Source organism: Hemicordylus capensis, chromosome 6 (genome assembly GCF_027244095.1).
Source record: "Hemicordylus capensis ecotype Gifberg chromosome 6, rHemCap1.1.pri, whole genome shotgun sequence".
NCBI classification, from domain to species: domain Eukaryota; kingdom Metazoa; phylum Chordata; class Lepidosauria; order Squamata; family Cordylidae; genus Hemicordylus; species Hemicordylus capensis.
In genome coordinates this window covers 123166001-123237942 of record NC_069662.1, presented here as the reverse complement: position 1 = coordinate 123237942, position 71942 = coordinate 123166001, and the positions used below count along the sequence as shown (strand labels likewise).

Here is a 71942-nt window from a genome sequence, read left to right as displayed (position 1 = left end):
AAGTGTTCTCACAAACTTCAGCTAGTATATTTTTACCTCTAGAGAGAGTCTGGGGTAGTTTAGGATGGGTCTCTTTTGCGTCCTTTCTTACATCTCTAGTAGTGCTGTCTTTAGCCAAGGAATAGGAGATGGCAACAAGCAGAAGAAGCACAAATAGTAAGCTCTTCTCCATGGTTAAAGCTAGGGAGAGAAAAGCATTAGGATTATTCAGTCTGGGGAACAAGAAATCACCAAGGGAGGAACAATAGTGGCTCACAGTAAATCTTCTGCCAACAGGTGGCTAAATTGCAGGCCCCATCACGGAACTGCTTCATTTCCACTGTGATCACAGTGAAAAGGACAAAGTGAATGTTAAGGGTCACTGGCAAAACAATCCTCCCCTTGTTCATTCAGAAGCAAATTCAATGGAGTTTACTTTGGAGGTAAGTGTGCACAGGACTGAGGCTTAGAGTGTATGCATACAGAATGTTGTGAGCACTCTTGTACTCCTTATTTGAACGTTTGATCATTGTTCATGCAATGTGAAAATTTAAGAGCAAGGATTGTAATTTCAATGAATAGTCTGGCCAAAGCTGATTTTACAGTCACATTAAAAACAGATTGAAACAAGAATTGTTTTTAAACTGCAATCCCATGTACATTTACCTGGGAGTAGCTACCATTAAACATAGTGGAATCTAGTTCTGTGTAAAGATACACAAGATTGAACTGTGAGCCTCACATATGAAAATATGCTTTAAGTGATCATTCAGCATCTAATTGCTAGTATATTACATTTGCCTCCATTATATAGGCATTGGGGGCTGTTCCACTATTGGTTTTAAAATTGTGTGTGGAAGCCAAGTAAATGGAATCTAAATCTTTTAAGCAGCAATCACATTGGTTTGTTAAAAGCAAGAGACATTCTGAAAAGTGGCAACGAGATGTTTAAGAGACCCATAAGACACAGGCAATAATGGGCAATATCCTGCCATAAGACACAGGATATATTCTTGCTCTTCTAATCTCTGGGTTTGGCAAGATGGTCAGTCATCTGAGAGTCAATGGCCATTTAAAGTAATGTAAGTTTACACACACACACACACACACACACACACACACACACACACACACACACTTTGCATTAAAGTTTTGTCCTAGGTGTCGTCTGTTTCTACCCATGTTAATTCAGGAATAAGTACCACTTCTCAATGGGATCTGACCAGAGGTGGTCCTTCTATGTGTCAGGTTGAGGTGGTCACCTCAGGCACAAGGAGGGCTGCAGGGGGATGTCACACAAGCAACATCCCCCAGGATTCCCTGCGGCAACCACCCTTCCTCACTCCATTGGAGCATGCTGTTCATATTCCTCTCCTCACACTGATGGAGTGCACCTCTTATTTCCCATCCCTCCCCACATGAGTGAGAAACACTTCTGCCACCACTGTTTGACTTGGTGGCATAACCGGATGTGATAGTGTTCTGCAGCCTTGGCAGCATGGTCTGTGCATGTCAAGCACCTGCCTGCACAGACAGGGGAGGACATCATTGTCTTTCACCCTCTGGCAGCAAAATGCCTTGGAGCAGCCCAGATCTAATCCCAAGCAGCCAGTGCATGTGAGATTGCAGCTTAAGTGGGTTAGAACAGGAAAGAGCAACTCACATCACCAAGTATTTTAGCGATTAGCAAGCATTTAGATTTCTTTGACTAGGTAGGATACTCACAAAGGCAAGTCAATAATGAAAGTTCAAAGTCAGGGGTGTAGCTATAGTTGAGCGGATGGGTTCAAAGAATCCAGCCCCCCCCCAGCTCCTGATGACCTCCAAGCTCCACTCCTCCCTATTTTCTTCATTATCTCCCTCACTCCAAGGGGCTGCTAGGGAGGGGGCAAACACGGGCACTCTCTCCCCCAGCTATGCTCCTGTTCAAAATGCAAATACAGGGCAAATTTACTCAGAATTAAGTCCCACTAAATTCATCTGGACTTACTCCCAAGTAAACAAACATTCAAATAATATACTTATTAGGGAAATGGCTCTGTTCAACACAGTGGGATTTACATCTGATTAAGCATGTGTGCTGTCAAACACTTCCAGCATTTTGAACTCCTTAAAGCCTTGCAATTGCCCTAGTACTGCAAGATACTCATTCTGCCAGCAGCAGCTATTCTCTCAGAATTTTCTGGGTTGACAGTGAGCAAAATTCTGAATGAATCTCATTAACCCCATTTCAGTCTAAAAAAACAACACACACAAAGCTTCAGCAGCACTGACTGTTTCCAAATATTGATTTTAAAAAATAACAATCTATCACTCCTGGATGTTAACCATTGGGGCCAAGACCTAGTTTTGCTCACTCTCTCTGACAGAATGCAGATTTGAATCAAGTGACGTGACTTCCACAGAACCGCTTCTTAGGACAATACTGGCAGGTTGAAATGTGGGTTATTACGCTTAGTTTGATCACCAAATCAAGCTTGGTAGTTGAGTGGGTTGTGTGGGGTTGCTTTGCCATGAGTATAGACGGAGGTCATTCCATTCTTGCTCAACCTGCTTTGGTCAGGTTTATACCCACCTCAGCAGTGGGCCCCCTGGGACTCTGGACTATTGGCAGGTGCCCAAGGATACTTTGTGGTGATACCAGCCCTGTTTTATAACTTGCCTAAATGGACTCAGAGTACATCAGTGGCAGAACACAGATCATGTTTAGATAAGCATCCCAATTTAAACCCCAACTGCACATGACAACTATGGACACAGAGCTTTAAACGTAGGTCTTCCCCAGTCACATAAAAGCAGGATTTGGAAAGCAAATGGGATAGGAAGTGATGAGCCTTCCCCTTGCAGTCCAACACATAGGTCATTCACACAATAAAAGAACCTGTGTGTGCTCCCAATTTCCAGTTGTGTGGAAGCAAGGTAGGAGCAAAATCTCCTTTCCCTCCTAACTTGTTTCCACATGACCGAAAATTGGGAGCACACACAGCTCTCCAACCCAGGTAGAACACAGTTTTTGACTGTGTTAATGACCTCCAGGTATGTTTCTCGCAGCCAGAAAAATCACTTGGTTGGGTAAAAACTGCTACTAAGACATTAGACTTCAGAATTAAGTTTGGTTGCAGGGTTTTGATTGGATAAGTATTCTAATGCTTTCTCAGGGAAAAACCTAGAGGAAAAGTAAGCCCACCACCACAAATGAAAGCTGCAAAGACAGTGTGGAAGATGATATCAGGTGAATGTGAAGTAGCCAATGTAAAATATACATTGCACCTAGTTAAGCCTTTCCCCAGCACATTCTACAGCAATTGCCATTTGTAATAACAGCAACATCAAGGAAAGGGCAAGAAATATTCAATTGACAGCAACTGGAATTAGGGTGTATTGGGGAGGGGTTGTTTCAAGCAGAGAGTAGGAAGCCAAGAAGAATCAGGACCATCTTTCATGGTATTGTTGTTTAATATGGAAACTAAACTAGTACAGGGGGAAAATACAACTTTGAAAGAAATAAGAAGTACTCCTCCTTGCCAAACAGGAAGTTCACAAGCAAGAGATCAAAAGCGGTTGGCAGATGAAGAATAGAAAGGAATGACTGACAAATGTTCCATATTTTCCTAAAAGCAGCATATACATTTGTAGAAGTGGAAGGAAAACTCTTTAGTAATGTTAGCAGAACACACATAGGGGGGCAGCATTAACTAATTGCTGTTTTACACAGCAAAGGATACTTCTCAGTGGCTGAGTCTTTTCCGCTCTCTGTGCTACCTGCTCATTAATAAGTAAAGTTGTGCCGTTGAGTCAGTGTCAACTCCTGGCAGCCACTGAGCCATGTGGTTTCCTTTAAGTAACCCGACCCAAAAGCTCAAAGGATTCAAACAGGAGCTTTGCTAAGCAAGAGCTCATAATCTTACCTTCTCTTCCCTCCTCCTCCTCTTGAGGAACAGACAGAGTGCTCCAAGTTTCAGTGTGAAGGAGGAAGGTGTGGATGGCTATTTATGCACCTGTGTGCACCTCATCCCCTCCCACCAGCCTGACATTTGAATACTTCTGTTATAAAGATAAAACTTCTTGTTTCTGTCAAAGAATGAGACTTTTTGGAAATAATCCTTTAAACAAATAACTTTATCATCGTATATCAGCTTAATTGTTTTAGAAAAATAGAACTTTGAGAGGCTGGGAAAGTATATTTTAAAACTTGGGCACTGAGCCAACTCTAAGTAAGCATAAAACAAGACTTCTGATTTGCCCAAAGGCTGATTTGTCTTTCTGTGATTGGATAGATGCATTAGCCTGAGGCACAGGTCTATAATTGCTCTGAGAAGGTGAATTTAATTGTCTAGATTGGTAGTCAGGGGCGAAGTAAAGGTAAAGTAAAATTGTGCCATCGAGTTGGTGTTGAACCCTGGTGACCACAGAGCCCTGTGGTTTTCTTTGGTGGAATACAGGAGGGGTTTACCATTGCCATATCCCATGCAGTATGAGATGATGCCTTTCAGCATCTTCCTAGATCAGTGCTACCCGATATAGATGTTTCCCATAGTGATGGCCATTTTACTGTGTATGGACACTGATATACCCACTAAAAGATCAGAAACAAAGGCAAATTCCAGATAAAATAGGACTTGGAAATCAAACTTTAAAATGATCCTTGAAATCTGTCCAGTATTTGAAACCATATTAAAAACATGAATTGGATTATTTTTTTTAATCCCATGATTTCTGCTTTCTTGCAAAATTGGAATGCAGGGCATTTAGTGCTTAGTAAAGCATTATGTCAGGAGTTATCTGTCTTGTCAGTATAACAACGTGTTGTCATTTGAGGAGATCATCACACATAACATGTTGAGAATATGCAATGTGTGTGCTCACATGGAAGTGTTGGAAGAAATGGTGATGGTATAGACCATCTCTTTTGCAAGCAGAAGGTCCCAGCTTCAAGCCTGGCATCACCAGGTAGGGTTGGGACAGATTCCTGCCTGAAATCCTGGAGAACCGCAACCAGTCAGTGTAGACCAGGTCTGCCCAACATATAGCCCATGGGCCGGCTGCTGCCCGTGGGCAGTTTTTGCTGGCCTGCAATGGAGCCCGCTGGCCTTTGTGAGCAAGCAGGTGAAGGCACGGCAGGAGCAGTGGCAAGGCAGCACGCTACTGTGGGAGCAGGAGATGGGTGCTGCCGCAGGGTACCACCAACCGCCTGCATGCCGCCGCCACTCACCCTTGCTCCTGAGCCCCTCTACGGCCATCAAGGCTGGGAGCTGGACCTGCGAGTGAGTGGGTGGGGGAAAGAGCAGCAGGATGGTGCAGTCAGGTGGCGTGATGCTGTGGGAGCAGGGCTGCTGCCACCTCGCTGCTGCCAGCACCCCTCCTGACTCCCGAGCTTCACTGCTGCCATTGGGGTCAGAGCTTCCAGGGAATGAGGGTGTGCATGTGTGCCCTTATTCACAGCAGGCTCCTGGCCCCAATGGCAGCAGAGGGGCTCAGGAACAGTGGCAGCAGTGGCAAGGCAACGGTTTGCTCACCCTCATTCCTATAGTAGTGTGCTGCCTTGCCATAGGTCCTGCTGCCCTTTCCCCCTGTCTGATCACTCATCAGGGCCATCTCCTGGCCCCAGCAGCACAATTCTCCTAGCAAAGGAGCTTGGGAGCAAGGGTGAGCAGCAGCCGGCGCAGGTCATGCTTCAGGATGCAGGAAAGCTGAGGGCTGGGACAATCCCAGCAACTTAAGGGGATGGGGGTTGCTAGGGAGGAGGGTGGACACAGGCTCACCCTCCCCAGCTATTAAAAATGTAAATGAAATTTTTAGAAGATAAAAAATTATAAATTTTAAATTATTAAAGTATTACTTAAATTATTTGTTTGTTTGTTCGTTCATTGATTCAATTTTTATACCACCCTTCCAAAGTGGCTCAGGGCAGTTTACAATTAAAACAAAACCATTAAAACCAATAACAGTTAAAACAAAAATATAAACAATGTTTATATCAATTAACAATTAAAACATGATAAAAACAATTAAACAATCAGAACAATTAAAAAAAACCCTGAAAACCAGGTTACAACGTTAAAACAAATTAAAAACCCTAGAAGGCCAGGCCAAACAGATAGGTTTTAAGGGCTCTCCTGAAGGTCAATAAAGAATTCAGATTGCGGATTTCTGCTGAGAGTACATTCCACAGCCCAGGAGCAGCTACAGAGAAGGCCCGCCTCTGAGTTGCCACCAAACGAACTGGTGGTGAATGGAGACGGGCCTCTTTAGATGACCTTAACGTGTGGTGGGTAGAAGAAGGCGCTCTCTAAGATAACTCGAACCCAAGCGGTTCAGGGCTTTAAAGGTAAATATTGATTAATTATTTAAAATTATTTTTAAAATTGACCCATACACTAGGTCATGGTTGGTTTTGGCCCACTGGGGCATTTGAGTTGTGTACCCCTGGTGTAAAGTGGGAGGAGGCAATGGTAAACCCTTCCTGTATTCTACCCAAATAAAATAACCGGGCTCTGTGGGTGCCAGGAGTCAAAATTGACTTTATGACACTCTTTACCTTTTACCCCTGGTGTAGACAATTCTGAGCTAGATGGACCAATGGCCTAACTTGGTATAAGGCAGAATCTCTGTGTTCCTAAGAGTAGGCCTGTGCAAATTCAGATTCAAAATTTTGGATTTTATCCAAAATTGTCCCAAATCAGTAAAAACTGGTAAATTCTGAATCCAATTTTTAAAAATCTGATTTAATAAAAACAATAGGATAGGTAAAGTTGAAATTAATTCTGAAATATTGAAATTAATTCTGAAAATTGTAATTTTCTGAATTAGCAAAACGGAATAGGATTTTCCCCCATACAAGTGAATGGGGAAATTGCAAAAAGAAACTTATTAAAAATCAACAGATGGCCCTAGAGCCCTGAAACCTTCCACACATGTGTAGAAGGAGGTTAGGGTTTCTTGTTGTGGCTTCTTTTTTTTTAATGGTCAATTTCCTGATTTTGGGTGAATTTTTGAAATGTTTGTAAAAATGGCTAAAAATGGTGAAACATGACTCATTTCATGCCAGAACTTTACAAAAACTTCTGAAACTGAAGACCCTCCTTGGACCATCATTTCACCAGTATGTGGAGGAATCTGCCCTTTGCCTTCATGAAAAGTGATAACAGCATGCCCCCTTTGCCCCCGCCTTCCTTTATATTTCTGGAATGGGTGGGCATACAGTTATGAAGTTATGATGGGCATAACTTGAAGTCCACATTGGCAGGACTGTTGTTTATTTTTGTAATTGTTGTTTTTCAAAGCTATGGGTCAATCCCCTAATTTATGGTGAGGTGGGTGAGATCCCCCCCCTTCTTTTAAAACGACTAGAAATTATGAAATCTGGCTTAGTTCAAGATAGAACTTTACAAAAACCGCTGAAAGTGATGACCCTCCTTGGACCATCATTCCACCCCCATGTGGAGGAAAAGGACATTCTTTTGAATTTTGGTGATTTTGGGTGATTTTTTTAAAGATTCCATTAACCACTATGGGGGAAAATCCAAATTTGTTGGAATTTGGATTCCAATTCAGAATCCAATTCCGATCCAATATCCAATATTGCCAGAGTCCATAGAATCCGAATCCAATATTGTCAAATTTGGATTGTGTCGAATCCAAATCCAAATCTGAATTTTCTGAATGCACACAGGTCTACCTAAGAGTCCTTAGAAAAGCAGCAAAGCAAGTAAAGGGAATTAAAATCTACATAAATTCTTCATCTGCTGGGTGTGCCACACAGCAAGTTTTAAAGACACGTCTACTTATAGCCAACTTTTGGATTGCATCTTCTGTGTCATGTTAAACACACTTCCTAAGGTGCAAACAGTAAATAGACTTTTCAGAGAAGTCATTCTTATCCAGGAAAAAGGATGTTCACCCTGTTGTACTGGCCAACGTCCAACTTGGCCTGGTTCTTCCCTGACTCTCAGATAAAATAACTGTTCTCAATTCTTAATGAATTGACATCTTGTGACACACTGTAGTAACATTCCCCCAAAGTCAGTTGTATGACCTATGCTATGTGAAACCTATGTTTCACTGAACAGCTAGAAGGGGAATTGGGTCTGGGATTGTGCCTTATTGGGATCCTGTCCACAAGTTCTGCACATTCACCTGAAAGTCTGAAGAGAGTCTATATGCTGACAGTTGCATGTGCAATGAGAGAGCCTGACTTCTTCCTGGTTGTGTAGATAAAGGCTATGCATGTACAGATTATACACAAGCACACTGTATTCAGATCTTTGTCAGTTGATTGCATCAAAGTTGGGACTGGGATTGTGGACACAGATCTCAATTCCTGTCCTCCATGCATTCAGAAAATTCAGAGAAAAGGTTTTCTCTGCATGAGGGAATAGAGATAGATTAGTTCCACACCACATTTTCTTACTCCCTAAATTTATAACTGGAGATCACCGAAAGTCTGTCCTGACATACTTTTCTGTCAACGCACATGAACCATCGAATTGCACACATTGACTTCTGCTATAGCAGCAAAAGGCCTGAATAGCATTGGACTACTTGCCTGTTTGCTTCACTCTCACCGGAAACCTTTTGGGATGATGTGTGCATAGTTTCTATAGCAAATCTTGCCGTGCTTAGCTATGACGATGCACTAGCCTTGCTCCTACTAATGCTGTATGTCCCAACCCTGAAAATAAACAATGACCATACTTGGTTAAATCTTAAGGCCTAGTCATCATTCCAAGGCTTTCTGGATCGTTCTTTCTGTATGATACTTTCTGAAGTTGTAAAGACTTGCATCTCAGGGCTGGCTTGTATTCTTTTCAAAGACTAATGATTTTCTTTGGAAGAGGGTGTTTTAGAACTGTTTGACAGCTGCAGCTGGATTGGTTTTCAAGGAAATAAACCTACTTTAGTACAGAAAACTAGTGCTGTGGGAATCAGATGTGATCCTCATACAGACATTTCCACAATCGGCAGTAAAAGGTTGCCATGCTCACTGTCTCCAAACTCTTGTATCTTTGAATTTTGAGTGTGGTCCAGTCAGGTTTTGCTGGCCATACACTGTCAAAGGCTTCAGCATTCAGAAGTTGCATATCACCCCTTTGATCCTATCTGCTATCTGAACAACACAACTTCAGAACTGTTATCTGAACAATGCAGTCTCAAGGCACTCTTGATCTATACAAATATATAGGAATATGGGAAGCATAATACTGAGATCCTTGCACTGGAATGCTTTACTACTGAAGAACATGGCATAGATGTTGCAACTACTACCAGTCGTCATGTCTGCAATAAAAAACAGGCTCTCGCTAGAAATTTTATGATGTGAAGCATAAAGGTGTACTAGGCAGTTCACTGTAAATCAGGGTGAAACAGCTAACCCCTGCTAACTGGGCAAAGAGGCACCTTTTAACGTGGTGATTCTCTTTATTTAGCAGGGGGAGAGTAACTGGCCCTATCCACCCCCTGCACAGTACCTCCAGTGACGGTTGCTAGTGTCTGACTTATGTTTCTTTTTAGATTGTGAGCCCTTCGGGGACAGGGAACCATCTCATTTATTTATTTATTATTTCTCTATGTAAACCGCCCTGAGCCATTTTTGGAAGGGTGGTATAGAAATTGAATTAATAATAATAATAATAATGTGTGAAAAAGCAATATATGTGTTTAAAGTATAATTATACACAATTCATCTATAGAATGCACTGACACAAGATGTGATACTTTACAAATTTGCATTTGCTGTTGGAGTGAGGGCCAAATTGCATAGGATGTTAATGTTGGTTGATAATGCTCCCAAACATAATGCATGAGCAGAAACACTAAACTAGACTTTCAGAAATGGGATTTTGTTAAAATAAAAGCCATGGCCAATCCCAACAAGATGACAACCTCCCTTAAGCATTACCTTGCTGTTTGGTAAGCCTTTTCTGTGTGTATGTGTTTCTAATTGTCTATGTGCTTCCATTGTTTGGAACAGTAGTATTGTTGAAAATCAAGAAGTGGTGGAGGGAGGTGGCTGGCTATTCAATTTTCATTAGCCTGTCACTGATTTCTGCTTCTGTCCAGTATAACTTTTTCTCACAGGCTAAGCCTGGAACTATTAACAAAACCTCATGGTGTTCAATGAAACATGAAGAATCTGACTGACACTTCAAGTGAAATAACCACAGCTCCACCCATTTCTAATTATCTCATTGAATTTGTGTTCTGGGCTGTGCATTTGAGTCTTTGATTTTTGTAGAATTTGCCAGTGAGGAGTGTCTTTGTTTAAACAGCTACCAAAAAATTCCAACTCTTTGCTGCTTCAGTTTTTAGCTTCTCTCCTCATATCGCCATTTCTTTGTCATGTGGTGGCAGAAAAATGACAATACTGAGCGGGGGAGAGGCCTTAAGAAGGCCAGGGATCCTTTCATACATTAGCTTGGATCCAGAGAACAGCAAGCAGCAGGAGAAAATGGCTTGCTGTTGTCCTACAAATTCTTCCACTACAGCTAGCAAAAGATAATTCAGTGCAACAATAATGTTCGAGATTGTATTACGGTATGAGAAACACAATGAATAAGGGAGATAAAGGCTTTAAAGCAAATACAAATGCCTAGGGCCATAAAAAGACTTGCATAAGCGCTTTCACAAATGGAGGAACTCTCTAGGTTCTAGGTCACTCCTGTCACACTACACTCTTGTGTGAAGTGGGGGGAAAGCCCTTTTGTGAATGGAAAAGGGGTTTTTTTTGCTAGCAAAAGTCCCACTTTTGGATTCAAGCAGTGGTGGCCACAGCAAACAAGCTGGGGAAGGCCTTGCAGAAGGAAGCTGGGAATGTGCTGCAGGTGTGGTGCTTGGTGCTCCTATTCTGCCCTACCTCAACTACTTCCCTTCCTTTCTCATCTCACCCTGCCCCAACCCCAGCAGACTGGTAATTTGCCTGGTCAGGATGAGACAGGAGTATTAAACACTGTACCTGTAGCTCGTTTTCTGACCCACTCCAACTCGTTTGCATGGATCACCACTGGATTCAAAGTTATTACCAAATTGGCCCAACTTTAACGTCGTCGTTCCTGAAGATAAATTGCTTTCATACTCTCCACTTACTAGGCAAGGCTTAACCTCTGTAATTCTTTAAGAGCAAAGAGATGAATGTAGAAAAAACGTTCTCTGCTATATGTTCTGTTTTTTCTACAGAGAACCATTCTCTGGTTCTTTGCTATAAAAGCAAAACTCTACCATGTCTACAATTGGGTAATTTTGTGCATATTTGCACCTTCCTGCTTGTTGCTGGAAGATTTCTTGAAAGTAAAATATGCATTAAAATGTGTGAGGAAGTAGCGGTAGTACCACCAGCACCTACAAGCCGGAGTGAGCAGTGGCGTCCTGTCCAGCATCCCACAGGGCAGCATCATGGCTCCAGCGCTCACCTGGCCTCTGTGCATGCGTGGAGGACATTTGGCGTGCTGACCACACAAATGGCCTCTGCAGATGTACAGAGGCCAGGTGAGTGCTGGAGGCACTGTGCTGCTGCAAAGGATGTGGCACAAAGTACAAGGTGCCTCTGCTCATGGCGGCTTCCAGGTATTGGTGGTACCACCAGTAATAACTTTTTAAAGGTATCTCTCACCACTGCCACCCCAACGCCACCCTCATCGTCTACCACTGTTATTAGAGGAATGTATTCTAATAATTTCTTTCTATTTCTTTTTAGGATGTGAGCCCTTTTTGGGACAGGGGATATTTTTTTCATTTGCTTTGCTATGTAAACCACTTTGAAAAGCGGCATAATAATAATAATAACAATAACAACAATAATTAATAATTAATAAATAATTGCACTCCTACAACCTGTTAGAGGAAGAAGTTATGTGTGCACATGCACACATAGCTTTAGTACTCAAACAGCACTACCTCCTTCGGTACCCTAAGAATGTCTTAGTGCCCACAGACAGGAAGTAAGGATTAGTAATACAAACTGCTTTGTCATCCATAAGATCACACACCATAACATATGCCAGTATTCCGACAGTGCTTCAGTGGATGCTTTAGGATGGAAATCCCTGCCTAGAAATATATGTGACTTGCATATCAACATAATTGATTTAGAAAAGAATGCATGCCATTCACATAAGAACAACATTTTCATTCTTATAGCAAACTTGAGATGATTTAGGATAAAAATGTCTGAGAAGATCCTAAGGCTGTTCTTATGATCCTCAACAGGGCAGAAAATGCATCCTACCCAAATTTGGCAGCTGTGCAGTCTCCTGTTTTCTGCTCACATGTGAGTAAGGAGATGGACTAAGTTATTGTGTGAGAGACTGATGCTGGGTAGGAGGGCTTTTTCTCCTATCTCATCCAACAGCTAGGTACAGTTGCTGGGTAGGATGGAACCCTCCTACTTTGCTTTTTACTCACACACAAGCAGAAAAAAGGAGTGCACACAGCTCCCAAACTTGGGTAGGATACGCCTCCTACCTAATGGCCACCCAGTGGTCAGGCATAATGGCAAACCATGGGTCCAATGGACACACAGTTTGCCTCCATTCCCCTTGCCGCACTCCCAGACAATTCTGATCTGCAGACTGGGAGACTGCAAGTGGGGAGGAACTGGCTTGCACAGGCTTCCTCCTTCACATGAAGGAAAGCCGTGGCACTTAACTAAAACAAACCTTTACTCTGGTTTGTGCAGCTTGCACAAACCAGGGGACATGGTGGCAGTATTCAGATTACATGATACTGCTTTAGGACCTGAAGTTTTGGTGGCAAAGTGCAATGCTAACCGAAGGTTCAAATTCAAGTTTGGGGTAAAAAACTGACCTGAGGCTTGATGACGAAACTGTGGGTTCATGCATTCAGTCGACCACACTATTGAACCTCGGGTATGGTTGCCTCCAGTTTGGCATTATGTACAAAGGCAGCCAATCTGTCATCATGTGAACTAGCCTCCTGTGCGTTGGTGAGAAAGGGAAACCATTGAACTCTGGCCTTACAGACTACAGAACAGATTACTTACTAGCAAGCAATCCAGAAAGTTCAGACTAGAATCCTTTTCTCATGACACATCATGAGAAAAGAGTAACATCTGGAGAGAGGGCACGCCCTCAACTCCTGCTTGTAGGCTTCCAGTGGCACCTGGTGGGCCACTGTATGAAACAGGATGCTGGAGTAGATGGGTCTTGGGCCTGATCCAGCAGGGCTGTTCTTATGTTCTTATCCAGGGTGAGGGGACAGATCTGAATGTAGAGATCTAAGCATGTTCATTTGAATGTTTGCATGGCATCAGCACATATGCAACTTTATACACATAAGCCTCCCTTTCTGAAACTGGGAATCCTATGGTACCATGGTGAAAATGATGGTGTGCACTTTCATTTACCCTGGAGAGGATGTAAGCAGGGCTTTTAAAAATGTGGGAGAGGGCACGTTTTGCTTCTTTTTGCATTGCTGAACAGCATATTTTCTAGAAGGAGGCAAACTGCCACTTTGATTGATTGCTTGATTGATTCGGTGTCGACTCTTAGCGACCACATAGATAGATTCTCTCCAGGATGATCTGTCTTCACCTTGGCCTTTAAGGTCTCTCAGTGGTGCATTAATTGCTGTCGTAATTGAGTCCATCCACCTTGCTGCTGGTCGTCCTCTTCTTCTATTTCCTTCAACTTTCCCCAGCATTGTGGACTCAAGGGAGATGGGTCTTCGCATAATGTATCAGAAGTATGATAGTTTGAGCCTAGTCATTTGTGCCTTGAGTGAAAATTCTGGATTGATTTGTTTTATGATCCATTTGTTTCCCCCCCCTGGCTGCTCATGGTATCCTCAAAAGTCTTCAGCACCAAAGTTCAAAAGCCTCAATAGTTCTTCTGTCTTGCTTCTTCAAAGTCTAGCTTTTGCATCCATAGAGTGTCATAGGAAATACCATTATCCAAACGATTCTAATCTTTGTAGGTATAGACACGTCACATAATCTAAATATCCTTTTCAAGGCCTTCTTTGCAACCCTACCAAGTGCTAGTCTGTGGGGGTCTTTCTTGACTGCTGGATCCTTTACTGTTGATGGTCGATCCTAAAAGGCAGAAGCTATCCATCACGTCAATGTCTTCATTATCGATTCTGAGGCTGGTTGTTGTACGCATTGTCATTAGTTTAGTTTTCTTTACATTTAGTCATAGTCCCATCTTTTCACTGTGGCCCTTAACTTTCATTACTAGGGCTTGCAGATCATCCACATTCTCAGCTATCATAGTGGTGTCATCAGCATAGCGCAGGTTATTGATGTTTCTTCCTCCAACTTTAAAACCACACTCATCTTCTTCCAATCAAACTTGTTTCAGTATATGTTCAGCATATAAATTGAATAAATAAGGAGAAAGTATACAGCCTTGTCTTATTTCTTTGTCGATTTGGAACCAGTCTGTTTCACCATGTTCCATCCGGACTGTGGCTTCCTGTCCTATGTATAGGTTTCTCATGAGAATGTTGAGATGTTCTGGGAGGCCCATTTTCCTAAGGATATTCCACAACTTGGCATGGTCAAAACCATGTTTTTCTGTAGCCAAAGAAGCACATATTGACTTATTTTTGGTATTCTTTGGATTTCTCAATTATCCAGCATGCATCAGGAATAATGTCTCTTGTTCCTCGGTCTTTTCTGAAACCGGCACTTCCCTTTCCACATAGGGCTCTGCATTGAATGATCCTGAACATTATTTTGCCAGCACGTAAAATTAAAGATATTGTGCGGGTTTGCGCAATCTGTTAAGTCTCCTTTCTTTGGTATGAGCATGTAGACTGACTTCTTCCAATCTGTTGGCCATTGTGTCATTCTCCAAATTTGCTAGATCATCTCTGTTTGATCTTCTCTGAATCAGTTACTGTCCTTTGGCGTCCCTTAACATACCATTTCGAGGTTGGAACCTCCTTCTGAGTTCAGAGATACTTTGGAAAACCTTTCTTGTTTTTCTGTGTCCCTTTCCATCCTCAAAGTCTACAGCAGCGGGGAAATGACTTGACTAGCTAGCAAAAGGTTGCCGGTTCGAATCCCCGCTGGTATGTTTCCCAGACTATGGGAAACTCTTATATCGGGCAGCAGCGATATAGGAAGATATATCTCACACTGCGGGGGAGCTGGCAGACCTCTCTAATAAAAGCCTTGGTGTCCGTCTGTGGACACCAAGGCGTGTGTCCGTGCCTCCCTGGGCCGTTCTGGGCATGCACGGAGCGCATGCCCAGTACGCGCCGAGGGAGACACGACTACGGCAACCAGGCGGCCATGATGGCCGGGAGAAGAAGCAGCGGCCGCGGAGAAGCAGCCGCCGTGAAGCTGGGCGAGGGGAAGAGGCAGCGGGGGAAACCAGCCGAGGCGGTGGCGGAGCCGCGGCCTTGGCAGAGCCGTGGCCGAGGCCTGGCCGCAACGCCGAAGATGGCTAAAGGGAAGAGGCGGCGGGGGAAGCCGGCTGAGGCAGCGGCGGAGCTGCGGCCGAGGCCTGGCGGCACCGCAGAACCACACGAAACAGACAGCGGGGGCGGGCGGAACTCTTGGAGGCGGCAGCGGAACTCTCCCCTACTAGCGCCCGTTATTTAAACGGGCTAAAAAACACTTGTAGTAAGTAAAGTGTGCTGTCAGGTCAATTTCGACTCCTGCTACCCACGGAGCCCTGTGGTACCCCTTGGCACACTTTACCTTTAAGGAGAGGAGAGCTGGTCTTGTGGTAGCAAGCATGACTTGTCCCCATAGCTAAGCAGGGTCTGCCCTGGTTGCATATGAATGGGAGACTTGATGTGTGAGCACTGCAAGATATTCCCCTCAGGGGATGAAGCCGCTCTGGGAAGAGCAGAAGGTTTCAAATTCCCTCCCTGGCTTCTCCAAGATAGAGCTGAGAGAGATTCCTGCCTGCAACCTTGGAGAAGCCACTGCCAGTCTGTGAAGACAATACTGAGCTAGATAGACCAAGGGTCTGACTTAGTATATGGTAGTTTCCTATGTTCCTATGTTAGTGCTGCTCCTTGTCTCTTCTAATAGCTTTCTGAAATGCCCTATTAATTTCCTTCTTGCGGTCTTTATCTTTCTTGACTTTGGTTTTTCTCCTCTTCTTGGCAATTTCCACTGTCTGTTCTGACATCCATTTTGCTTTCTTCTGTTTCTTGGTCTATGGCAGTCTCTTTTCACAGCCGTCCTTAACAACTTCTTTGATTTCACTCCATAGTTCCTCTGGTTCCCTATCCATGAGGTCCAGAACCTCAAAGCGGTTCCTGATGTTCTCCTTGAAAATGGTAATAGCCACTTTAGCACAGCATTATTTTTATCAGATGTCCTGATCTTCAGTACTGGCTTTAGTTTTCTTTTCCCATTCACAAGGTGCTATAAATCATTAACTTAAAGGGGAAAAAACCCTCAAAGTTGTGAGGGCAATGGAGTGTGTATGTGAGCAAGATGCGGGCACAAGTTTCCAGGAACTTTACTGCACTCAGTTCCTCTTTTTTGTTTCCTTGCAAAACGGATTGGTTAACATGTCTTTCTTTCTATAGCCTGGCCTGGTGTTTCAGTTCTCCTGAAATGACTGTTGTATCTCTACAATCTTTATGAGTACTATTAGGTGAACAAATAAGAGTGAGATACCATAGTCCCTAAGAATGTTGGTTCAACTTGCAGCATATAATTTCATTATGTGAAGATAAGCCAGTCCAGAACTCCTTAATTTAGGATTTCAAAGTGCTCACCAAAGCAACTTTAGAGAGAGGAACATAGGAACAAACATAGGAAGCTGCTTTCTACTGAGTCAGTATTGTTGACACTGACTAATAACAGCTTCTCCAAGGTTTCAGGTGGGAGTTGTTTGTAGCCCTACCTGGAGATGCCAGGGATTGAACCTGGGACCTTCTGCGTGCAAAATGATAGATGCTCTATTGCCAAATTACAGCCTCATCCCCAAAGGTGGCATACAAGGGTCTCTCATCCAGGCACTGACCACACCAAGACCTGCTTAGCTTCAGCAAGCTGCCTGTATTGCGTGCTGTTAGACCATGAGAGAATTCTGTTCTGAATATATGGTAAGTGGACACTTAGCTTTAAGGATTGCTTAAGTCACCTGTTGCTCTGAGCAGCTCACTGGTCCCACACAATCCTTGATTATTATTAAATGCAATTAAGTCGGCATGTGAAAAGCACAAATCCATTTGCTTGGGATTAGTGTTTGCTAGGAAATATCTACACCTGAGGTCCTTGGAGACTGAAGGATAGACTTTAAATGGCCTCGTTGAACAACAGAGAAGCAAGTTGACACATCTGACTGAGTTGTTCTTTGGGATCTTCTTGCACTTCATCTCCATTATCTTCTTGGTCAGAGGACTACAAGGCTCATTCACACATTATGCACATTATTTATTTATTTTATTTATTTAAAATATTTCTATTTTACGGTGTACACAGGTACACATATGTACACAGATGCAGTCATTTATATGTTATGCTGAACACAAGTATAGAAGTATACTTCCTGTCTGTAATATGCATTTGAAGGGCCTGTAGCTAGATTCGCTTTTAAAATTCACACAGGTATAGTCATTCACACAAACATGTGTATGAGTGTACCGACATCTGTACACTTGTACAGCATAATGTCTGAAGAGGGGTTACAGTGCATTTATTGTGGGCTCCAATGGTGTTTGTTTCTTCCACCATCAGTACTGTAGGACAAACCTCAAGAGTATAGCAGAGCTGCTATGCCAGAGAGAGAGAGAGGCAGAAAAAATAACTTTACAATGGGCTAACACTGGTTTACAAATAAGTCAAACCTGTCAGAAGGTGTGGTGTTGTACATTCTTAACTAGATCTTAAATCTATAATTTAAACTCAAAATGTAAAGAAGGTTGGTCTGAAGCTTTATCATCACTTCACCATCACCATAGTTCATTTTCTTCCTTAGTCCTGAAGAACTCAGTTTTCCTGTTCACTGACCTCACTTCAGCATGCAGTCAGCAGCTTTAAGATCAGGACTTCTAAGCTAAACGAGAAGGCTGTTCACACAAGCAGCCCTTCCCAGGCTTGCACTGCCCTACCTGGTAAAAGGGAACAAGCGTGCCCTTCTCCCTGGGTTCCTGGTCATGTGTCTACTCAGGCTGCAGGCAGGCCGAGCAGACACAGAGCTGCATTCCTAGAGCGCCTGGCTTGCGGGGAATCCCCAATGAACGGTGCTCCTCGCATGGTGCATTAAGGGATATCTGGAGGGCGGGCTGTATTTGCCCGACCTCCAGAATGCCTCACTGCCAGAAGCAGTGCGGCTTGTGTGGGCACATGACCCACGCATTCCACAAAAGAAGGAAGATCGTATGGGGGAAAAGGTAGGTTTGACCCTGCCTTCCTCTTGCCTTCCCCACCCCATGTAAATGTCATGTGAAGGACCTTAATGTCGTTTTGCTTTTTCCAGTCTTGTGGTAAAGTATAGTGTGCTGTCAAGTTGGGGTCAACTCCTGGCGACCACAGAGCCCTGTGGTTGCCTTTGGTAGATTACAAAACGGGTTTACCATTGCCATCTCCTGTGCAGTATGAGATGGTGCATTTCAGCATCTTTCCTATATTGCTGCTGCCCAATAGAGGTGTTTCCTATAGTCTGGGAAACATACCAGTGGGAATTTGAACCAGCAACCTCTGACTTGCTAATCAAATGTGGTAGTTTTTTCTTGTGGTAGTTTTTGCAGTTTTAAGATCTGCGTGTAGCTCAGTTTTGTGAAAACACTGAGCCAACTATCCAGCTTTCTAGTCACTAGACAAGACATGCCCAGTGATTACCAGTTTTGCTTTGTTTTTATGTGGGATGGGTGACAAACAAGAGCCAACTAGGTACTGTACTCTTCCACAAGGCTATATTGTGGCGATATTGAGAGCCAGTGTGGTATAGTAGTTGGCCCAGGACTGGAAAGTCCTGGGTTCGAATTGCTGTTCAGCCATGAAACTCCCTGGGTGATTCTGGGCCAGTCACTTATCTCTCAGCCTAACCTACTCGTACCTTACAGCGCTGTTGTGAGAACAATCATAACCAGGTATACCGCTCTGGCGTCATAGGCGGAACTGGGGGGGGGCAGGCAGGGCACGTGCCCTAGGTGCCACTGAGGTGGGGGTGCCACACCAGTTCCTGCCACCCCCACCCCGTTGCCCACTTGCCCAGCCCCAGGGCCCCTCAGCCACTTGCCTCCAGCTCCGGCCTAGGATCGGAGCAGCCTGCAAACTGCAGAGCTCTTCTCTCCCCGCCTCTCAGCTGATCGGCGGGTGGGCGGGGCTTCCAGGGAGGCCTCCGAGTAGGCCTCCCTGAAGCCTGAACTCAGCAGGCCCCAGCAAGCCAGGAAGGAGGCTGGCAGAGCTCCCTGCAGCAGACCCTCCCTGCAGCAGACCAGACCATCCAGCACAGCTTTTGCAAGGTAGGCTGTGAATTCCTTTTTGTGGTTACCCTCGTATATAGGGATCTGCTTGCCATAGGGCTTTGATATGGGTGGTGGGGCGAGACTGAGAAGTCTCTGAATATTTAATTTAAAACAGACTGAAAAATGTGCTGGCTTTAAAAACAAAAACTATTTAAGGCCTATAAGTGGCTTGTTTCATGTCAGAAAATTACAAAAACTTCTGGAACAAATATTTATCTATTCATTCATTCTTTCATTCATTTATAAATGCACTTATGTTCAAGTTGTTTTGCAACCCAGAAGGTCTGAGTGAGAACTGTGAAGCATGTGTTGTGCTTTTATTTTATTTTATTTTTCTTGTGTATGAACTGCTCTCCAATAACTTGCAGGGACTTCAGGGTAAATCTGGCCAACATGTGAATGCAGCACCTCCATTCCAGAGATGTGTGTTAAAGCGCTTTAAAAGCCTCGTGTGAAAAACCTCCTGGAATCGAACTTGACTGAATTTGTTCAAGAATTCTGAGAAAACAAACATAGGCTCACCCTGCATGGTTAAAAGTCTCCTTTGCTAATCTGCAGCGAGGGGGCCATTTTAATAATTAGCGTTGCTAGTGTGTTCTAGGCATTAAAAGTAGCATGAATATATAGTACTCAATGTATATCACTATATACTGTGAAGTGTGTATTCAGTGAAATGTATTTCCAGGCAGCATACTTATTTTGAAATATCAGACTTAAATCATTGGGGGCCTGGGGTGTGTGGAGGCCCTGGACTTTGAGGGGCTGGGGCCCCATTTTAAAATCTCATCTTGGCCCATTCCAACCTTGCTATGCCCCTGGCGGTCACTACACATGGGTTTCTGCACAACACCTGCACAGAAGAAACTTCCATGTAGAAAATGTGTCACTTGTAAATTGACCCTGAATTTTCCATCCATGCCTGGGATATTTGAGAGTTAGAGTCAATAATAAAAGAACAGCACACTGCTTGTGACAGGAAGGGGCAAATTACAATGATTTCTTAGTCTGGCAGGGGCTGGTTTTGGCCCTGGCAGAACTTGGCTGTCTGCTCCTGTTGCAAATGCCTCTGTCTAGTGTGGCAAACTAATGTATCCTCCTCCCTCTTGGTGTCAAAGTAAGCACTGATGTGGTGAATGCACATATACCCCATCATGAGCCAACAGTCATCATAAGACAAAGGCTGGCAGGAATCATTCACTGGTTTATAGACCCCCCCCCCTTCTTCTTCCCCTATTTTGCTAGTGGCTATTTGGGCAGGTAATCCTCTAGGACAAAGTCATGTTTTTTTAAAAAGAATGAGATGAGAGAGAGAAAACGACACTTGGAATCCTCGCATAACTCCTGACTGTTGTTCTAAGTCTTTAACAGAGATGGCTCATGTTTTCAAGTTTTGATCAACAACCATGTCTATATGGTATAGTGTTCCTTTTAACAAGGATTTCCAGATATTGTTGACTACAAGTCCCATCATTCCTGTTTGGACAGGGGCGCAATTTCAGTGCTTGCCCTGGGTGCTATTTTCCCTAGTTATGCCTCTGTCTGGCATCCTTGGAAGAAGACCAGGATATAAATGTAGTAAATATGGAACTTGCTTATATAATCTCTTCTCTCAGGTGTAGAGAATTGATATGTGTAGTTGATAATTTTGTGGATAAAATTAATTTTTGAATTAAGATTGTGTGTTTCCTTTCCATATACAGTGGTCCCTCGACTTACGTAATTAATCCATTCCGAACGCACGTTCGGAGGTCGAAATTTTCGTAAGTCGAAGAGCGCACCACGGAAGTCTGGAAACATTCGTAAGTCAAGGAAACCGCATCTAAAAATTCGTAGGTCAAGTAAGCTGAATCTAAACCGGCAACTACTTCCGGTCTTTTTTGTCGCTCATAACTCAAAAACATCGGATGTCGAGTAGTTCGTAGGTCGAGGGATTACTGTATAACTCTAGTAGCTATTCAGCCTGCCTTGTCCCAGCTAGCTGTAGGAACTGATATTCAGAGCTCTATCAGGGCTTCAAAGTGTTCACAATATTATCACACTTCAAAAGTAACCACATGTTCAGCAACTTTTCTAAATGTTCAGCAGTACTTCACAAACAGAGGTAACAAATGCCTCATTCATACACTAATGGGAATGATATCATTAGATAGATGGAAGCTTTCAGCAGTTTGCTGTTTAATGACTTTTACATGAAGTTTATCATCCTTAAAATGTGTTTGGCTACTGAAGAACATACTCAAGTTTGTTTGTTCTTCAGATAATGTATTTTTGGATCTTAAAAATTCCTGGGCTTATTCTGCTCTTATTCTGGTACCCAGCGGGATCTTTTCTGGCACTAGTGGGACTCATAGCAACTTTGGAATGGTAGAGACTTTCATCTGGACTGTGATGCAAGGGGAAAGGAAAGGTTCTGTGCCCTAATCCTGAACCTTGGTCAGCTGTTTTGATTTTTTTTTTAAATGATAGCACAAATGACACATTAGCATCATATGTACTTTGATTCTTAGAGTCTATGCACTTTAAATGTGTGGTTTGAGCATTCTATGTTTTTAACAACAAAATATGTTACAGCCTCTGATCCAGAGGATCACAGTCTGATGTAGGAGCTTCTTCCTAGTGTAAATAGCACATGTGGTATACTGCCGGTGATCCAGAGGAATATCCTGAGCCAGTTGGAGCTTTCTCCCAGGGTAAATCGCATGTGTGGGAACAGGGGCCTGACCCAGACCAGGATTTCAGTGGAGGCAAAAAATTAAAGCCCCTATTCCTTATACTGTAGTCCCAACAGCATGCAATGGGCTTCTTGTGTGTGCTATTTTTTGTTTATAAAAATGAGCAGAGAAGGTTCAAACGATGGCTCACATCTTGAGTAATGAAGTGTGATTGCTACATGATAAGCTCTGGTGCTGCTGGTGTGTTAGACTAATGTATCACTGGCATGCATGTGGCAGGGGCATTTTGATGAACTATTCTTTTCTTGAAACTCTCTGTGCCACCCAAATATATGGCCTTGAGGGTTGCATGACCCTCAGGGACATATATCTGGGTGGCACAGAGGGCTTCCTGGAAAAGGGGAAGTCATTGAAATTTATCCACCGCCACGGGCACTGGTGCTGCATTTCTCTGGCAGCTCTGGTGCTTCTCCCATATCACTCAGGCCTTGTTAGTCAGGATGTTGCCTTACATACAGTATTTAAAGTTAACATGTAATTTGATGCTTAGTCTTTATAGTGTAGTGTCAAAATGAAGAGAGAGAAAACTCAACAGATCTACATTTCCAGCCCTGGGAAAACCTGGCTAATTACATCTAGTAATTAGAGGATCATTACATGTATCTGTTTAACTTATTCAAGTACATCTGTAGGATGTTATATGTCTTGTGTTTAAGTTCTTCCTTTAATGATATTGTTAATATCTTTGTATTTTCATGGTTCAAAGCTTATTGGTGGACATGCTACACAACATTCTGTCTGCCTTGCAGGGGCGCATCTAGGTCATTTTGGCACCTGGAATGCCCCTGGCGTGAGCGCCCCCGCATCTACTTTTGGCCTCCTGTGCCTGCCCTGCTGTGCTGAACACTCCTTTAAAAAAAATTTCCAGCCACCGCAAGCCAAGGGGTGGCTGCCGGGAGGTGCCAGCAGTCCTTCTCCCCCCCCCCACGGGCAATGGCGGCAATGACCGGAGAGCAACGCTGGGCCTGCCGTTCGGCCCAGCATCTCTAATGAACTGCGAGGTGTGCCTGTGCAGCTGTGAAAGCTCGCCGTAAGCCCATGACATCATGGGCTTGCCACGAGCTCTCACAACTGCACAGGCATGCCTCGCAGTTCGTTAGAGATGCTGGGCTGAACAGCAGGCCCAGTGTTGCTCTCCGGTCACTGCTGCCAGCGGGAGGTGGGGAGAGAAGGACTAGGGGACTGCCGCGGGTGGCACATCCTGCCGTGGCAATGGAGGGTGGGAGCATTTAGTGCCCCCCCCAGGCGGCGAGGGCCGAGCCAGATCCCCATGGTCCAGTCCTAAGAGTGCCTCGGCTGCCTTGTAATGAAACCTGTTGTACCATTGCACAAGATTGTTCTTGCGCAAATGCGAGGAACTGCACAAATGCAGGTGCACAATCCATAGACATGGGAAATAATGGCTGTTGATTGCACAACTGCAAGAGCACTCTTGTGCAACTATGCACATATTTTGTTACAAGGCAGAAGGAACATTGTGATGCACAGTGTGTCAGCCACTATGAGACCCATTATATAACCTCTTCCTCCTTCTTGGTTATTCATTCTTTCTCCCGAAGAACACACAACCCAAGGATTTCCTGCCTACATAAGAACAGCACTGCTAGATCAGGCCCAATGCCTATCTAGTCCAGCATCTGTTTCACACAGTGGCCCACCAGATGCCTTTGGAAAGCCCACAGGCAAGAGCTGAGGGCATGCCCTCTCTCCTGCTGCTGTTCCCCTGCAAATGGTATTTAGAGGCATCTTGCCTCTTAGACTTATAGATCTTAGGCCTATAGCCCTCAGACTAGTAACCATTGATAGACCTGTCTTCCATTAATTTATCTAAGCCCTTCTTAAAGCCATCCGGGTTGGTAGCTGTCACCACACCATGTGGCAGAGAATTCCATAGGTTGATTACGCACTGTGTGAAAAAGTACTTCCTTTTGTTGGTCCTAAATTTCTTGGCAATCATTTTCATGGTTCTAGTGTTATGTGAGATGGAGAAAAATGTCTCTTTATCCACTCTCTCCGCACCATGCATGATTTTATTTTCTATCATGTCTCCCCTCAATCGTCTTTTTTCTAAGCTAAAAAGCCCCAGATGCTGTATCCTTACCTCATAAGAAAGGTGCTCCAGGCCCTCTTCTTGATCATCTTGGCTGCCCTCTTCTGCACCTTTTCCAGTTCTACAATGTCTTTCTTAAGATATGTTGACCAGAACTGTACGCAGTACTCAAAATGTGGCCGCCCATAATTTTGTATAAGAACATTATAATAGTAGCAGTTTTATTTTCAACCCCCTTCCTAATGATTACAAGCATGGGATTGGCCTTTTTCACAGCTGCCACACATTGAGTCGACACTTTCAATGAGCTGTCCACCACAACCCCAAGATCCCTCTCCTGCTCAGTCACTGACAGCTCAGACCCCATCAGCATATATGTTAAGGTAGGTTGTTTTGCCCCAATATGCATCACTTTACACTTGCTAACATTGAACCACATCTGCCATTTTGTTGCTCACTCATCCAGTTTGGAGAGCTTTTGGAGCTCCTTGCAATCTGTTTTGGATCTCACTACCCTAATTAGTTTGGTGTCATCTGCAAATTTGGCCATGTCACTGGTTACCCCAACTTCTAGATCATTTATGAACAAGTTAAAGAGCACTGGTCCCAGTACAGATCCCTGAGGGACTCCACTTCTTACTTTCCTTCATTTAGAAAACTGTCAATTTATATACAGGTGAAACTCGAAAAATTAGAATATTGTGCAAAAGTTCATTAATTTCAGTAATGCAAATTAAAAGGTGAAACTGATATATGAGATAGACGCATTACATGCAAAGCGAGATAAGTCAAGCCTCAATTTGTTATAATTGTGATGATCATGACGTACAGCTCATGGGAACCCCAAATCCACAATCCCAGAAAATTAGAATATTACATGAAACCAATAAAACAAGGATTGTAAATAGAACAATATTGGACCTCTGAAAAGTATAAGCATGCATATGTATTCAGTACTTGGTCTGGACCCCTTTTGCAGCAATTACTGCCTCAATGCGGTGTGGCATGGATGCTATCAGCCTGTGGCACTGATGAGGTGTTATGGAAGACCAGGATGCTTCAATAGCGGCCTTCAGCTCTTCTGTATTGTTTGGTCTCATGTCTCTCATCCTTCTCTTGGCAATGCCCCATAGATTCTCTATGGGGTTCAGGTCAGGCGAGTTTGCTGGCCAATCAAGCACAGTAATCCCATGGTCATTGAACCAGGTTTTGGTACTTTTGGCAGTGTGGGCAGGTGCCAAGCCCTGCTGGAAAATGAAGTCAGCATCCCCATACAGCTCGTCTGCGGAAGGAAGCATGAAGTGCTCCAAAATCTCCTGATAGACGGCTGCGTTGACCCTGGACTTAATGAAGCACAGTGGACCAACACCAGCAGATGACATGGCTCCCCAAATCAAAACAGACTGTGGAAACTTCACACTGGACTTCAAGCATCTTGCATTGTGTGCCTCTCCATTCTGCCTCCAGAGTCTGGGTCCTTGGTTTCCAAATAAGATGCAAAAGTTGCTCTCATCAGAAAAGAGGACTTTGGACCACTGAGCAACAGACCAGTTCTTTTTTTCTTGAGCCCAGGTAAGACGCTTCTGACGTTGTTTGTTGTTCAGGAGCGGCTTGACAAGAGGAATACGACATTTGAAGCCCATGTCCAGGATCCGTCTGTGTGTGGTGGCTCTTGATGCACTAACTCCAGCCTCAGTCCACTCCTTGTGAAAGTCCCCAACACTTCTGAATGGCCTTTTCCTGACAATCCTCTCCAGGCTGTGGTCATCCCTGCTGCTTGTGCACCTTTTTCTTCCACACTTTTCCCTTCCACATAACTTTCTATTAATGTGCCTTGATACAGCACTTTGGGAACATCCAACTTCTTTTGCAACTACCTTTTGAGGCTTTCCCTCCTTATGGAGGGTGTCAATGATGGTTTTCTGCACAACTGTCAAGTCAGCAGTCTTTCCCATGATTGTGATTCCTAATGAACCAGACTGAGAGACCATTTAAAGGCTCAGGAACCCTTTGCAGGTGTTATGGATTGATTAGCTGATTGGAGTGGGACACCTGGAGCCTAGACTGTTGAACCTTTTCACAATATTCTAATTTTCTGGGATTGTGGATTTGGGGTTTTCATGAGCTGTACGCCATGATCATCACAATTATAACAAATTGAGGCTTGACTTATCTCGCTTTGCATGTAATGCGTCTGTCTCATATATCAGTTTCACCTTTTAATTTGCATTACTGAAATTAATGAACTTTTGCATGATATTCTAATTTTTTGAGTTTCACCTGTACCTACCCTCTATTTCCTCTCCTTCAGCCAGTTACCAATCCACACATGAACCTGTCTCCTTATCCCATGACTGCTAAGCTTTCTCAAGAGTCTTTGATGACTCTCGTAATTATTAACTATTGTAACTAATAGTTGTATTGGATCCACAGAGTCAAATGCAACAGACTTTTCTATTACTATAGCATTCTGAACATGGTTGGAGACCTATATTTACCACTCATCTTAACTGGAAGCTGTAAAAAAAAGTTAGCAGAGGAAGGATGAATGCAGTAGTAGACGGAGGCACAGTTGTCTAAGCTAAGTAGTGAAAACATTGCTTTAAAACCTCAGACCTTTCCTCTATAAGTTAAGGAAAGTGATGAAACTCATGATTTGCATACAAAAAGCCCCATGTTCATAGGAACATAGGAAGCTGCCACATACTGAGTCAGACTATTGGTCCATCTAGCTCAGTAGTGTCTACCCAGACTGGCAGCGGCTTCTCCAAGTTTGCAGGCAGGAATCTCTCTCAGCCCTATCTTGGAGATTCCAGGGAGGGAACTTGGAACCTTCTGCTCTTCTCAGAGTGGCTCCATCCCCTGAGGGCAATATTTTACAGTGCTCACTCACACATTAAGTCTCCCATTCATATGCAACCAGGGTGGACCCTGCTTAGCTAAGGGGACAAGTCATGCTTGCTACCACAAGACCAGCTCTCTTTGGCATTCCACATAGGACTGAGGAAGGCCCCTGTCTAGTTAAAATAATCCAGTCATAGTCATTTCTTCTTGAAAATGGACTCAGAACTCTTCCTGCTTAAAAGATTGCAGCACTATAGCTCAGGGAGTGCAATCTGTTTTGATCTGAATGATCCCTAAGTTGAGACGCATCAGCATTTGGAAATTTCCTCTTACAGGCCTTTGAGAAACTTACAAAGAGGTGTAGCCCTTGAAACAATTAAATGTAAATCAGGATCAGAGCTCATTTATCCAGTTCACGATATTTTTGTGGCTTAAATGCTGAGGTGTTCTAAAGTCTTTGGTCTCCATGGCAAATGTTTTTTTTCCCTTTTGTTACAGCTCACAGCAAATATTTGTACAGTGGGAAATGTCCAGCCACATTCATGCACCTGCCATCTGCTTAGGGGAGCCACCACCCTCCTGGTATGAGACGGATGCAGGGCAAGAACCTGTTCCGTCGGTTTTCTCCTCTCTGGACCTCACTTGTGTGCAGTTACAAAGCCAGAGTTTGTTTGCTTCCTGTTCAGATTACAGCCGATAAGTGCAGGAAGGAATGTGGTGTGCATGGATTTGCTTGGAAATGGTGTAAGATCCCCCACCCCTGCATTTTGAACTATGTTTTTAGCAGTATTGCAGAACTAATGCTCAGGACTGCATGGAGACAGATGTGTCCTTTTCTAGACACTTAAAATTTATAATCAGTGGAATGGAAATAATATAACACCACAAATAAGGAATTGATGCTGACTTGACAGCACTTAATCAATCAATCAATTTGAAATTAGCAGCATTGAGATCTATGCACTCCTAAAGAGGTTGTGGATTTAAACTGTTATGGATTATTATTGGGCAGGCTCCAGAAAACCATAGAAGGACTTTTCAGCCTCATTCTACAACTGTAAGCCCTTGCCTTTGAAAATCCACTCTTGAGGGCCAGGCCCTGACTGTTAGGGAACTGTTGCAACATTGTGGCATCTGTTCCAGGAGTCTGCAGCTGGATTGAAATATCTGTAGAAAAGGGGGACACTTCTTATGTGAACAGAAATGCCTTTTACTCATGCAAAGGATTCTGCCCAGCATCTACAGTCCCACCAACTGGAGGATGAGGCTGAACTAGAGAAGAGTAAGAATAAGGGTGGGGCAGTCTTTTAAAAAATTGAGCAGAAAGGAAAAGGATAGCAGATAGGTACTGGAGTTGTCTGCCTATTTCATCATGTGCCACAAATAACATACCCAATACAGACCTGCAACAAAATGTTGCTGTATATGTATTACCTGTGCCTGTACCTGGGCATGATGAACATTTTAGACCCTTTCCCCCCTCAGAAGCAAGCTGAGAAATTTCCAACTCTTTCTGTTCAATCCCTCCTTCCCCCTCCACAGAGTTCCATTAGCTCTGCCCACCTACTTGTCTGTTAAACTGCACTCTGAACTCACAAACATTCTGTCTCATTGACTAGCATGGGGAATGTTTTTGGAGGGGTGGCCACTTTAGTACCCCCCCCTTTTTGGACAATGAGTTATCTGTAGTTCACCCAAGTCTGCTGGTACCTGCCACGTGCTCGCAGGTGCTCTGGTTCTCTGTCCATATGGCAATACATCGCCCTGAGCCATTTTTGGAAAGTTGGTATAGAAATAAAATAAAATAAAATAAAATAAATAATATTCCCAGGTCTTTCTGGAATAATATAATATACATAATGACCTTTGGGGAGGGACCAGACTTCACATCTTTGCACGCAGAAGTTCCTAGGCTGAATTTCTAGAATCTCCAGGTAGGGCTGGGAAAGTGCCTAAGATGATGTGATGAGCTGCTCCCCCCTGCCCCGCATCAATTTCTGTCCCTCACTGCTGCAATCTTTCCATTCATTCTTCCCATTCCTCTTCCCAAAGGCGCTGTCTCTCCAGTCCTTCACCCCAATGTGTTGCTTTTTGAAACTGGTGCTGCTGGCACTGGTAGCTGCTGCTGCCTATAAAGCCTGGGGGTCATCCTCCCTACCGCTCCTCTAACCAGTCTTTCTCTCTGCTCTTTGAGAAAGCAGGAGCCAAGAAATGGAGTGGCATGAAGTGTAAGCTATTCATAAGGCAGGGAGAACAGGGCATCGGATGAGCCGTGGGAAGGCTGAGCCCAGGCCTGCATGAGAGTGGCAGTGGTGCTACTACCATGAGGTTATGTAAGGTGACGCCCAGTGAAGGAGTGGGCCTCCTCTGCCGCCACCTTCTCCAGTCCGCCAGCTGAGGCAGCCATATAGGTGGGCTGGCCCTGCAGGCAGATGGGAGACTCCAGACTGTGGTTTTGCAAAGGACCACTTTCGCTCAAGCTGGGGGTGGGCTAACTTGGCCCGCTCGATGTTGAACTACATCTCCCATCAGCCCCAGCCACGATGTATTGCTGTAGTTCACCGACATCTGGAGGGCCAAGTTTGCCCACCGCTGCCTTAAGCAGTTCCGGAGCAGACAATATCCTACTATGTGTGATAGATTATTACTCAAAAAGCAAAAAAAAAAAGTGCCTGAGGCAATGTGGTGAACTGCTCCCTCCCCCCAGAACGATAGCTTTCCTCATTAGAATATTGTGCAAAAGTCCATTAATTTCAGTAATGCAAATTAAAAGGTGAAACTGATATATGAGACAGACGCATTACATGCAAAGTGAATTGTCTCTTTTGCTAAGCAGGGTCCACCCTGGTTTGAATTTGAATGGAAGACTACAAGCCAGGTCTCACGATCAATGAGACCTGGTTTGATGAGCTGAGCGGGAAGAGCAGGCTAAGCCGGCGGGCATGACGGAGCTGGGGGGCGCTGGGGGGAGCAGTGGCCGATTGGCCCCTGGAAGCTCCAGCATGCCCTGCGCGAGTGCGCAGGGCATGCTGGCGAGACCTCCGAAGACGGGAGGTGGCTTTTCGCCTCCCCTCTGGGGGTCTCCTTGTGAGTAGCCGTGGCGCGGAGCCACACCGCGGCTACTCACGATAAAAAAGAAGATCACTCACGATAAAAAAGTGCTCGTTCTGCAAACCAAGTTTTAGGGGAGGAATACTTGAGCGGGTTACCCGCTCTAGAACCACCGGGCTCGCAGCCGAGCCTGGTGGTTCACACGATTGCAGAAAATCGGGCTAGCGGAGGCTAGCCTGATTTTCTGCAATTGTGTGAATAGCCTCTATGTGTGAGCACTGTAAGCACTTCCCCTTAGGGCAGGGATTCTCAACCTTGGGTCCCCAGATGTTATTGGACTTCAACTCCCATAATCCCCAACCAAAGGCAACTGGGGCTGGGGATTATGGGAGTTGAAGTCCAACAACATCTGGGGACCCAAGGTTGAGAATCCCTGTCTTAGGGGATGGGGGTGCTCTGGGAAGAGCACCTGCATGCTTGTATGCAGAAGTTTCCAAATTCCCTCCTGGCATATCCAAGATAGGGCTGAGAGAGACTCCTGCCTGCAAACTTGGAGAAGCTGCTTCCAGTCTGTGTACACAATACTGAGCTAGATGGAACAATGGTCTGACTTGGTAGAAGGGAACTTCCTATGTTCCTATGAGTTTCTTAAGATCTTCTTTTCTTACCTGCAGCTGGAGGTAGTAGAAGTGGTAGTTGCAGTGATGGGACAGCTAGGGTGGTTTTTTTTTAACATTTATGTTCCACTCTTCCTCCAAGGAGCCCAGAGCAATGTACAAAGCTATGTTTCTCCTCACAACAACCCTGTGAAGTAGGTTAGGGTGGAAGTGAAGTGACTGGCCCAGAGTCATCCAGCAAGTATCATGGCTGAATGGGGATTTGAACTCAGGCCTCCCCAATCCTAATCTAGCACTACACCGTGGCAATTAGTAGTAAGGCAGCTAAGGTGATAATGGATAGAAAGCAAATGGGATGGTATTAAATAAAAGGAAGGATCTAAGTGGGGGGGGGGGCTTAATGAGTAGAATCATTAGTTTGGTGCGTCTGGCATGGAGAGATTTGGATTTCTGCCTGTGAAATCCTTAGTGTAAGTGCAGTGCCTCTTTGTGGTGCTGATAGGGCATTGCACATCCTTTATGTCATACATTTGCTCTGAAAATGAATTTATGAAATGCAAGAATACCCCCTTCCAAAAATAAAAAATAAAAAATACACCTTCAGAGCAACATCTCCCTTAAGCAGTATCTCTTAACCAAGGTCATGTCACACTGAATACATAGTTCATAGAAATTAAAAAGCTTTCCAGTGGGAGGCTATGTTCCTCTTATGTTATATCCCAGTCCCTATTCATGAGGATAGCTTGTACAAGAACTCTTATTGGCCGGCCGGCCCACACCTGGCACCAACCGCCGGAGTAGCAACTCCGGAATGGTGACAGAAGTGGGCAGAGCTGGGGCTTGGACAAGGCCGAGGCCAGCCCAGGGTAGGGCGGGAGTGGCTCAGGCATCCGGACTGTGGCCGGCAGCCTGGAGGGTTGTTTGGCATCCACTGATGAAGCCAGCCAGGAGGCGCAGCTGCCTGGGACTGTTGCCGGGCAGGGAACAGGTGCAGAGTTGCTGAGTGGAGATGAGGGGGTTGCTGCGAGAGCACAGTAAAGGGCAATGACACTCATGGGAGAGGATCCAGGAAGTGTGGGGCTTGGATGCTCAGCATGTGAAGCGGCCTTTAAAAACAGCTCAGTTGGCGATGAAGGCGGAGCTGTGTGAGGGAGGGCTGTAGTCTCCCAGTGAGGAGCCAGCCCAAGGACATGACTGCCTAGGAGGAGGACCCAGGTGATGCTCACCCTCTCCCCTATCTCTGAGGCCTTGCCCTAGGTGCTTCCGAGGGTGCCACGGGCTCGCCTGGACTGACACAATTACAACTGGAAATAATAGGAGATGTTAACTTAATAAGAGATGTTAACCCCTGCTAACTTGGCAAAGAGGCACCTTTTAATGTGGTGATTCTCTTTATTTAGCAGGGGGAGAGTAACTGGCCTCATCCACCCCCAGCACAGTACTTCCAGTGACTGTTGCTGGTGTGTGTCTTATGTTTCTTTTTTAGATTGTGAGCCCTTTGGGGACAGGGAGCCATCTTATTTATGTATTATTTCTCTGTGTAAACCACTCTGAGCCATTTTTGATAAGGCGGTATAGAAATCGAATGAATAAATAAATGTTGTGAGTGCATTCCTTGGTGCTATTAAACTACTGGAATTATCACGTCTGAACAGAATGTTAGAGGAAAACATTCTAATCACTTTTCTGCCTTGGTAGTCCACTTAGCAAGCCTCAAATGTTATCGTGTGTAGATTATACATCAGCACAACCACAACAGTGGCACTATATCAGTGCTAGCTGTTGGCAAGAATTGGCTATATTGGTATGGAACAAATGTGTGGATACTCGACACATAATGATTGATGCGCACAGTGAAAAGCCTTTGAAGTTCGTACTTGCCATCTGCAATTTTTCTAGTTCTAAATCTTGTGGAAAGTTGCTTTGGATCATAGTTAGAAATATGAGATCTAAAGGAAAAGCCAACAGTGGTCTGAAGGGATTGCAGGTTTTTTTTTTTTTTAATTTCTTAATAATTTCAGACCCAATACAAACTTTTTTTGGTGTTTGCAAGAACAATAGAATCAATAACTTGCAAAGTAACTAAAACATGGATATTTTGTTATGCATACACACCATTCTTGCAAACATAGTTTTCTGTTACACCACTATGATAGCGCTATACCAAAGCCCTTTTCTGTATAGCATTACAGAATTAGTAACAAAGTACTACCTTTATTATTGTAATGCATATGTGTCCTAAACAATATTTTAGAATGCCCATTCTGTTATACTTATGCATTTCAATTAGATAATGTGAAACATTACAAATGGTGACTTGTACCATTCAGACCCTAAATTCTAACATGCTACTACTGCTTGTTCTTGTAATAAAGCCCAGAATCGACTGGCTTCTGAAAATGAGTTGAACACACAACACGACAAAATCCCAAATATTGCTCTGGTAACATCATAGTAGGCAATGAAGTGAGTGAACATATTGAAACATAATGTGATACTGGGCCTGTGAATCTGGGTGCGTGTATGTGGCAGTTTTCCATGTACAACAAGCAGGATACAAACAAGTAGGAATAGAGAGGGACCGGGGGGGGGGCTATTGTTTTTTCTGGTACAGGTATTGCTAACCTTGGGTCGTCAGGTGTTGTTAGGATCCAACTCCATCAACGAAGGCCATTGTGACTAGGAATGATGGGAGTTATATTGCAGCAACATCTGGGGGCTCAAAGTTGAGAATCTCTTCTCTGGTCCAAAGCTGTCCTGTAATCAAGTGTTCAGCTTGATGGACTACAGGAGGCAGAACACTGCCTTGTCCAATGACTAGGCAAGGCAGTTGAAGACTGAGATACAGACTGAGTATGGAACAACATTACAAAAAGGGAGAACATAACGGTGCGGTAGAATGTTATTGATTCACATTGCATGGGGGGTGGGTGCTTGGGGGCGGCTGGGGTCATTACTAGACTCTCAGTGCCCAACATCCACATTGACCTGAGAAGGCCAGGAACAGCTATTTTAAAAAATAAAAAATAAATCATATGTCAGGATCCTAGATTATATGCAGATCACCTGACTGGGACCTGCAGGTTTATTTTTAAAAGAATAATAGCTCCACAGGCACCCATTCTGAATAATGACTGGTGATTCAGAACTGGTTCAGCATGTCTGAACCAGTTACTGAACCATTTTTGAAAAGTAAGTGTCTGAACTGGAACTGAAAGGAAGAATTAAAAAGCACTGTTGAAACTGAAGTGGAACTGAACTTAATTTCATAGTGATTCAACTCCCTGCCCTCAGTTCCACCATTTCATTGAAAAAAATTCCTTGATTTCATTTGCCTTTTTAGCCTGTTGTCAATAATGCGCAATAGAATTCTAAACATCAAAGAAAGGAAGTTCTACTTTGATGAATATGAGCCACCATGGCAAAACTGCATCAAAATTTTCTGTTTCTTCCTTGAGCATTGGAAAATATCTCCTGACAGTGAAAGGTAATAAGAATATATTCCAAAATCTGAGGATTTTGTTGTAGTGTTTCATCTCCTGAAGTTCACAATGATCTTTCAACAACCATTTTACAGTTCAGTCTGAACGAGACGTAGTGCTTTCTTCATGTTCTCTATTACTGAAAGAAGAAGACAGTAAGTGAATCTATTACAGTCGCTCCTGTAGTATCACGGCTGGAAAAACATTGAAACAAGAAATGTGATGTGTAATTTCAAATTTCCTTTTACAGGTGAAACTCGGAAAATTAGAATATCGTGCAAAAGTCCATTAATTTCAGTAATGCAAATTAAAAGGTGAAACTGATATATGAGACAGACGCATTACATGCAAAGTGAGATAAGTCAAGCCTTAATTATACTTAAAAGTATAAGCATGCATATGTATTCAGTACTTGGTTTGGGCCCCTTTTGCAGCAATTACTGCCTCAATGCGGCGTGGCATGGATGCTATCAGCCTGTGGCACTGCTGAGGTGTTATGGAAGACCAGAATGCTTCATTAGCGGCCTTCAGCTCTTCTGCATTGTTTGGTCTCATGTCTCTCATCCTTCTCTTGGCAATGCCCCATAGATTCTCTATGGGGTCAGGTCAGGCGAGTTTGCTGGCCAATCAAGCACAGTACACTGTATACTTTTCAGAGGTCCGATATTGTTCTATTCTACAATCCTTGTCTTCTTGGTTCCATGTAATATTCTAATTTTCTGGGATTGTGGATTTGGGGTTTTCATGAGCTGTACGCCATGATCATCACAATTATAACAAATTAAGGCTTGACTTATCTCGCTTTGCATGTAATGCGTCTGTCTCATATCAGTTTCACCTTTTAATTTGCATTACTGAAATTAATGGACTTTTGCACGATATTCTAATTTTGTGAGTTTCACCTGTATGTTCCCAATATCTCTTAACACTGGCTAAAATCAGGGAGGCCTAAACCAGTGGTTGTTACAATACGTTGAAAGATGGTTTACCTTATAGCTGGCTGCAGGAGCATAGCAAGGTTAGAGTAGGCCTGGGGACAAGAAGTGAAGATGGGCCCCTCCCTCCTGGGGCCCCTACCTTTTTCTCTCCTGGTCCAGCAGCATTGCTCCATAAGAACAGTTAGGATATGGTGGAAAAAAACACTTTCTTGGCATGTCCTTTCTCTCACTCCTATGCAAATAATACCACACACGCCTCAAACAGTGGGGCTTGGCTTTCCTCAGAGTCCAAGGACATTTGTCCCATCTTGTTCAATTACAGCTACACCCCTTGCTGGCTGTTATATTCTACTGTTGGAATAGTTTCTTTATTTGCTTTGTTGTAAACTGCCCAGAGATTAGCGTTTTGGGCGGTATAAAAATATGTTAAATAAATAATAAATAAATAATCAATGGAAGGCATGCATTTCATTGCTGATATGACCAGGACTTAGTGCAGATCCTTAGGAAAAAAACTTACACAGTGGCAGGTCTTGGGGCTCATAAGTATAGAGTCGGTTAGAGTATCTTCCAGTGATATCAGCTCTCACAGTGAGAGAAGGATCTGGAAAAGTAACCAAAATACGACTTGTAATCACCCTATATGCAACTGCATCATACTCTTATGTTGTACTGGTATACAAGTTAGATAATAAGAAAGTTGAGGGATGTTACAGTCTAGTCAATGAAACTGAATGTTAATACAGCTCAGTCCTGGTTTGCACAAACTCTAGGTTCCAGGTCAGATGTGATGGCAAGTTATGGTTTGCCACAAACCAACAAGTCATAAATGAAGCAGAGTGTGAGTAGAAGAGATAGCAGAGAGGGGATGTGCAAGTGCTGCATGTCAATCAGTCTTCTGTCTGACTGTGTTTGGGGTCTTAGATGTGGGTGCCCATATAAAGCAGTACCCAGAGATATAGGTGGCTAGAAGGCTGTGTAGTCTTCTAATAGGTGGTCTCATCTTGGCATGCTGCAAGATACATTATAAATTAGCGAGGGGTGCAGTTCTAGTGTCTACAGTATGTTAAAAATTACAGAGGTCAGAACAAGGCCATTTGTAGCGAAATGCTGCTGCAGAATTATATACATTTGTGTATGTGTGTGTGTGTGTGTATATAAAATGTTTAGATTTCTACTAGGCAATATTTATACTGGTTGCATTCTACTGTTGTTACTATGATGACGACGACCACTACTTATATACTGCTTTTTATATACCAACATATTTAAATACTAGTTTTCAACAAAAGTTCTCAAATTATTTTACACAGAAAAATAAATTAATAAGTTGGGTTTCCTGTCCCCAAAGGGATCACAATCTAAAGACACAATGACTGCATTTGGACGTAACATGAAACTGGAGTTGAAGGGACCTCCGGTTTCAATTTGTCTACATCTGAATGCATGCAACCGCGGTTCCACCCCCAAAAGGACCCATGGTTTCCTCCCCAGACTCCAATTTATACCTTCCATTTGTAGTGAGTTTCTTCACCTGTACCTGTGGTGCCAGTACTACATCCAAACACAGCATGGAAATCTTGCTGTCTGACAAACAGAGTTGAGGAAGGAAGCTCCTCCCTTGTTCCAGCTACTATTGGCTGCTGAGAAGGAAGCCCAGGCAGCCAGTCTCCTCCCCCACCCCCGCCGTAATCTCACTGATTGCAGAGAGAGCGAGAGAGCTCTCCATTACCTCTGAAGAATGGAGGGAAGAAGGAGCAGAACATTACGGGAGAGTGGGGGAGGGTGGAGCAGAAATGCGGGTCCATTGGATCTGTGGTTTTGTATTACATACAAATGCAAGCAATCTATGTGCTTTGCTTACATTTTCAGACCAACTGGGATATTAATAAACTGGATTAATAAAAGGCAGTGTTAATATTATTATAATGTAATAATTCTATATTAATGAAGCATAATTTTCTCTGTAATAGACAGAGGTTAAATGGCTTGTTGGTGGAATCTACTGGCTGCCACCGTAAGGAGATAGAGGAGGAAGGGGAGTTCCAGCGGTTACTGGTATCTGTCAGGAGTCAGCATTAGAGGAGTAGTGCATCAGTACTGTGCAAGCTTGTGACTGTTGATTGGCTGGATATCCCTAGTGAGGGCAGCTAGCCAATCAGCAACAACTATGTGCTTGCATGGTGCTGACTGAATTCTCCCTGCTTCTGCTGCCTGCCATCTCTTACTAGTAACGGTTGGAATTCTCTCCCCACCTTGGTTGACCCACCCAGTGGGTGGTAGTTTCCACCAGTGAGCTGCTTCACCAGTTACTGCCAGTAATAGTACTGCTGAGAAGAAGTGACATTTTATGACCACAGTAATGTCCGATACATACCTACAAACATGATTCGAGGCACATATTGTCCATCAGGTGACAGGTTCTTGTCGGTTGTTTCATGCTGGCAGGGAAAAAAAATTAATTATATTAATCAATGGCTATTACTAACAAAGTACTTCACTAAAGGAAGTATCTTGGTATTATGACTATGTGGAACTCACCCTCCCTGCCCTACCAAGTATAATATGCATATCATTTACCATGAGATTGAGCATGATGAAGTTGTTCTGACACATTTCGTTTATTTCTTGGTTTTTGGCAAAAACCTCCTTTAGTGCTGGAAAAAATAAAAAAAGGATTGTCATTTGTAATTCAGTAGTCACCCAAGACTGGCTAAGAGAACATTTTCCCTTATTAAAGCAACACATGATAGACTGGTCATTGTGTTCACATTTCTTGGTTTTGTCTACAAGTAAACGCTCACTTGAAAAATATGGTAATACACCTTCTTCTACATTCCTTCCAAACCATATTTCACTGCAGTAAGCACTATTGATTTCAGTGGGACATCCACCTAAAGGTCCTAAGCCAGAGATCCATATATGCAGAAGTCTGTGCATACAGTCTTTTGGTTACAGATTGTTAAATTTGTGTTTTGCCTAGTTTGTAAGGTGTGAGTGTCCAGGCAAGGGGGGATCCACATGCACAGCATGCTGTTTTGCAACTGGGTCATTAGTTGGCTGGAGACCCATACACAGAAGCCTCAACACATCTTCTTAGCTGCACTGGTACTCTTTATGCTAATTCCCAAGCTTATAGATATCATTATTTGGATGCTTACAGAATCCACTTCTATCAGGTTTTACGCTGGATATTGAGGTTCTGCTGTAATATATATTTCCTGGAGTGGAATTCAAAGTGGAATCCATGGTTTTTTCTAAGGTATATTTCTAAAATTTTGCAAGCCAGTGTGGTGTAGTGGTTAGAGTGCTGGACTAGGACCAGGGAGACCCGAGTTCAAATCCCCATTCAGCCATGATACTAGCTGGGTGACTCTGGGCCAGTCACTTCTCTCTCAGCCTAACCTACTTCACAGGGTTGTTGTGATGAGAAACTTAAGTATGTAGTACACCGCTCTGGGCTCCTTGGAGGAAGAGCGGGATATAAATGTAATAATAATAATAATAAGAAGAAGAAGATATTAAATTTAAAAATGTAAATGTTCCTTTTCATTGTAAACCGCGGCATACAACTGTACTAAATTAATTAATTAATTTTAACAGTATTTAAGTTTTGTTTACCAGAATAGCACAATTCTGCAATTAATTTTTTGAAAAATAAATTTATAATACTGAAAAACTGAGACTGGCTTTTTTGATTAATTAAATTATTTTTATTCTATCCCTAATTTTAAATATAAACTTCCTAAAGCACATATGGTGGGAGGCATTTTGCTTTTAAAATTAGTATCATTCCACAGGTGCATATGCACAATCCATAACTAATACTTCAAAAATCTGCAATTGCTGTGGGAATTCAAACAGAGTGGAATTCAAGGGACTTCAGAATGTTGGAATATACTCCTATAAATTAGACTGAATTTTCTTATGGACTAGATGGAAATAATATAAATCTCCATAAAAGGAGGGCCTTTTCAGTTGTGACTTCTCAGCTGTGAAATGCCCTCCCTAGGAGGAGGTGACCTGTCCCCGACATGTGTGATGTAATTCTGGTGCCAGGCAAAGATATTTTTGTCTGCCCAGTCATTTGACCATGTGACCTGATCTTGCTTTATTCTGCTCAGCTGAATTTTTATGGGATTATGGTTTATTGTTGCTTTTAAAACTCCACTTTATTTGTACATGTGCCTATTTTTATTTGTTGTTTGATTATTGTACGCTGCCCTATTAGGTTTTCCCCAGGGCTGGACTATTAATAAATTAATTAATTAAAACAGTAAAGGAGCAGAACGGAGGGAACCTCTTCATCCCTAAATCAAATGAAAGCCCTCTTTTCCAAGACTTTTTGATGAGTACTGAGCTGCAGCCTAACAAAAGTGCATTATTCCTAGTAAATTCTTCTGAGATCAGAGCTAGGCAGCCACACACTCATCTGTCTCTGGTTACAAGAGCGGGAGAAGAGAACAATATGAAATGTGTTCAGTGGCTTGGTAGTAAATTCATCCTCTTTAACAAGACCTGCCTTGTGCTGCAGTTATACTACATATTAGAATCCTATATATTGGAGTAGTTAGGAGTACTATAAATTAGAAGAAAGGAAGGTTTTGTAGAGCAAACTCTTTCTCTCTCTCTTATATATATAATTTTCATCCTTTGGCTACGCCAAAAGCAGTGCTCATTTCTAAAATGAAAAGTACTGAGGTTCAAGTTCATCTGGAAATTAAATCTCTAACCTAAAGTGAAAAGGTTCATACCAGATGGGTTGGTCCAAGTACATGCAGATGATCACTAATTATGTAGCCACTTGAAAGCTCATGATATGGAGTCTTAACTTCATGGAGAGGGGATTGTCATACGGTCCTGCTAAGGAAAAGGCCAAGTAATGCTATGCCTCCCAACTTGCCCAGCTTTCTGAGGAGCTGTGGGAATATGAACTTCCTGAATGTCTGGAGGTTACTGATTACTCTTTCTTCAGTTGGTTATGGGTGACATCTCATATGTGTTTAAGCAGCTAATGTGTGATTAGTGGTTGTCTGAATCCATCCTTCAGTAGTTATGGGAGAATGTGTTCAAGGGCAGTTTCTTCTGTAACAGTACCTCTCATATTCCAATGTAATCTAGTTCTCAAAAGGTTCTTGGGCTAAGACTTGGACAACTTTGAAGCCTGAGTAAAGGAAACATATCAGCAGGTCAAATTTCTATCCTTAAAGGATGTACTCCAAAGCACTACCATCAAGCTCTCTGATATCATCGCTCAACAACTGAGGTGCAGACAGTCTCCGTATTGCAAAGTATAGTGCAGAGTTCAGTAGAATTATTTATGCCTTTGCAGTTATATTCTAGAAATCTTCTCTTTAAATTAAGCAGGTTTGATTTACCTTTACAGTACTGGCAATCCTCTAGATGATGAATGACCATCAGTGGCTTATTACTTTTTTTCAAAGAGAGGGGGAAAACATATTAATAAAGTGAATGTACATTTTTCTGTCATGTAAGACATAACCATAAATGAGATTATAGATAATGTTTGTAAGCAATGAACTAAAACACATTTGTGAACAAAGGCAAATCATTAACTGCTAGTCATATGGCTATATGTTACTTATTTCCTGGTTCAGAGGCAGCGTGCCACTCACTTGCAATTGCTGGGAAGCCATATTTGTCTATGTGCCCCAATTCTGAGCTTCCCCAGGGTTATCTGGATGACTTTTATGGGGAACAGGATGCTGGATGGACCTTTGGTCTGATCCAGCACATATATTTATATAAAGATTGAGCAAATGTAACTTCAACAGAAAGACAATTTCTCTTTTCAGTGTTATGGACTTTAAAGTTTTTGATTTAGTTGGCAGCCTAGCAGAAGTTGGTTTCCAAGTTGGATTCTTGATGTGTATTGTGATATGGATTCTTGATATGTATCAAAAACATTGCAGCCTATTTTTTTACATTTCTTCTCATTACAAATTCACTCAGTAACTGGACACGTGAAGACAAGTGTTCAACAATCTATAAACCTAAGCTAAAATGCAAGTTGTTGAAGCAAGACTAGGAGAAGCTGCCGGAAGAAATAAAAGCTCCAATCCTAAACTCACCCAATACTGTGCTAATAATTCTTGTGTCCTCTGTCTAAATTTGGGGATTGCAGCTAAACTATGTGTCTCTCTACTGCTATGGATCTTTAGTTTGTATTATAAAAGATATTGTATGAAACTTTGCAAATGAAAAAAATAAGATCATCTTATTTCTTATTTATTTACTTTCTATATAAACCACTCTGAGAACTTTTGTTGAAAAGAGGTATATAAATATTCATAGTGCATTTTCTTTACTACTAATAGTAAAGAAAATGGTTGCCATCCAGACTAGCACTGTGCAACAGAGCTGAGCTCCAGACTAATGGTGTTGCATAAATAGTCAAAGGAGCAAATTTGGAGGATCTCCCCTTCCCTCTGAAGCCTACTGTATACCACCGATATATGTCCTGAAAATCACATTACTGTAAGGGAATATTTTGGTGATGCATAATAGACTTCAGAGGGAAGGGGAGATTGTTGAATAGCACCCCTTCCCATACTCACGTGAGGGTTAGTCTGGAACTAAGCACTGCTGCACTAGTGCAGTGTGTTAGTCAGGATGGTGGCCAGTATCTCAATCAAAAACCATGTCACCAATGCAAAAAGAAAAAGGTTCATCTTATACGTTCTTATGGTAATGGTTGAAAACCTGTTTCTGTGGTCTTTTTCCACATTGCCTTGGTAATGTGTGATTATGTGGAGTCATTCAGGTTTTTCCACAGGCTAATTAGAACCAAATTTAAACCACATTACATCACATTTATTTATTTATGTAATATATTTATATACCACCCAAAACTTGCAACCCTGGGAGGGTTACAGTAAAACAGAACAATTTTTTTTAAAAAATTAAAATATTAAAACAATTTAAAATTAAAAACAATGTTAAATATGAGTATAATTAAAAGCCTGGTGAACAAATCTGTCTTAACTGGCTTCTTAAAATCTTTCAGCGATGAGCAGCCCTTATTTTGACAGGGAAAGCATTCCAAAGTCTTGGGGCATCAATGGGGAAGGCCTGTCCCTGTCGCCACTAGACGGGTTGGTGGCAACTGCAGACAGATCTCCCCCAGATGTCCTCAATAGGCAACAGGGCTCATAATGAAGAGGGCATTCTCTTAAATTCCCTGGACCTAAGCTCTTTAGGGCTTTATAGGTTATAACCAGCACTTTGTATTTTGCCCAGAAACAAATTGGTAGCCAGTGCAGTTCTTTTAGCATAGGTATAATGTGGTCTCTTTGAGATGTCCCAGAGACCTACCTGGCTGCTGCATTTTGCAATTATTACAATAGTAAGGTGTGGAAATGCTTCTTATCTTGCCTCAACAATATGTATTTTATCCAGGGTTCACCTAGTTTCAATATTAGCTACAGGAACCTATACAGTTCTTACACTGCTCTTGCTAAACGTCTTTTAAGATTAATGTGTATTTTCTCAAACAAGTTCAGTGATGAAGTTACCTTTTCTTTGCTTGATAGAGGCCTTCTTCATAAGTTTGTACCCAAGTTATATCATCACCCCATCCTAGAATAACAACAGATTCAAGTTGGATTACTGTTCATTCAGCTCTCCAATATATTCTTCATATTGAGTTAAACCTGCACTGAAATGTGTAACTCTCTGGCCAAGATCCTCACAAACAGTGTGGTAGCTCCGCATGAAAAATCCCTCTGCAGTGTTTAGTAATTCAGAGTTGTGCTGCGTGTGGATTTTCACAGATTCCCCCTACCCTTGGGTTATGCAACCCTCAGGGACCTACTTCTGGCTTGCACAGAGAGCTTTGCGGGGGAATCAGCAAAAATTGTCCCAACATGCACAGCGTGATTACTAGACACTGCAGTGATACTATATACTCTGCACCTCCACACCGTTAGTGAGGTTTGTTTCTTGCATTATTCTGTTCCTGCAGCATACACATTAAAGCAAATGGGGGTATGTGTGTGTGTGTAGCCCTCGCAAATGTATTCTAAAATGCATCTTTTCACACTGTTAGCAATATTGCCTATCTAGTGCAGGAGACACCATATCACTCTAGAATAAGAGTCCAAGTGCTAGGTTTCCTAGGACAAAAAGCCAGCACCCAAAACCATGAATATTTTAGGCCACTTTTCCAATTTAGAGATCCATATACTGTATTTAAATACAAGACTAGAAAATGGGGAGTTGTTTTAAATTCAGTCCTGTTCCTTTCAGATAAACATGAGTATAACCTTTATTTAATCTCTGTTTTTTTAAGGGGTCATCTTAAGTTCAGAGTCATGTTCTATTTGGGTAAATACGGGTACGCTCCTTTCACCAAATAAGGAGGTGATTGGTGGGAAAGCAGAGGCATTGCCTACTGTCTGGGGAAGATACCAGGGTCTCCCTAAAAGCAGCAATAGAAGGGGTAACTTTTCTGTGTAAAAAGGTTCATTTTAGCATATAAGTGCATGGGGTGGAGCAAGGAGAGAGGGGGCCCATGTTCACCTCTTTCCCCGGCAGCTCCTCAGAGTGAGGGAGATAATGAGGAAAATAGCGAGTGGTAGAACTGGGGCGGGGCCCTCAGGAGCTGAGGCCCCCAGGTTCTTTGAACCCATCTGCTCAATTATAGCTACACTCCTGTGAGTGCAGGTTCTACATGCTCCCTTTTTGCTTTAGGAGGATCTTACATAACACTGGAGAAGGATCTGTATAGTGGATGAGGACAGTGTTTCTATATATTGATAATCCATTGCAAAGTATATTCAAAGAAAGAATATTCAATTCGATCACATTAAAAGGACCAGTCAGACTGGAAATGATTCTTTACATCCGCATTTACATCCACTGCCCTGAGCCATTTTTGGAAGAGCGGTATAGAAATCGAATAAATAAATAAATAAAAATAAATACTTGCAACATTAAGTTAATGCTAAGTTTAAGTTGTAATGTTGTATCAGGGACAAAAGTCATTCAGGCCAGTTATGAAACCACTGAGCAATGGGAAGGAATAAAAAATTTCCTTCATTTTATCTAAAGGGTGTGTGTGTGTGTGTCTCTTTTTTAAAAATCCACGATCATTTTTATTCATTAAAACCTCAGAAGGGACCGAATTTACAAAAAGACTACTTTATTAAGAAAGCATTTCCAGCAAATGTCGACCTTTCAGACTTCTGTGCCTTGTTAAAGCTATTTTGAATGAATTTTAATTTTTTTAAAAGCAACTAGAAGATTGCTTAAGAAGTAACAGAATAAAGTAAAAATACAAAACCTCTTGATAGCGTCTGGGGAACTCTTTTTTCCTTTTTGATTGCCATAGCAAAATTGGAGGAAACCGCAATTAGCATGAAAGATAAACCCAGTGCTGAATGCATTTCTTTCTTTCTTTCTTTCTTTCTTTCTTTCTTTCTTTCTTTCTTTCTTTCTTTCTTTCTTTCTTTCTTTCGTCAAGATAGCCCCTGATAATGGAGAACAAAGCAATTTTTTAAAAATCTGGTACTTTCATGGGAAGCTCTGTGTCAGAGAAATGAATGCTTCTATTAAAAAACAACAACACTTAGAAATAGATATGAATTTCCTAACAACATTCTGAAACGGAACCTACACATTTCAGAAATAATAATGGAAGCATTAAACAGAATAATTACTATTTATTCAAAATGCATTATCATCTCCATTAAAATAATACAGAATTAGTAAAATTCCTTTCATTCAAAGGGATCAGCAATTATCTGTGGTACTTTCAGATACTGGTTGTACTAGATAGTGATCAAAATTAAGTGTGGAATTGTACGTTCCACACTTGCACATAATTTTTCCAAAGCTACCTTTTCAAAAGGTACTCTTGAGAATGCTCAAACTCTGCTTTGAATGACCCAGAGTTTTAAAAATGACTTTAGCATCCTCCTAGTACGAAGGCTTTTCAAAGAGTAAATCAAAGTACAATAGCATGCACTTGTACCATTGTTCTTTCAAATCCTATGTTCAGTGGTTGCATGGTTCAGTGTGGAGCAGGTATTTTAAAAGCGGCAAATTAAATTACACCTGTCAATTTATTTTATAGATTTTTTTTCAGGCATTCCAAGTGTTTTAGTTGTGGATAAAATCTAGTAAGATAGGCTATAGTAGGTGGGACTGAAAGTAAAGTTCCAGTAAGGATCTTTCCAGAAGATACATACAAAACATATAGAACATCTTGATCTTCTAAAAAGTTATTTTACATTCAGACATTTGAATCTTCAAAAGGACATTTTAATAACATCAACAAATAATAACTTAATGGAATCCCTCCACCTTGTTTTGTTGACCACAGACCATAAGTGCCACAAAGCTTTTGGTGAGTTGTCTAGGAATAATTCCTTTCTACTCACTTCTAATCAGAAATTAAAGTGCTAAACTGTGCCAACACTATGAGGTGTGTCAATAATAATAAAAAGAAACACATTGGAATTTAATTGACCTTCTGCTAGCAAAACTCAAGTGAATGTGAAGGTTTTTGTCATTGCAGCAATCTATTTCTGTTCAATAATATAGTTCAAGATCTTTATAAAAACAATCACAAATTTCAGTTATCTATCTGTCTCCACTATTAATGTCTGCACCAGGGCCGTAGCTAGGGGAGAGGGGGCCCGTGTTCACCCCTCTCCCCAGCAGCCCCTCGGAGTGAGGGAGATAATGAAGAAAATAGGGAGGGGTAGAGCTGGGGGCCCCGGGTTCTTTGGACCCATCCACTCAATTATAGCTACACCCCTGGTCTGCACGTGCTAAACAAAAGCAAGCATGGGTATATGATCAATATTGGAAAAAGACTTTCAGTTCCACTGTTACTCGTTGTTTGTTGGTGGGGAGGTCTCTCAGGTACTTTCTAAAGAGTCATATTAGGTCATAGTTGATACAGATTTTGTAGCCTCTTCATTTTACTCAGACGCTCTTGAAAATTATTTTTGTTGTAGGGATGTAAATGTTTGAAGTACATGCATGCTGCAATTCCTTGTTCTCCAAAAAGAGGTCAATGGCAATCAATCAGTCAATCAATCTTTATGATGGTCAATGACCAGCAAACTCAACAGAGGTCAATGGCATATATTGGAACTATCTAGGGACTTGCCAGTTAATAATTAATTAAAATCAATTTAAAGTGATAGCTTTTCTTTCATTTCTTTTCAACCAGAATATACCTCCAAGCAATGAAAAGGTTAGCTCCAGATTTTCTACATAATAGATTATTATGGGGGAGGGGGAAGGATAAATGCAACCAACCAATCTGAAACCAATAGTTATGAATAAGAACTACTCCACCTGTTTTTTTGAAACATTCAACAGAAACAATCTCTCATTTGCTAAGATGAAGTTGCTGGGTTTCAAAGATGCTGAGTTTCAAAAATCGTTGTATGGAAGACTTTTCAATTCAATTTTTTCCAAAGGCATAAAATACTAACTTTTATGCTCATACAAAAATTTATAAGTATAGTTTCTCTTTCAAAGACTCCCCACCTTTACAAAAAATATATATGTTATTGTCTGTAAGCCACCCTGAGTCCTATGGGAGTAGGGCTACATATAAATCTAACTAACTAACTAAATAAATAAATAAAAGCCATGACTGCTCCTATAAGAATCCTTTGACCTCTTAGATAAATATAAATCGGTTTTCAGTGTAGGTTGTATTACATGATCATTTCACAGAGAGTTGTTACATTTAAGAGATCCCCACTTAGCAAATATTTCACAGATAATTGATAACCCATAAATAATTTCTTCTTATTCCAGGGTGTTTCCCTATGTTGATTAAGTAAATTTGCAAGAAAATAGTTTAAATGCTGGATTTTGCTTACCGAAGCCGATCACTGGAGCTGGTTAAACTTCCTTGTCAGGGATGTAAATGTGTCAAAGTGGGTGTGATTTATAGTCATGAGAACACCTGACCTTCTCAGGCACTTCCTCCAGATATACAACAATATATTCACTTGCAAAAGTGATAGCAGTGCCTGGTCCCGTCCCTCCCTCCTCTCCTGAACATCTCACTCCTGTGAGTTCTCATTCTGGTATATTGAATACTCAGATTTCCACCCATCTTTGCTTGTATCAGGTATCATTATATTGGAACTGAAAAAAGTAGTGTTTTGTGTGCATCTGTGACTTTTCCTCCCCAATGGTTAAGGTCTGGCTGAGGTCCAGTGAAATAAGAAACCAGCAATGAAAGTTGGAACTGTAGGTGCTATTGTTTCCAATGAATGGCTGAGTTCAGTGGTACTCTGAGATTAGGGATGAAACTAATAGGAAGATACAAGAGTTACTCTGTGCAGAAGAATGTAATTAAGAAACCAAGGTTAAAAAAAAAGTTAAACCCAAATGTTCTAACCTTTCAGAAAATGATGAAAAATTATGAATACATACGTTGGAATATGTTTTCTAATGCTGTTCTCCAGACTTGGTTGTCTTGGTTCCCATGTATTGTTGTTAGGTACCTTTGAATACGCACCTGGATAATCTTTGATATTCGATAGTTGACCAGGATCCAAGACTCTGAGGATGCAAATTGGCTTTTCTGGCTTCTGAAAGTAAGAGGCCTCTTCAGATGAGGACTCAATTTAGGGCTGCAGTTGGAAAGGAAAATGTACAGGCTTTTCCCTGCCCTGCCAACAGATCCCACCCTCTGTTGGTCTGGGATATCTACCTAATTCTATTTTATTTTATTTTAAATCTAAATAATAGATAATTATTACAGCTTAAAGCCACCTAATACGCAGTGGGGAAATGCTTGACTAACAAGCAGAAGGTTGCCGGTTTGAATCCCTGTTGGTACTATATTGGGCAGCAGCAATATAGGAAAATGCTGAAAGGCATCCTCTCATAGTGTGCAGGAGGAGGCAATGGTAAACCCCTCCTGTAGTCTACCAAAAGAAAACCACAGGGCTCTGTGGGCGCCAGGAGTAGAAATTGACTTGATGGCACACTTTACCTTTATTACAGCTTAACATGATGCATCTGAGATGTTAGGCCAAAGCACTAGAAGGGATGGGGTTTATCTAGAATATTGCCTCTGTTTCAATGAGTTCTTTTGTCTTGTCTTTATTAAGGTGCTGCTCTTCACGATATGTGTCTGGGGCTGCGTGTTACTTTGGAGGAGGCCCTTCCAATTGAGGTGGTCCTTTGCAGAGGGTGATATGGTGGTGGGAGTAGTACTGTTACCAGCTGAGCTTATTCTGCCTGCTCCCAGAAGACTCCCTGGTTGCAACTGCATCTCCAGGCTTGGAGGTTGCACTTTTGCTATGTTCAGAAGCTGCACCGCAATATGAGCTCCCAGTCTATGCTATACATGGACACAAGTCACTTAGTTGGCAGTGGACTGGTTGTCCCTGGATTGGCTGCAAGCCCCACAAATTGGAAAGGGGATTAGCTTCACACTCTCTTATGAGGGGTGCCCAGCTAAGCAGACTCCCTGGACTAGCTACTGCAAGTGTCTGGCATCTAAGATCATTTCAGCCTTGGAATGAAATCTAAACTCCCCTCTTCCTCTAGCAAAGAGAGACAGTACCTGGTCATCAGGCCAGGGAGAAAAGACAGATAAGACAAGTTTCTTATCTGCAGCCTCCATTACAATAGGGATGAGTAAGTGATGTAACTTTGAAGTGTGCCTATTGAAACTGTTGATGGAATTATTGGGAGAGTCAGTCCCAGCACAGGATATTCTTTAAATGCATCTGCACACTCCAGTTGTCCTCACAATCAGCCTTGAATGCCATAGGCGATTCACACACATTCCTACCTAGGAAGGCCTAAGACACAATGCATTCCAAAAAAGTTGTTTGGGCTCCCCTGTTCAGCAGAGCAGGACAAAAGACAAGTGTCCTCAAGGCACATTTTGGGGTATAAGTATCCCTAACTCCATGACCCAGTGTGCTTCCTCATGTATGTTACACCTGGGACTCCCACTGAGAAACATCTCAGTGTTCCCTTGTGCCTCTCACTCTGGACCCCAGCAGACTGCAACAAGAAACTCCACGTTGGTGTTCCCCTCTTCAGGACAGGTGATGTAGCCTCTTACCCAGCTTCTTCAGGGCTGAAACCAGCCCTTTCTCTTATTTTTGAAATCTTGCCGCTCTATCTTAAAGTACTTCTCTAGCCCGCCTGGGAATTTACACATCATTTGGAACTTTAAGCTAAATGTGCCTTACAATAGTCTATTTTTAAACATATTTGCATTGCTTCTACTTTATTAAGTCTTATTATTTTTGCTTTAAATAAACTCCTTTTTGATTTAATTAAAACCTCTCTCTCAAGCTGATTTTCTTGAGTTCATATGCTTGCACCAATTAAGGCTGATTGGAACTGTCTCCCCTTTTGAACTAAATCCCCCACATTCGCCTGAACTAGGGGGTGCAGGCCAATCACCCTCAAAGCAGTTTCATCAACAGTACATGCTAGGTGAAGGGAACGTGTGCTGGCTATATCAAAGCTGGTCCAGGAGCAGAGCCACCATTGCGTGAATGGGTTCAAAGAACCCGGGCCTCCAATGAAAAGGGCTGCCGAAGCCCACAGGGCGGTGTGGCTCGGGCACTGGAAGAGCCCCAAGCCAACTCCCCCGCCCATGCCCAGGAGAGCCCTGAGCAAGCTCTCCCCTGTCCTTTTCATGCAGTGTTTGCTTCCTGACTGCCTTTATTTCCCTTTCTCTCCCTCCAGCGAGGGAGAAAAAGGGAAAAAGAAGCTCTCAGGCAGCAAGCATTGTCTGAAATGACAGGGGGAAAGTCTGCTCATGCTCTCTGGAGCTCAAGGGGACGCCCTCTTGCGCTCAGTGTTGTCCAGCAGGCTTTTTCTAGTGGTTCGGGCCTCCTATGTGAGGGCCCTAAAGAACCCTTAGCAGCCCATTGTGATCAATTTGCATTACATTTTGCAGACAAAATCACTCATATCCATTCTGACTTGGATGCTAAGGTTTTTGTGGACAGGCTGATTGGAAGGCTGAGGCCTACCACATGTGTGCTCGACTCTTGCCCTTCATGGTTGGTAAAGGCTGCTAGGGAGGCACTGGGTCCATGGGTGGCAGAGGTGGTGAACACTTATCTGAAGCAGGGTGGTGCCTCCTCAGCTAAAGGAGGCAATCATTAGGCCCCTCTTCAAGTCCTCAAAGACACCGATCATTTAAATAACTTTCAACCAGTTTATAGCCTCTCCTTCTTGGGCAATGTTTGGAGAGTGTGGTGGTGTCTCAGTTCCAGGCAGTCCTGGATGAATCTGATTACTTAGATCCTTTCCAGTCTGGCTTCTGGCCTGGGTTCAGGACAGAAACTGCCTTGGTTGGCCTGGTGAATGACCTACACCATGAGTGTGACTCTGTTGATTCTCCTGAACCATTCATCGACCATGTTATAGATAGATACTTTATTTACGGCAATGGCAAAACAAAACAACAACACAAAGAATAAATTCCAGCATTCATCATTAACTCAGACCATGGTATCTTTCGGGTCACCTCTCCGAGTTGGGACTCGGGAGCCTGGTTATATGGTGACTCCAGTCCTACCTGGAGGATTATACTCAGAAGGTGGTGCTGGGGGGTACCTGCTATACCCCTTGGCCTTTGGCCTATGGGGTGCCACAGAAATCAGTTCTGTCCCTCGTGCTGTTTAACATCTACATGAAACCTCTGGGAGAGGTCATTGGTGGGTGTGGGCTGCAGTGTCATCGATATGTTGATTGACACCCAGCTCTACCTATCCTTTAAATCAGCAGACACCAGGGAGGCATTGATTATTTTATTATTATTATTATTTTACATTTATATCCTGCTCTTCCTCCAAGCAGCCCAGAGCAGTGTACTACATACTTAGGTTTCTCCTCACAACAACCCTGTGAAGTAGGTTTGGCTGAGAGAGAAGTGACTGGCCCAGAGTCACCCAGCAAGTCTCATGGCTGAATGGGGATTTGAACTCAGGTCTCCCCGGTCCTAGTCCAGCACTCTAACCACTACACCACACTGGCTCTGAACCTGGGCTTGGAGTCTGTTCTGGACTGGATGGGGGCAAAAAGGCTAATCCAGATAAGACAGAAGTGCTCTGGATTGGTAAAACTGCTTATCCAAGAAGCACGGTAAATCTGGCCTTAAAGGGGGTCACACTCCCTCTGAAAGACAAAGTCCACAGCTTCATGAGTGTTATACCCATCCTGTGGCAGCTTCATTGGTCACCAGTTTGCTTCCAGGCTAGATTCAAGGTGCTGGCCTTCACCTTTAAAGCTCTACACATCTTGGGGTTAGGGTACCCGTCGGACCACATTCTCCCATATGAACCTGCCAGGGCCCTCTGCTCAGCATCTCATGCCCTGCTCATGGCCCCACTACTAACAGAGATCTGGTTGGCGGGGACTAGAGACAGGACCTTTTCATTGGTGGCCCCTTGGCTTTGGAACATCCTCCCCCAAGAGCTTCGCCATGCTCCCTCCCTCAGTGTTTTTAAAAAACAATTAAAAACACATCTTTTAAAAGAGGTTTTTAAAAGTTTCAGCTGCTGCTTATATCTGGTAGGTTTGAAACTTTTTTTAAAAATTGTAGTTTTATGTGTGTTTTTAGCCTGGTCTTTTAACTTTATTAGTCTTGCTTTATAGTGTGTCTATCTTAATAATGTAGTGAGCTGCTCCGAACAGTAGTGTACTGGAGGGGTGGGGTATAAATAGATAGATAGATAAAGGAATGGCACTTTATAAATCCTTCTTTTGTGCAAGGGCTGGTCATGAACCTCAAGTCTGACACTGGGGAGTCTCCGGATGAAGTGGTCACAAACCCTGAGTCTGGTCCGGATGTGGCAGGCCCTTCTGACACAATAATGCTATGATTCAAAATTCAATTAGAGTCCAGCCTTTAGGCAGGACAATGAAGCGAAAAATATTCTTCTAGACGACAAATGAATGTATTATTAGGTTAGCAGCGCCATCTGCTGGTAACAAAATGGGAATTAAAAAGACCACAGCTCTGCAACAAAATGGGAATTAAAAGACTACACCTTTGTTAAGGGGCTAATGGTAAAGCTATAAACATTTGTAAGACTTAAAATCATCACTACTGCCTTTGATAGTGTGCTAAAAGAAACTGTGAATCAGTACACACAAAAAGGACATTACAACTATGATTTATATACCATTATCATGGCACTATAGCCACCTTAAGTGGCGCCGCAGGGAAATGCTTTACAAACAAGCAGAAGGTTGCTGGTTCGAATCCCCTTTGGTATGTTTCCCAGACTATGGGAAACACCTATATCAGACAGCAGCAATATAGGAAGATGCTGAAAGGCATCATCTCATACTGCATGGGAGGAGGCAATGGTAAACCAAAGAAAACTACAGGACGCTGTGGTCTCTGGGAGTCGAAATCGACTTGATGGCACACTTTACTTTGCCTATCATAACACTTTAGAGAATGTAGGGGTAAAGGTCCCTGCTCTGAGGAGCTTACAATCTGAAATTCAACATACGAATATGACGAATATTTATATACTACTTTCAACAAAAGTTTCCAAAGTGGTTTACATAAATATAAAAATAAATAAAATGGCTCCCCGTCCCCTAACAGCTCACAATCTAAATAAGACAGACACCAGCAACAGCCACAGGAGGGATACTGTGCTGGGGCTGGATAGGGCCAGTTGCTCTCCCCATGTTCAATAAAGAGAATCACCACTTTAAAAAGGTGTCTCTTTGCTCTGTTAGCAGTTTGTGATCCAGAAGGTGAAGCAAGGGGCGAACAAACCTGGACAGCCTAGATTGTCAAATCCTTAAGTGATACAATGGGTTGCACATCATCAGAAGACAAATAAGAAATATACTTTTGAATGATCCCTTACACAAAACACGTTACATCAACTATTATCGTAGTTGTATATAAGGCCTAGCATTTGAGTGTAGACATCGAATATTTCTACTAGACCTCTACAGATCTGTATGCAGGTATAGTTACTCACATGTTATGTTGAATGCAGGTACAGCAATACACTTCCTATCTGTACCTTGTATTTGAAGGACCTGAACATAGATTCACTTTTAAAATGAATACGGGTACAGTCATTTACACAAAACATGTACCACCATGTACAGACATCTGAATGCAGATACAACATAGTCTGAACAGGGCTAAAGTTGTTCTTAAATCTGGATGTTAGGTATGATTGTGTGAAAAGTTTTTATGTATGTGAATTCCATAGATCTTAATATTTTAGGGGATTTATAGGTTTATAAATCATGCCCAATTTGCCTTTTTCAATTCCTGCAAAAATTCTAGAAGTCCAGAATTGATGGGGATGCAAATCTATTTCTGGAATGACGTAGGGTTGCCAACATTCCATTGCCCAAATCAGGGACCCAAGTCAAGCGGTGGGGTGGGGATGCCAATAAACAAACAAACAAATAAATAACAATGAAATATAGATAAAATAACACAGACAAATAACACTTCTTGATCACAAACCAAGTGGACACAGTGCATTTGTGTAACACACACACACACACACACACCCCTTGCTTCACAGTTCATACACACCTTCTGGATCACAAGCCAACTTGTGATGCACGTTGTAAGGGAAAAACAAACCAAGTCCCATAGTTTCCTGTCCTGGACTGGAGGCTGGAGTGGAGAAGAATTCTTCTGCAACAGAAGAAGCAGAACTGCCCCTCACAGAGAATGAGGCACCACTGAAGCAGCAACAAGCACAGTACACAGGCAGTGGTGGCAGGCAGGCAGGCACAAACGTCACAGTACTCTGCCTCTTTTGAGCTGAGCCAGCAAGAGCAGCCTGGCTGCCTGCATGCAGGAGAGCTTCTGATTGGTAAGCGGGCAGGAAGGCAGCTAGGCACAGAAGCAGCAGCATGCGCATACAGTCAGAGGCGTAACTATAGGGGGGGCAGGGGGGGCACGTGCCCTGGGCGCCATCTTTTTTGGTCACATGGGGGGCGCCGCCATGACAAAAATTATTTTTTAATTTTTTTTTGTTAATACAAATGTTTCCTGCTCAGTGCAGCAGCGCTGCAGCAGTCAAGGGAGCGCGTCGGCGCCCCCTCCCCCACGAGCGGTCCCTTCCGCGCTGCCCGCACTCCCCATTGCTTTGCTGGCGCCTGGCGGCCAGTCAGTGGCCTGGCTTGGCGGCAGCGGGCGCTTGTGAGGAAAAACCTAAATATAATGTAGCATGTTGGGGCGCGGGGGAGGTGCCATTTCAATGCTTGCCCCGGGCGCCGTTTTCCCTAGTTACGCCTCTGCATACAGTGCTCTGCCTCTTCTGATTGGCAGGTACTGATTGGCAGTAAACATCCCAGTAAAGACTTCAGAAGTGAGAGTGCTTTCCAGAAACAGACTGGGGTAGTTTGCGGCAGCTGTGAGATGAATCAGCTGGGGGTTTTTTTTGTTTTTTGTTTTGTTTTGGGTAAAATGCTTTCTTATATTGATCTCACCGTATTTTTTGCTTTTAAAAGATTAGGCAGTGCATGGTAAGAATCACAGAGAAAAGTGTTGGACATAAAGAGGATCTTGGTGAAGGTGGGAGAACCTTAGATACTTTTCTTGAATGTGGAGCTTTATAAAAAGAATCATGTCTTGAGCCCATTTTACATATGGAGAAATGTGGAAAAACTTGTAGTCACTATTGTAAACAATTGCTATGAAATAAATGTCCTTGCCAATAAATAAATGGACAAATAGAAGAATTGGAAAAGTCTCTCTGTTGTTGACCAATGTTGCTGAAAGAGTCAGGATTTTTATACTTCTAACCCTTTTGAATTACAGTCGTCATTTTGACAACGTTGCCATGGCTGCATTATTCTATTGGGTCACAGAAGGCCCATTCAGGTGTTATTAAACTGTATAGAGAGGGAATGGGATAAAGAGGGAAATGGTAATCTTCCATGTCGACATGCTCCTTAGTCACATCCCCTGCTCTCCTGGGGCAGGGTGGTGGTGGTGGCTCAGTGCTTATCTGAGAAGGACCTGGGCACACTTCCTCTGCACAATTTAGAAGAGTCTAGAACATGCGGAGGAAGCATTCCTGGGTTTAGTGCTACCCTCCTTTCACAAAGCACAAACCGGGGGAGCTCTAGGAAAACACCTATAGAACACATTGGAACAGGGGGCGAGGCTAGCTGGTGCACTTCTATTAGCCGGGACTTTAATAACATCTGAATAGGGCTCATGTGGTACTGGTCCTTCTGATTTGAGAACTAACTGCTGGCTTGTGACATTAGTTTTTATGGCATCTGATGCTCAGAAGCGTAACTAGATGTGATTTTGAACATGTAGTTTGATCCCGTGTTCTTTTTACTAAATAGTAGCCACAGCCGCCCAATCCAGATAGGAGCCACAGTCTCGGGGAGGGGATTTAATACTGCTCCATCACAGGCTCAGTATGTATCTGGCCTCTCTATGGCTACTGTTTGATCAGAGAAAAAATATGTGGCAATTGTCCCATAAGTCCAGGGAATAGTTGTTGCCAGCAAAAGAGTGATGCCATCAGATACCACGACGATGCCTTTCTATATATAAGTCATTTAACTCTATATGCCTTTCTATAATCCCTGCTAACTTGGCAAAGAGGCACCGTCTAATGTGGTGATTCTCTTTATTTAGCTGGGGGAGAGTAACTGGCCCTATCCACCCCCAGCACAGTACCTCCAGTGACTGTTGCTGGTGTCTTTTTTTGCTTTTTAGACTTTTTAGCCCTTTGGGGACAGGGAGCCACCTTATCTTATTTATTTATTATTTCTCTGTGTAAACCACCCTGAGCCATTTTTGGAAGGGTGGTATAGAAATCGAATTAACAACAACAACAACAACAAAAATGTCTTTAAAATAACAAAATACAAAGATCTACAAATTGAAATTGAAAGGCTGTGGCAGAAGAAGTCCAAAATCATCCCAGTGGTAACTGGTGCCCTAGGTGCAATTCCAAAACAACGTGAAGAGCACCTCAGCACCATAGGGGCCACAGAAATCACGATCAGCCAATTACAAAAAGCAACTTTACTAGGAACAGCCTATATTCTGCGACAATATCTATAACAACCGCAACAACACTGACAATAAAATTCAGGCATCCCAGGTCCTTGGGAAGGACTCGATGTCTGGATAAAACAAACCAGTCAATAACACCTGTCTGACTGTGTAAATAAATAATAATAACAATAAATAAATAAATAAATAAGTACAGTGTACAGGCTGGATGCCATGGCCTGCCTCAGATGACATATTTCAATTGTTTGTTAGGAAATTTTGCCCCAGGATTCTCTCATTTAAGTAACTGACCATTGTTTCTGATTGAGTAGATGACTGGCATCCCTATTGGCTTCCTGTATCTGTATATAAGAAATGCAAACATTAAAGGAAGTATCACAGTGGACAGTAAGCAACCATTTCCTAAACCAAACACATCTGTGTGATTGTATCTGATAGGTTTAGTCCATGATGCCCCCAAGTTTTAATGCATTTTTGGCTGCTTAACATTATAAAGATCATGTCCTTATGCATTTTCAGTGGAGACAAGAATAATATAACGATACAATGTTTAAAAATATATTTTTAAAAAGATGTTTGTGACACAATAACAATTATCTTTTGTGTCTTCCAAGCAGGAAAAGCCCTCTGTAACTATCACACAGAATGTGATATTCCTTTGCGTACAAGAAACAGAGGATATCTGAATTAATTGTGGATATCTGGAAAGCAGACTGGCTCGCTTTCAATATTCTTATCTTTGAAGAATGCTCAAGAAGGAAGGGCAGAGTGTTGACTGAAATTTCACATGTCATGTGAATGTCTTTTCATTTTGTGGACTTGAAAGAACCATTTCCTGTTTTATCTTTCCATTCAAAGTTTTTCTGTTGTCTGTCGAAGAAGAAGAAGAAGAAGAAGAAGAAGAAGAAGAAGAAGAAGAAGAAGAAGAAGAAGAAGAAGAAGAAGAAGAAGAAGAAGATATGATGACCTTGCAATGATTTTGTAAGGTCAAAATCAATCTATTTCATAACAGTTAATGGACCCAGAATTGTACAGTTGTATCCATTATCTAATGCAGTGTTCTCCATTGTAAGGCCCAGTGGCCAGTGATGGCCCACATCAACTTTAAGTGCAGCCCTCTGAATAATCATTTATTGGGCCTGTGCGAAGCTTCAGCCAAATCTCAATACTCTGCACAGTCTTTCTGGCACCATGTGAAGGTAACCTTTCCCACCATGCAGTGCTGTGCTTTGCCCAGCACAGGGGCTTCCTTTAAGGGAAATAGAGCCCCTGCACTGGGCGTGTGCATGAATCGATTTTTTCATTTTGATTTGTACCCAAATCGAAACACCCCCAATTTGTTTTGGGCCCAAATCAAATTGCTACCAGAAAATCTACTCTCAGAACATCTCAGAAACAACAAAACCCTGTACCCCATGGGCTTGTGGGTGGTTGACACCCTATGTGTTAGCACCACCACTCACTCTGGGGCCCCCTGAGCCCCCCAAGTGGAGTTATGGGGCTGATGACATCCCCATTATTCCCTATGGGGGGAAATCATAAGGATGTGCAAACTTCAGAAATTCTTTAAATCACCCCTTTCACCAATTTATTTGAAATCTGGGTGGTAGCAGGCACCCATTGGGGCACTACCACTCGAACCACAATTTTTTCCCCGAAGCCCCATTTCTGCCCCAAATCTGCCCCAAAGACATGCCAACTTCAGAAATTCTTTAAAAATCACCCCTGAAATCTGTGTGGTAGCAGGCACTCATTGGGGCACTACCACCTGACCCACTGTGGCACTCTTGGGAGGCACCCACAGGCAGAAGTGTTCATTGTCTGTCCCCATTGTCCCATAGGGTGGATGCAGCACACATCAACAACTACAGAAGAGCTTTGCAAAGAACAAGGTTTCCAAAGGTCGCACGCATCCACTGTGTCACTCACCACATCCACTGTGTCCCACCATCCCCCCCAACAGAAATGCAATCGATCTGCACACAACAGTGTGAAACAACAACAATGAAATGCACTGCCCCATGTGCCCCCTCCCAATGCAGAGTAACAGCAGCAGCCAGCAACAAGCAAGCAAGCAAGCAAGTGTGATATCACAGATGCAGCAGACTAGGGTCAACAACAGCATCAAATGTGCCCTCCCTCCCCCAAGCATTTTTCATCCACAAGCAACAGACACAGCTACATCTGTGGCACCCGGCCATAAAAGCAGGTTAAGTAAAGATGCAAAACATTCTGCCAGTGGAACAGCGAGGTTTGGCCCCACTCCCACCTACACAAGAGCACACATTTTTGGCGCTTTTTTTTTTTACATTTCCACAATGGATCGGAGCCTGTGGCACCAGCACAATCTATTGTAGATGCAAGCAATCTAGTTTGAATAAAAATTATGATGATGCTAGACATCACAATATGACGCAATCTTCATTGCAAAGAAATCCACACACACAGAACTTGTCCTGTGCCCATCCATGAGGTCCCCAAAATATAAGGCACAACAACAAACCAAGGCATTTGAATTGCATTATATATATATATATATATATAGCTAGACTTGAGATTAGGTAGGGAGGAAACATAGTATACCTGTGCATGTGTGCTTTGTGAAAGGGTTAGTGGGTTTAGGGTAAATTTTTGCCATGGCCTCAGAATGCTGTGTGCTCTAAGTCTGTGTGACAGACATGTGAGGGCACCAGCTGAAAGCTCATCCTTGGTCATGGATGTGTGTGTGTGGTGTGTGGGTAGGTGGGTGCATGTGTGTATGTGCTGCTGCTTCAATCACAGTCCTTCCAAGGGTGAAAAAGCTAAGCAAAGTATCATACAACAAACATTAAAGAGACAAGTGAAAGCCACAATATCAAATGGAAATGCATGAACAACTCATCATCAGATAATCAGCATCAGCATCATATTATTACATTCATCATTTTCATATCCGCATCAGTTCAATAGTCAATGAAAGCAATTCTTCCATATCAGCATGCATCTTCCAAACCCTCCTTCCTGCCTGCACCCCACACCCCCAACCACAGCTTCTGTGGATGGGTGGTGGTGGTGGTGATGCTGGGCCATAGTGGCGCCAGGCCAGGACGTCCTACCCACCTCCATCATGGGCCTTGTGGTGTCATGCATGGTTGAAACAAATCAAACAATATTCAGCATTCAAGGGAAACAAAACAAACCCTCTGTGACAGTGTGCTGTGCTCCTCACTTGTATGTGTATAGTTCAACATAAGCATGTGTGAAACATAACATTCCAGAGATGTTCCTGTGCCTTCACACGCAGCAGCCTGCCTCTGTGATGGATGGTGTGCCGCTTCTGCCTTCTGGCCCTCAGGACTGGGCAAGTGAGTGCTCCTGCAAGAGGGAGGGATCCACAGATGTATGCTGCTGAGAGTGACTACAACTCCCATTGTCCCTAGTTTCAATGGTGGCCAGCCACTGCAACAGTGGAGAATGGAAGTTGTAGTCTCTCTCAGCAACATCTGGAGAACCCCTCCCTGATCCAGGGAGCACTCACTTGTCCTAGCCCTGCCAGCAGAGCAGCAGTGCCCCATCTCACCATTCACGGTGATGGAGAACAACCTCTCGCTCGAGACACTGGTTGGCGGGCACGAGAGGAACCGACCAGCAACAGTTGCCAAGTCTGGCTAGACATGGCCACTCGTTGACCAAAACTGGCACGGCTCCATATCCCCGCCTTCCAGTTGGGGGTGGGGGTAAATGGGTGCAGTGATGAGGTAGAGTGTGTCCCCACTCAGAGCCTGTAGGCTGCTGGGCAGGGAACAGATACAAATATAGGCTGCTGCTGGACTTGGGGGGTGGCTGAAGACTTTATTTGTTTAAAGGCTGCAGCTGGGGGTGGGTGGGTGGTAAACTAAATGGGTGCAGGGAGGAGGCTAAAGTGTGTGCCCACTCAGAGCCTGTAGGCTGCTGGGCAGAGAATATTAATACTGATATATTATGGGCACAGAGGGCTGGAGGACAGGCTTCTTTTTAAAAAATGCAAAAAATATATATTTAGAATGGGAAAAAAGACAGAATTGTTTTTTAAAACCACGAGGCTATGCTACCCTTCTAATCACCTACTAGTACTAGCGAACGGGAATCCCTCCCACAGACAGAACCCCTGTTTAAACTTCTTTTAAACTGAACAACACACAACTTTTAAAATTCAATTACAACCCCAAACCCTCCAAACAGGAAACTAAACCCCAATAATACACAATTCCAGAGATGTGCTGTGTGTGTGTGTGTGTGTGTGTGTGTGTGTGTGTGTGTGTGTGTGTTAAAATGGGTACTCACTCAGTCTAGGACTTCACTCACATTGTGTGCAGTTGTCCACGTCTGTGGTCTGGTCTCTGCTGAATCTACTCTTCCTTCTTCAATCTTCTCCTTCTTCAGTCTTCAGATTTGGGGCTGGGGCAAAAGCCTGTAAAATTGGGGGGAAGGGGTGTCTGGCCAGGTGGCCAGTGACCACAGGGGCTCTGGGGCTGGGGGCTGGCACAGACAGCAGGCACAGGCAGGCAGTGATTCTCTCAGCAGCAGGAAGGGGGTGAAAAAAGAATTCTCTTTTCTTATCTATTCCTGAATCAGCAGCAGGAACAAAAAAGCAGTGCAGCAGAGAATCTACTCCAGGCTGGCATGCAGCAGGGGCAGGCAGGCTGGGTGGCAAGGCAGGCTGGGCTCAGGCTGGCAAGGCAGAAGGCAATAGGCAAAGCAAAGCAAAGCAAAGCTCGCTCTCTCCTTCCACGAGGCAGAAAGGCAGAATGGTGGCTGCTGCCTCTTTAAATCTATTTGAAAATCCCTCCTTGAACTCCTCCACACTCTTACCCTTTATTTGACCCTTCCCCTGGCCAATGTGGAGTCAGTCAGCACTAGCAAGAGCCAATCTGGAACCAGGAGGGAATCGTCAGCAGATCAGCCCATGCTTTCGTTCACCAATCTGAAGCTTGGAAGGGCAAGAAATTCAAAACGACGTCAAAGCACAACACGGAGATCACCACAAAATGAAGGTCCGAAACAACAAAACACTCAGCTCTGAAATTCAGGTGATTTGTTTTGGACCCAAATCTGGCCGGGCTAGCAGAGGGGCAATGTGTTTTTTATACAAATCGCCTGAAACAGGTAGATTCGGGTACAGATCATTCTATACCTGAAACATTTCACACATCCCTACCCTGCACCATCTTGGAAGACATGCACAGAGTGTTGGGACGTGTAGTCCTTCCCAGTGCTTTCCTTCAAGAACTCTTAAGAGATGGCCCCATCTCTCTTAAATGGCCCTCCAAGCACTGAGAAAAGCACAGTACTGCATAGAGTTCAGCACCATGGGAAATGACTCTAACAATGAAGTCCCCCCCCCACCAAAGTGGCCCCATGCTTAAAAAGCAGTGAAGATAATTTATCTAATGTGATGGTGCCACATATATTTTTCAATTTCTTGGTGTGGTGGAGATGTGCAGGATCTATCTAAACACTTCAGAACTAAAACTTCAAAATCTTTGTGTTAATCCAGCTTTTGTGATTTATTTGGTAAGAGAAAGCCATTAATTGACAGGTGGTCAATTGTGATTATTTTAACGAAAGGTGGTATATAAATTTAACAATAAAAAATAAAAATGTAACAATAAAAGGTGGAGGGAATGTATAGGGGTGTGAAGATCTGTCTCAGTGTCTGTATAGTCACTGAAAGTCTGAATGGAGCTTATACACTTACATCAGTATATGCAAATACTTTTTCCATGGGACTAGGGACTTTGCAAAAGAAAAGGTTCCCAGCTACATACATAGCCTATTTATTTATTAAATGTGTCCCATCATGTTTCTAAAAAGAACCAAGGCAGCTCACAACAATAAATTAAAAAAAGCATAATAAAAATATAAAAAGAAAAGTAATAAAATCATCATAATACTGCATGTCAATAAAGCCACCAACTTAAAAACAGAGCAGCCAAAAGTAATTGTTATTAAAAACAGCAGAAGCCATTTATAAAACATCAAAAAGCAAGGGAGGCCTGCTGGAATATATCTGGTAGGTTCTTTAGTTTTTAGTTTTTATAATTCTCAGTTTTTAGATTTTAAAATAACTTTAATTTGCACTTAATACTGATGGTGGTTTTTAACCTAACTTTTAATTTGTTTATTCAATTTGTTTAATTTTATTACTTTTATTGTATACTGTATCTATTTTATTGTTGTGAGCTGCCCCAAGCAGTAGTGTACTGGAGGGGTGGGAATGAATGAATGAATGAATGAATGAATGAATGAATGAATAAATAAATAAATAAATAAATGGCATTGGTCACAAGGCCACTTAAGATAAGGCCATAGTTGTAACGGCCGCTATGAACTCCTGAGTTGATCCTGACAAATTGGTTCCAAAGTGAACATTAAAGTCCCCTAGAACTATCAGTCTGGTAGACTCCAATGCCAAGTCAAGTCAGCTCAGTTAGGGCCTCTGTTGGGCAGCAGGGTGAATGGTACACCAAAGGAAGTCCCAGTCTATCCTTGGTCTCCAGATGTAGGCACACACACTCATTACAGGCCAATTCTCTGACCAGAACCCTGGTAAGGGAGATATTATTCATATACATCACACCACTCCTCCTTCCTGCCCATGTTCTCTCACCTGCTCCTCAACAGAGTATCCTGCAGGAAGAAGCTGAGCCCAAACTGGACCACTAGCCTCCCCCATCCAGGTCTCTTTAATACATACCAGGCATCTACCAAGCTTGGCCAATGCAGAAGCTTCATGCTATGTGCCCATGCACATTCCCTTCTGTGCCTAAAGAAGAGCTTGAACCCACATAGTCCACAATAGCTCAGCAGGCTTGGTCCCAGTCTCAGATCTCAAGATTAGGAGATTACATGTGTGACCACTGTAAGATATTCCCCTTAGGGGATGGGGACACTCTGGGAAGAACATATGCATGCATGAAGATGGTTCTAAGTTCCCTTCCTGGCATCTCCAAGATAGGGCTGAAAGAGATTCCTGCCTGCAACCTTAGAGAAGCCACTGCCAGTCTTTGTAGACAATACTGAGGTAGATAGATCAATGGTCTGACTCGGAATAAGGTAGCTTCCTATGTTCCTAAATCAAATAATTTTTATTTAATGTGTTTGTGGATCAGGCAGCCTTTTGATAATCTATGAGGACAACAAAATGAGTTTCTCAGGAGTACACAGTACAAATAATAGATACCCATTCTTAAAATAAATGAAATGTCTATTTCTCGCTTCTGACCTTGCAGATCTAATTAGTTTGAGTAACCCGTTCCATCAACATATTAGGTTGTTCCATCACTGTCAGATGACCTCTTTTGTCTTAATCTGTCTTCCTTTATCTTGGCAGCACAACATACAGAAAGATTCTTCCGGGTAATTGCCCGCCTTTCTGTTCCATAGAATATCTGCACGTTAATAAGGCAACTAGTTTCTACCACATGATTACAGGAAATCTGTCACAGATGTTTCAGTTGTGGGAAGTCAGATTTGTGTGTATGTGCTCCAGGAACTGTATGATAGCGAAAAAGGGAGATTTGTTTGTAAGCTCTCCTCCCTCATTGCTGCTGATCACAAAGTCTTAGACACCAAAGCATCAAGAAGTGAACCGAAACTTGGCAAGGGGGTATGTAGTAAGTGTTAAAATGAATAAGTGAACAGGGGATATAGAACAGTCAAGTAGAACCAGATCTTTCTTGAAATGGTTACAGGAGAATGGGAAATGCTTTTCATATGTGCTGGAATGGTTAGCTGAAGCCGCAGATACTTTCACATTAGTCTCCATTATTGAAAACAAATTAATTTTATTGGGTCCCTATACCTTTAGCAATGTTTAGGATAAATCAGCAGGACACACCTGCTCAGCTGCAGTTCAAATCCAATGTTATTTCCGAGCGTGAAACTAATAGCTTCCATCTGCTGAACCAATCATTTCCACCAGATCTTGAGGCTTGGTCCACAAGAAGCTCTGCAAAACAGCGGATGATCTTGAGATAATCAGGAAAAGAGCATTTATGAGAGACAGCAGAGGGAAAAGCATTCATGGATCCCATCGGAATACTTCACGGCCTCATATTGTTTCTGATGAGTATTTATTTACAGCACAGACGTCAGTGACATTTATTGTATTTGAAGATGTCTTTCATGTCTTTTACACTATTTCCTACTACCCAGTGTTAGGACAGGTTTGCATGATTAGCTTTTGTGAACTTAGCAGTTGCTGTGCTGACTCATGCCACTGGAGTAACCTGCCTGTCTTTCTACAATTGTATCTAAGGTATGGCTAAGAAAAAAAGAAAGAAAGGGGAGGTGGTGCCATTTGGTGCTCAACTTCAGGCAGAAAAATAGGCAGGCACCATAATATATGTGTGGAGGGGAACTCCTGCAAAGAGCTTATGACTTAATGATAGTCTTAGCTCATGGAGGTCCTTTTGTTCTTTCGACAACTAAACAAATTAGGATGAGAGTCAATGGGCTCATGCACACAGTCAAATGGGGGGTGGGCTGGAGGGGAGGCATGTTCCCATCCTATGCCTCCCAGATGACCCAAACCCCCATTTGGGTTTACCTGCCCAACATCCACATGATCGGGCTGCTGCCGCCTGCCTGCTGCATGCTCTGGGAATGTAAACAAACCGGGTCCTCCACTATCCCACAATGTACCACATGAGCAGAAGAGAGGAAGAACTGTAGCAGCTTCTCTTTCTATGACCTTGCAAGCCACAGGACTCTTTGATAAAAATAGCCACTGGCAGTAGAAGCTGCTTTTATAGCCGATAGTCCATGCAGACGACCAAACCCAAAGGAAGGAGAGCCGCTGTTTTTCTCCTACATCAGTTTGGACCTGAGTAACAAAGCCAGATTACCCAGTCCAAATGGGGTGGGTGTGAGAGAGTTCCATGGGCCCAGATAACTGAAAAAAGCTGGGTTCACCTTGTCTTACCCAGCAATTAAGCTTGTGAGAGAAGCCCTAATGTTGTTCCAGGTCACACAGTGATTTTGTCTTTATGCTTTTAGAGCCCCAGTCTGACTGTGGAGTCACTTTGAATACATTTCCTGCACCTTTCAGAAGGCTCTAAACAATTATTGCTTTAAGTGGGATTTCAGCCTTAGAAAAACACATTTTGTCCAGTAGTACAAAGTGCACTGTACTGCGATGTCAGACTAGGTTTTTTTAATGAAGGAATGTGTCTGTGGATATTCATGATCTGTTCTTGTACTTGCATCTTTTAATGATCTCCTGATGTCTCATGGAAAACATATTTTAAAATTATGTTAGGAAATGTTCACCTGTCTAGAGTTCATTTTCCCTTTTCTTTTTATTACTGCAAATTGCTCCTTAAATACAGGATGCTTGGTACTGAGGAGGCAGTCTAGTCCCTTTTATTCAAACTATATTGTCCAGAGCCGTTTGGATGGGGCCGTATATAAATGTAACAAACAACCCCCCTCAAAAAAACTTCATTTGATTATTGAGATTGTAATGCTATCCACACTGCCTAAAATTTAAATTTTTCCAGTAGATGGGAAAGCTGGTGCTATCAGATAAGTATGACGCATGGTAACAAAGGAAGCAGGGGCATAGCTATAATTGAAATGGGGTGGGGGTCACTTGGCCCCTCCCACCTCCCCAACTCACTGGCACACTAGCTCGATTCAGACATTATGATGTATGAGTGTACAGATGTCTGGCTCATGCATGTGTTTGTGTGAATGATTGTACCTGTATGTATTCATTTTAAAAGTGAACCTGGATACAGGCTCTTCAAATGCATGGTACAGACAGGAAGTGTATTTCTGTACCTGAGTTCAGCATAGCATGTGAATGACTAGTTCTATGAGTGTTGAATATAATGTATGAATTTATGTTTTTAAAAATATGTGATATATCTGAACCAGGGGAACCAGGGGAATGCACATGTGAAGTGTCTGCATGTGTGGGGAGTGTGTGATGATATTTGCTGAGTAAGAGAAAGGGCGAGTCACCTAATGATGCAGTGGGGAAATGCTTGACTAACAAGCAAAAGATTGCCAGTTCGAATCCCCACTGGTACTATATTGGGCAGCAGCGATATATGAAGATGCTGAAAGGCACCATCTCATACTGCGTGGGAGGAGGCAATGGTAAACCTCTCCTGTATTCTACCAAAAGAAAACCACAGGGCCCTTTGGGTGCCAGGAGTTGAAATCGACTTGATGGCACACTTTAAGAGGATGGGCATGTTGAGAATGCAAAGATGCAGAGAAGGAGAAGAAGGGGGAGAAGAAGGATGACAGGGACCCATCTTGACCTTTGTCCCAGGGCCCTCTCCAACTTTGCTATTGTTATGGACCATGGACCATTCCGTCCAATTGCTTCATTCATTTTGACCCACAAGTGAACAGAACCACTCTGGCTATCGCTAGAGGCCCAAATATGAACTTTGGGAGACTGATGAGCCAAGAAAGCTGTTTGCTTAGAGACATTGCTGCAAATGCCTCTTGGAATTGTTTTACTGCCTATGGGCCATTTGGCCTTTCTCTTTGAGATGTGTATTGCCTTTTGAGATGCTCATCTGTTGTATTCCTGGCTGAATTGCTGGTATCCTACCTAAATTGATTGTAACTAGATAATTCCCAACTTCCCCATATATCTTTTGTCCTTTCTCCCCCTAAATTGCCTACTGAGACAAAAAGAAAAATCCCAGAGACATGATAGAAAGCAGTTAAGCGAAAGCTGTGGTTTTACACTTCGAGGAACAAGGTGACAGTGTGGACAATGGCAGAACACATTCCCTGCTTTGATAAGGATTCAAGGCATAAGGGAGGTCCTGTCTATGCTAATTGATGAGACTGAGGGCCTGGAATATGGATCTGTCCAATGACAGCGCATGGAGAACAAATACAAATGTGACAAAAATGGACTGAAACCATAAATTAGTCAGAGAAGGAAAAACTATAAAAGGAAGAGACTGCCAAACATTCTGGGTCAGACAACCACGGAGTCCCCGGATCAATGGAAAGTCCTTGCACTCTGTTCTGCCAAACTGTGAGTCTATTTGGACAATGTACTCAAGTATCTGCCTGGCTGACAGCCGACACCCATCTCTGGCAATGGACCTTCAATGAATTCTGCCAATTCCTTTCCTTTTTTCTCTCCCTTCCTATCCAGCAAAACTCTTACCAGCTAGCTTGCTTGATTCCTTTATACACTCTTCCCATTCTTCTTAGTAAAAGCTTTAAAGGAACTTTCTGAGTGTTTCTTGAGTTTCTCTCCACAATAGCCAACACAAACAAGAAATCCAAGCAAGGCTGTTTGCCAGATTCCTAGTGTGTGTGCTGGGCATGCTGCAGATCATGTGCAGACTGCCCTAGGAGGCCTGGAGCATAACAGTATGCCCCTGAAAGGAAGACAGTCTATATATGAAAAACACCAAGACCAACTTACTAGTCATAAAAAAGAGCCTTGAAGAATACGTGACTGTAAAAGTTCATTGGTGCAACTTGTTGGAATTGCAATAGCAACTGGATTATTTCTAGCCAAAAAGTGAAGGGTTAACCTTACATTAGCATTTAATTAACTTCTGAAAGGAGGTGAGAAAATTGATATGTAGATTTTGATTCCTGCACTATAGCACACTGACTTCTCTCTTTCCATCCAAGTAAACATGCAACTCAGCTTTCTCATCCAGCAGTACCATTCAGTTTGACCAAGTTTTTCCTATTTAATGTTGGCTCAGAGTAGTTTCTTACAATTATGAGACATAACTCCATGTGGATTTTTCTGAACCAAACTCTGCTGACACAACTGAGGTGCAACTCTTTTATTTTCACCCCAGCAAGTGTCTTGTTTAGATACTGTCAACTTGCGATTGAGATTCTTACCCTGATAGGCCAGATTCTATAGTGGACAAAAATGAATTGATTTCTGTTGCATTTTTACCAACCTGGCCCAGAGCAAACCTAAATTAGCCACAGCTATTCAAAACAATGGCTTTATGTGGTACTGAGCTCTGTATTACTATTATAATATATTTTTTAATATATTTGTATATACCTCCCAAAATGCAAGTCTCTGGGCGGTTTACAACAAAACAATAATAATAATTAAAAAAAAGTAAAAAGGTCAAAACATTGCAACAATTTAAAATTTACTTACTTACTTAATTCAATTTCTATACCGCCCTTCCAAAAACAGCTCAGGGCGGTTTACACAGAGAAATAATAAATAAATAAGATGGCTCCCTGTCCCCAAAGGGCTCACAATCTAAAAAGAAACATATGATAGACACCAGCAACAGTCACTGGAGGTATTGTGCTGGGGGTAGATAGGGCCAGTTACTCTCCCCCTGCTAAATAAAGAGAATCACTACGTTAAAAGGTGCCTCTTTGCCAAGTTAGCAGGGGTTTAAAAAATTTAAAACATTAAAAATATTAAAAGCCATCAAACTATTAAAACAGTATCGAATGAAAAGCCTGGGTGAACAAATGTGCCTTGACAGCCATTTTAAAAGTTGTAAGAGATGGGGAGGCTCTTATTTCAGCAGGGAGCATGTTCCAAAGACTCAGGGCAGCAACGAAGAAGGCCTGTCCCCGAGTAGCCACCAGATGAGCCGGTGGCAACTGCAGACGAACCTCTCCAGATGATCTCAGTGGGCGATGTGACTCATAGCAAAGAAGACTAGTAGTGTGCACGGATCGGTTCGGAGGCCATTCTACTGGCCTCCGAACCGGTCCGGACAAGGGGTGGTTTTAGTTCGGGAGGGTTAGGGTGGGGGGGTCCATTAAGGGCGGGGGGGGCTTTACTCACCCCTCCCGCGCTTTGCTGCTTCGGCGCCATAATTACTTTAAAAAATGCGCCGCAGAATCATATGCCGCTCCGGGGCTCCTTGACTTCAAAATCGGGCGGCAGGATACTTCCCTGCCGCCCCCAAAGCCCCCTCAAGCCATTTGAGCTCTTTAAATCTCGCCCCGGACCGAGTGCTAAAGCGCTCGGGCGGGCGGCGGGGAGATGTCCGCCCGCCCGCCCGCCCCCTTCCCTGCCTTCTGCGAAGTGCAGGGAGCCTTCTGCGCACGCGCGCGCAGAAGGCTCCCTGCTTCTGCGCACGCGCGCGCAGAAGGCTCCCTGCACTTCGCAGAAGGCAGGGAAGGGGGCGGGCGGGCGGACGGACATCTCCCCGCCGCCCGCCCAAGCGCTTTAGCACTCGGTCCGGGGCGAGATTTAAAGAGCTCAAATGGCTTGAGGGGGCTTTGGGGGCGGCAGGGAAGTATCCTGCCGCCCGATTTTGAAGTCAAGGAGCCCCGGAGCGGCAAATGATTCTGCGGCGCATTTTTTAAAGTAATTATGGCGCCGAAGCAGCAAAGCGCGGGAGGGGTGAGTAAAGCCCCCCCGCCCTTAATGGACCCCCCCACCCCAGTGCCGAGCCGCAGGTCCGCGGTCCGGTGCACACCCCTAAAGAAGACATTCTCTTAAATACCCAGGGCCTAAGTTGTTAAGGGCTTTATAGGTTATAGCCAAAACCTTGTATTTCACCTGGAAACTTATCAGCAGCCAGTGTAGATCTTTTATGATAAGAGTGATATGATCTATGTAGGCCTGACTCCTGTATGCTGGGGGGGAAATTAGCAATTGAGGTAGAGTAATCTCTATATTAACAAATCAGATGTGTTCATTTTTGCTTTGGACTTGCATTTTGATAGAATTCGTGCGGTAAATCTGAGCATTCTTCTCACACATTCTGCGTGAATATTCTTCAGACTGGTAGTTTCCTCCCACTCACCCCCAGTTCAGTCTTATGCTGGCATACATACTCTACTATAAAAGGATAAAAAATGAATCTCAGTTACCGTGTCATTTCTTTCCAATATATCCTACAGCTAAGCGGGAATGGTGCTATTGGCCCTAATCCACAGCAATAGTAAACTTGGCAGTTTTCTGTTGTCTAAGTAAAAGCTTGATGAGATGTCTGAAGTAATTCCTTGTTAAATGTTGGCATAGCAGTAAAGCCTTGCTTTTCAGAGCCAGTTAGTCCTTTGAGATGCTGAAACATATAAAAACATTTGATAAACATGAAACCTGAGTCTTGATGTAATTCAGCCCAAGCAGCTGTGCTCTAAGCAAGAAGTTGTAGCTGGAGAGGCAGCTCCCTGAAATGAGTTACTGGAGATATCTGGACTTATTTTAGACATGTATGGAATAGAGAAAATATGAAGCAAGATGGCTGCAGTTTAGACAGCCATCTAGTACAACTGCTGTAAGATGGATTTCTAGTACTATAGACTATAGTATAACAAAAAAGCTGAGTTTTCTGTTAGGGAAATTAAATTAAAATGAAATGCGGATCTAACCGGTAGTATATTTATTTTTGATTAATTTGTTTGATTTCAATACCACCCTTCCAAAAATGGCTCAGGGTGGTTTACAAAGACAAATAACAAATAAATAAGATGGATCCCTGTCCCCAAAGGGCTCACAGTCTAAAAAGAAACATAAGATAGACACCAGCAACAGTCACTGGAGGTACTGTGCTAGGGGTGGATAGGGCCAGTTATTTCCCCCCTGCTCAGTAAAGAGAACTATCACATTAAAAGGTGCCTCTTTGCTAAATTAGCAGGGGCCTTTTGATGAAGGAACTTCTTCCCCATCCCTTTTTAACAAGCAACAGCCTCAATACATTTATTCAAAGAGATTCCTATCTCGCCAAAAGTGACCCAAGAAAATACATGATTTATAACAAGAACTCCTCATATTCACATAGGCCACATTCACAGGTAATGGCTAACTGGAGTTAAACGTGGCTGAGGTTTTAATTTCATTGGCTGACAACAATACTACAATCCAGTTCATGGCTGCAATTTTTGCAAGAGAAGGTGTTCCTAAACAACTAGTGACTGACAATGGTACAGCTTACCTCATCTGAAACTGAGCAATATATGCATAACCATGGGATAAAGATAAGACTATTTCCTTGTACCATCCTCGAGGGAATGGCTTAGTGGAAAGAATAAACAGGTTAGCAAAGGAAAGTTTACAACTGGCTACTATGCAACAACAACCCTGGAAAGAGGCAGTCCGTGGAAGTCTATTTGCTTATCGAACTACGCCTCATTCCACACAAGAAAATCACCTTTCAAACTCCTGAGAAGATACAAAACTACCACCAAACTTACTCAGTGGCAACAACTGATAAGTCTTTCAATGCCATCTCACTCTGAGGATGCAGAGATTTGTGATCGGGTAAGGGAGAAGCAACAAAAATACAAAAGGTATGTGGATCAGAAATGGAGTATGAAACAGTGAATGTTTCAACTGGGGGACCTTGTTTGAGTATGGCTGCCTTATAAAGTGAGAATGGGATGTTTTTGATATTCTGGATCAAAACAAATAATCAAAATCCGAGGAGGTTTTGTCATATTGGACAATGAAAGAAATGGAACAGTTTGAGACTTTTCAGCATGCAGACTATTAGAAAAGAGGGAAGAGAGTCTGGTTTTGAGAGAGGAACTAGAGAGGCCTTTGATCTTGCCACTAGTTTTGAATTCACAGAGGAGGCTGATGAAAGTAATGGACAATCCTTGGTACCAGAAAAAATATCACTAACAGCTCCTGTGCCAGAGAATCCAAGACTTAGGAGAAGTGTGCATGACAGGAGACCACCTAAAAGACTTCATGATCTTGTCCCTGAATGCTAAATTCTGGTTGTTTTAAAGGGGAGGGACGTGTTGTATTCCCTTCCCTTTATGGACGTTTAGACGTTTCTAAACATAATCCCGTAAGCGGGGTGGGGGTGGGGGGTGGAGACAGAAAGGAAAGGGGAGGAGAAGGAGAAAATGGAATTTCAAAATAAACTCTCAG

General features: G+C 42.9%; 2 protein-coding genes and 1 long non-coding RNA gene across 7 annotated transcripts in view; all 3 read right to left on the bottom strand.

The window, feature by feature from the left end:
- AGR2 (anterior gradient 2, protein disulphide isomerase family member) overlaps positions 1–8648 on the bottom strand; it is a 17004-nt gene extending 8356 nt beyond the window's left edge. Inside the window, exons 1-2 of one of the 2 annotated variants that reach the window (XM_053264006.1) lie at positions 8525–8648; positions 37–180 (exon numbers count right to left, since the gene is read on the bottom strand). In XM_053264006.1, coding sequence (XP_053119981.1) covers positions 37–172 — 136 coding nt within the window. In that variant the 5' untranslated portion in view covers positions 173–180; positions 8525–8648. Of the gene's footprint in view, positions 1–36; positions 181–3887; positions 4017–8524 lie in introns of those variants that run through there. The other variant, XM_053264004.1, reaches the window with a different exon arrangement.
- A 23993-nt stretch (positions 8649–32641) lies between these two features.
- AGR3 (anterior gradient 3, protein disulphide isomerase family member) lies at positions 32642–53847 on the bottom strand. Of its 4 annotated transcripts, XM_053263753.1 has the most exons (10): positions 53651–53847; positions 47603–47717; positions 44546–44579; positions 44393–44495; positions 42624–42687; positions 40467–40519; positions 37669–37745; positions 37466–37529; positions 35609–35692; positions 32642–34289 (listed from the first exon to the last, which is right to left on the bottom strand). In XM_053263753.1, the coding sequence occupies exons 4-10, from the start codon at positions 44493–44495 to the stop codon at positions 34240–34242; spliced, it is 495 nt and encodes a 164-aa protein (XP_053119728.1). In that variant the 5' UTR covers positions 44546–44579; positions 47603–47717; positions 53651–53847; the 3' UTR covers positions 32642–34239. The 4 variants fall into 4 exon arrangements, with proteins under 4 accessions (XP_053119728.1, XP_053119729.1, XP_053119730.1 ...); XM_053263754.1 differs by lacking the exon at positions 47603–47717; XM_053263755.1 differs by lacking the exons at positions 47603–47717; positions 53651–53847 and adding an exon at positions 47518–47541.
- Positions 53848–63954: 10107 nt separating this feature from the next.
- On the bottom strand, positions 63955–71054 carry LOC128329446 (uncharacterized). The gene is made up of 3 exons (XR_008309653.1): positions 70999–71054; positions 69935–70128; positions 63955–64076 (listed from the first exon to the last, which is right to left on the bottom strand). It is a non-coding gene; the product is annotated as an uncharacterized LOC128329446 (long non-coding RNA).
- Between the last annotated feature and the right edge of the window lie 888 nt (positions 71055–71942).

Coding starts and splice junctions, on each gene's coding strand:
- AGR3 (XM_053263753.1), bottom strand. CDS start 44,495: ATGCATTCAGCACTGGGTTTATCTTTCATGCTAATTGCGGTTTCCTCC. Junction 42,688..44,392: donor TCCCCAGACGCTATCAAGAG/GTTTTGTATTTT, acceptor TTGTTATTCTAG/GATGGGGTGATGATATAACT. Junction 37,746..40,466: donor GGATTGCCAGTACTGTAAAG/GTAAATCAAACC, acceptor TATTTTTTCCAG/CACTAAAGGAGGTTTTTGCC.